At 46.5% G+C, this 63,699-nt stretch overlaps 1 protein-coding gene across 1 annotated transcript; it reads left to right on the top strand.

The window, feature by feature from the left end:
- The first annotated feature begins 47,298 nt into the window (after window positions 1–47,298).
- LOC120930443 (uncharacterized mitochondrial protein AtMg00860-like) lies at window positions 47,299–47,730 on the top strand. Its single transcript, XM_040341629.1, has one exon. It carries the CDS (start codon window positions 47,299–47,301, stop codon window positions 47,728–47,730), a length of 432 nt encoding a protein of 143 aa, XP_040197563.1.
- The last annotated feature ends 15,969 nt before the right edge of the window (window positions 47,731–63,699 follow it).

Genomic DNA, 63,699 nt, shown 5'->3' with positions numbered 1-63,699 from the left:
AACCCTAACCCTGTCTGTAACCCTAACCCTATCTTTAACCCTAACCCTAACCCTATCTGTAACCCTAACCCAAACCCTATCTGTAACCCTAACCCTATCTGTAACCCTAACCCTGTCTGTAATAGGGTTATAGTTCACAGTGACAGACCAAACTCTGACAGATCAAACTCCCCGTTTAACGCACCGCAAACACCTGCAAACAGTCCATTTGCACAACCGCAAACTCCCCATTTACACAAGGTTGGATACCAAGCTAGCCATGTCCCGTTCCTTGTCCTCACTGACGTCAATGAACGTTTTTGAGATTGCAGGCGATGGGGGTTTTTCAAAGCCTATGGTCATGCTGAGGTAGTTCAGTGACAGTTAAGTGACCCAGAAAACAATGATTCTGCAGTGTGGGCCCATTGTTGGCCTAGTAGGCTTTAATGATCACCTTAGATGATCACAAAGAAATTTAATGTTTTTTCTATGCAAAATTATCCAGCTGATCGCTTTTGGTCTGATCACAATGAAGCAACGACCTTATCATCTGGGGTGTGCCAGCATTGTCATTGCCAACACACTCATAGAGGTGGTCGCTTCATTGTGATACGCAAGCCCCTTGACCACAACAAGGTAGCGATCACGAAGGGGAATTGACACATGTTTGTGCCTTTTTTTTGGTTTTGGTTTTGCAGCCACAGTGCAGCACCAGAGGCCAGAAAAATTAGGCATGTACACATGTCTGAAAAATTAGGTATTGTTGCAGCTGCTGCTGTAGCAGCGGCCAAAAAAAATTACGTTTTCCAGGCAGAAAGTGCACTAAAACATTGAGGCTTGAACCCTAGTTGGTGGCGGATAAGCCACGCAAGTCATCCGGCAGAGAATATAATAAATAAATAAAATACAGCAGCGTGTGGACCATTTGTAGCCCAAGGAAGCTCATCTCATCAGTCCTTTAGTCAAATGTATCGCCCACTGTCAGTCCCTTCGGGATCCATGCCTCATTCATCTTAATAAAGGTGAGGTAATCTAGACTTTTTTGACCTAGCCGACTTCTCTTCTCAGTGACAATACCTCCTGCTGCACTGAAGGTCCTTTCTGAAAGGACACTTGAAACGGGGCAGGACAGAAGTTCTATCGCAAATTGGGATAGCTCAGGCCACAGGTCAAGCCTGCACACCCAGTAGTCAAGGGGTTCATCGCTCCTCAGAGTGTCGATATCTGCAGTTAAGGCGAGGTAGTCTGCTACCTGTCGGTCGATTCGTTCTCTGAGGATGGACCCCGAAGGGCTGTGGCGACGCGTAGGGCTGAAAAAGCTCCGCATGTCCTCCATCAACAACACGTCTGTAAAGCGTCCTGTCCTTGCTGGCGTGGTCATGGTAGGAGGAGGATTACTTTCACCTCTTCCCCTGTTAGATTCCCGTTGTGCTGCGACATCACCCTTGTATGCTGTGTAAAGCATACTATTTAATTTATTTTGGAACTGCTGCATCCTTTCCGACTTCCGGTAATTCGGTAACATTTCAGGCACTTTCTGCTTATACCGGGGGTCTAGTAGAGTGGCCACCCAGTACAGGTCATTCTCTTTCAGCCTTTTTATACGAGGGTCCCTCAACAGGCACGACAGCATGAAAGACCCCATTTGCACAAGGTTGCATGCCGAGCTACTCATGTCCCGTTCCTCGTCCTCACTGATCTCACTGAAGGTCTGTTCTTCCTCCCAGCCACGTACAACACCACGGGTATCATATAGGTGACAACGAGCACCCTGGGATGCCTGCTGTGGTTGGTCTTCCTCCTCCTCAAAGCCACATTCCTCCTCTGACTCCTCTTCCTCACACTCCTCTTCCAGCGTTTCTGCAGGTCCAGCAAGCGATGCTGATAAGGCTGTTTCTGGTGGTGGTGATGGTGACCACAACTCTTCCTCTTCCTCTCGCTCACCTACGGCCTGATCCAGCACTCTTCGCAGCGCACGTTCCAGGAAGAAAACAAATGGGATGATGTCGCTGATGCTGCCTTCAGTGCGACTGACTAGGTTTGTCACCTCCTCAAAAGGACGCATGAGCCTACAGGCATTGCGCATGAGCGTCCAGTAACGTGGCAAAAAAATTCCCAGCTGCGCAGAGGCTGTCCTAGCACCCCGGTCATACAAATACTCGTTGACGGCTTTTTCTTGTTGGAGCAGGCGGTCGAACATTAGGAGTGTTGAATTCCAACGTGTCGGGCTGTCGCAAATCAGTCGCCTCACTGGCATGTTGTTTTCGCCGCTGGATATCTGAAAAGTGCGCCCTGGCCGTGTAGGAACGCCTGAAATGGCCACACACCTTCCTGGCCTGCTTGAGCACATCCTGTAAGTCTGAGTACTTATGCACAAAGCGTTGTACAATCAGATTCATCACATGTGCCATGCACGGGACATGTGTCAACTTGCCCAAATTCAATGCTGCCAACAAATTGCTTCCGTTGTCACACACCACTTTGCCGATCTCCAGTTGGTGCGGAGTCAGCCACTGATCCACCTGTGTGTTCAGGGCGGATAGGAGTGTTGGTCTGGTGTGACTCTCTGCTTTCAGGCAAGTCAACCCCAAGACGGCGTGACACTGTCGTATGCGTGATGTGGAATAGCCCCTGGGGAGCTGGGGGGGTGAAGTTGATGTGAAGCAAGACGCAGCAGCAGAAGATGACTCAGCCGAGGAGGTTATCAAAGAGGATGGAGTAGGAGGAGTAGAGGGGGTGGCAGCAGACCTGCCTGCAAGTCGTGGTGGTGTCACCAACTCCTCTGTAGAGCCACGCATTACATGCTTGTCAGCCGTCAGCAGGTTTACCCAATTCGCAGTGTAGGTGATATACCTGCCCTGACCGTGCTTTGCAGACCAGGTATCAGTGGTCAGATGGACCCTTGCCCCAACACTGTGTGCCAAGGATGCCATGACTTCCTTTTGCACAATAGAGTACAGGTTGGGGATTGCCTTTTGTGAAAAGAAATTTCGGCCGGGTACCTTCCACTGCGGTGTCCCAATAGCTACAAATTTTTTGAAGGCCTCAGACTCCACCAGCTTGTATGGTAAAAGCTGGCGGGCTAAGAGTTCCGACAAGCCAGCTGTCAGACGCCGGGCAAGGGGGTGACTCTGTGACATTGGCTTCTTACGCTCAAACATGTCCTTGACAGATACCAAACTGTGGGCAGATGAGCAGGAACTGCTCAAGGTGAGAGATGGAGTGGCGGATGGTTGAGAGGGGGCAAGGAGGACAGCAGTGGTTGATGTGACTGAAGATGCTGCACCAGGAGGAGGATGGTGTCTTTGAGCTTGTGTGCTGCTTGTACTCTTCATCATGTGTTGATCCCATAGGCGTTTGTGATGTGTGATCATGTGCCTTCGCAAAGCAGTTGTACCTAGGTGGGTGTTGGATTTCCCACGACTCAGTTTCTTTTGGCACAGGTTGCAAATGGCATCACTGTTATCAGAGGCAGACACACAAAAAAAATGCCACACTGCTGAGCTTTGCAATGCCGGCATTCTGGTGGTGGCAACAGCATGCGTTGATTGGCGTGCTGTCTGGCTGACCCCGGGTGCCGATACATGCTGTCTGACTGTGCCACTAGCTCCCTGCGACGACCTCCCCCTGCTTCCAACTCGTCTCCTCCTCCTCTCTGTCTCCCCATCTGAACTTTCCCCCTCTTCTTCTTCTTCTCTTCGAGCGGGCACCCACGTGACATCCCCGGACACATCGTCATCATCAACCGCTTCACTTGTATCTGACAACTCAGCAAAGGAAGCAGCAGCGGGTACATCATCATCACACCATACGTCCATGTGTGTAATGCTGCCTGACTGAGTCATATCCCTTTTATCTACAACCTCTGGCAATAATGGTTGCGCATCACTCATTTCTTCCAACTGATGTGTAAATAACTCCTCTGACAGATCAAGTGAAGCAGCTGTGATGCTAGTGTTGGTGGTGGCGGCATGCGGGCGAGTGGTAACTTGAGAGGTGCCCGAAGCTGAGCTGGAGGAGGATGGTGTGTCAAGGTTATGAGCGGAAGCTGTAGAAGATTGGGTGTCCTGTGTTAGCCAGTCAACTATGTCCTCAGAACTTTTGCAGTTCAGGGTACGTGGCCTCTGAACACTGGGCATTATTCTAGGGCCAAAGGGAATCACAGCACCACGACCACGACAGCCCCTGCGGGGTGGCCTGCCTCTGCCAGTCATTTTTTATTATTTGTTTAGTTGTACTATGCGTGCAAGCTACTGTGACACCAGATATGAGTGGCACTGTGCACTGGCAGAAGTTGGCAGAGTAGACGCTGTAGGCCTGACACACGCCTGCAGACAATTAACTGCTATTCTATTGCAGTCAAAATTGTGTTTTTTCTTTTTAAATTGAATATACTATGCCACCAAATATATGAGTGGTGGCACTGGGCAAGTGAGCACAGTTTACACTATGAGCCTGACACACGCTGGCAACTGACTACAATTCTATTGCAGTAAATTTTAGGGGGTTTTTAAATGTTATGTACTGTGCCACCAAGACAGATGGGTGGTGGGTGGCACTGGGCACAGTGTACGCTGTACCCTGACACACGCTGGCAGACAGGCAACTGACTACAATTATATTGCAGTAATAAATTTTTTTTTTTAAATGTTATCGACTGTGCCACCAAGACAGATGGGTGGTGGGTGGCACTGGGCACAGTGTACGCTGTACCCTGACACACGCTGGCAGACAGGCAACTGACTACAATTATATTGCAGTAATACATTTTTTTATTTTTAAATGTTATCGACTATGCCACCAAGACAGATGGGTGGTGGGTGGCACTGGGCACAGTGTACGCTGTACCCTGACTGTAAGAGAACTGTGACCCTACGTTCAAATCGCGCTTTGGCACATGCGCGCGCACACAGGCGCCCGGAGACGTTTGATGCGCCAATGCGCAAGCGCGCGCCAATGCGTACTCATGCGCCAATGCGCATGTGCGCGCAAAACGAACGGCGTGCACGCTACGGACGGCGTGCACGCGCAGGTACGCGCCCATAGCGCTGATTGGCGCCAGACTGCCTATTTAAAGAAGTGCCTGATACCAGACTCTTGCTGATCGGTCTTCAGCTAGTACCCTGTTACCCGGAATCTCTGCTACTGTCTGCTTACTTCCTGTTGCTGAACCTGGCTTGACCTGACTCTGATCCTGAACTCTGTTATTGCCTGACTACCGGTTCCTGATCCTGGCTTCCCCTTGACATTTCTTCTGCCTGCTGCTTGGTACCCTGCTGCCCGCCTGTTACCTGACCCGGCTTCCTTATGACCCGCCTCGGCTGTCTGAACCTTCACCTGCAGGCACTCGTGTTCCTCCTGGCCCTTGGTGTCCTCTGTTCCACCTCCAGCGGTACCAGGACTGGAGATACAAGAGAGGCCGACCTCGTCATCTCAGTCTCCCATCAGGTACGTGACACTGACACACGCTGGCAGACAGGCAACTGACTACAATTATATTGCAGTAATACATTTTTTATTTTTTTTAAATGTTATCGACTGTGCCACCAAGACAGATGGGTGGTGGGTGGCACTGGGTACAGTGTACGCTGTACCCTGACACACGCTGGCAGACAAGCAGCTGACTGCAATTATATTGCAGTAATAATTTTTTATTTTTTTTAAATGTTATCGACTGTGCCACCAAGACAGATGGGTGGTGGGTGACACTGGGCACAGTGTACGCTGTACCCTGACACACGCTGGCAGACAGGCAACTGACTACAATTATATTGCAGTAATATATATTTTTTTTTTTAATGTTATCTACTGTGCCAAGAAAGATAGATGAGTGGTGGATGGCACTGGGCACAGTGTACGCTGTGATCCTGACACACACACGCTGCCTTCCTAGCAGGCAACTGCAATGAGATTACAGAGAAAAAAAAGCCACCAAGATAGATGAGTGGTGGATGGCACTGGGCACAGTGTACGCTGTGATCCTGACACACACACGCTGCCTTCCTAGCAGGCAACTGCAATGAGATTACAGAGAAAAAAAAGCCACCAAGATAGATGAGTGGTGGATGGCACTGGGCACAGTGTACGCTGTGATCCTGACACACACAGGCTGCCTTCCTAGCAGGCAACTGCAATGCGATTACAGAGAAAAAAAGCAGACTGATATACCAGCCCTAAAAAGGGCTTTTTGGAGTTACTAGCCCTAAAAGGGGCTTTTTGGGGTTACCAGCCCTAAAAAGGGCTTTTTGGGGTGCTGTCCTTACAGCAGAGATCAGATGAGTCGTTCAGGACACTGAAAACACTACTCTAGCTATTCTTTCCCTATCAATTCAGCAGCAGCAGCAGCACTATCCCTCCTCTCACTAAGAATGCAGGTTCGGAATTAATCTAAAATGGATGCTGCCCTAGAGGTGGGTGGGTCAGGGAGGGAGGGTATGCTGCTGATTGGCTGGAATGTGTCTGCTGACTGTGAAATAGAGGGTCAAAGTTTGCTCAATGAAAAATAATAGGAGGCGGATCGAACATTGCATATGTTCGCGCGCATCGGCGAACGCGAACGCGCAAAATTTGCCGCAATTTTTTCGCCGGCGAACAGTTCTGTACATCTCTACTCTCCTTTCCTTTTTAGGTTCAATTGTCTACTGCAGGCAGTGGATCCCAGACTGTTCCTACTTTGACTCTCTTCTCAGGCCAGCTACTCTGTTGGACGCCCCAAAAATAATTGAATGGACCGAAGAAAGTCTATATGCTTTCCGATCCCTCACTGACTCTCTGTTACATGCTCCTGCATTGGGATTAATTGACCACATCAAAATTTTTTATTATACACAGTGGTCCTGGGGGGAACCTTTGCTGCTGTCCTTGCGCAGCCTCATGGACAAAGTCTGAGACCAGTGGCATATCTGGGCAAGAAACTCCCAATACAAATTCTGGGTATGCCTGCCTGCCTACAAGCTTTAGCTGCATGCGCTATGGCAGTAAAAGAGGCCTCTAAACTCACACTAGGGCATCCCATAACATTATTTACCACTCATTCAGTCTCCCATTTGATGCAGAACATAACCACACAACATATGTCAGCCCAGAGAGCCAGCGGTTATGAAATCATACTTCTGAACACACAAAATTTGGATATTAAATCCTGCTCAGAAACTTCCCCACAAGTCAGACTTTTACATTCAATGCTTAAACTGACAACAGTAGACTTACCTGAATTACATGATTGTAAACAAGTATTACAAGAAATTACATTGCCTAGACCTGATCTAACAGACACTCCCAACCCCACTTACCAAGACATTTTTGTGGATGGAAGCTGCTCCCGACCCAGTGACAACACCAACCAAACAGGTTATGCAATTGTCCAACTACCTGATATTGTACTAGAAGCCAAACATATACCAGCCAGCTCAGCACAAATTGCAGAACTGGTAGCCCTCACCAGGGCATGTGAACTTTCCAAAGGAAAACGGGTAAACATATACACAGACAGCAGATATGCTTTTGGAGTTGTCTATGGTAGACTATGGCAGAAGAGAGAATTCAAAACGGCCGATAATAAAGCAATCTCTAACAGGCAGTATGTGGACAGTTTGCTAAACGCAATTCAACTCCCTGATAAAGTAAATATTATCAAAGTAAAGGGCCACTCGCACGATAAAAGTGTTCAAGCCCAGGGGAACAACCTGGCAGACCGGAAAGCAAGGGAGGCCGCGGAGAGGGGACAGCCATCCCAAATTGAAGTTTTCTTTTGCCAAGATTTCGCTGCACCAGATTTTCCAACAGTTGTACAGCAGCTCCAAACACAGGCAACCCCTACTGATGTTGCTTACTGGGCACAAAATGGGTTGACCAGAGACCCTAACAAAGACAAAGACTAAAAAATGAAAATCAAAACTAACGAAAAATAAATGACGAATCTTCGGAAAACTGAAATGAAAACAACGAAAATACAAAATAATGTAAATTAGCTTTCGTTAGTACTGAAATATTTCTGGACATTGACCAATAGCCACTGAGCGCTGTCCCTTTCCTCTGAAGAGGTTTGTTCCTTCCCCCAATAAGCTTCTTTTTCTGTGTTAGACTGCAGTGCATCTAATTTCTAGATTTGTATTTGTAATATCTGACATATTTTAGTTTTCAGACTTCATTCTAGACAGGGTGTGTGTGCTAACTAAGACAGTCAGGTAAATCACAGTAAAGTACAAATTACAAAATGACGACGAGTAGTGTGTCGAATAAACGTAAAATGTATTCTAACAGAATTACGAATGCAATAAAATCTATAAAAGTAAGTTTTTACAATCAAAGGAAATTAGACACGAAAATACGAATGATCATAAAGCAACGAAAATATATTTCTTACGAAAATACGAATGCGGCATGATGGAAAATATATTGTAAATACGAATAGCAAAACAACGAAAATTAAACTAACGTAAAAACGAAGGAACGAATAAAATCATTTTAAAAATACGAACGCGGCAGAATACAAAATATAACGAAAATACGAATCTTGATTCAACGAAAAATAAACTAACAGAAAAAAACGGAAACGGAAAAAAGAGTGTTACGAAAATACTAAAGAGTACGAATACAATAACTAAAGTCTTACGAAATTACAACTCGTTACGAATCACGATAAACGAACAGAAACGAAACAGAAATAACCAAAATTTTTTGCTGTGCACATGTCTATTAATAACTGGATTTGTAGATTCGGCTTACCCGCAACATTCCAGGCTTCAGCTGGCGTGGCGTCAACCACCTCTGAGCCTGCCCCTGCAGAGCTGAAAGAACCTCTTCCCCAGTGTGGCTCCTGTCTCCCAAGCACACCAGCTCTAGCACCGCATGGCATCTCTTGGCCTGCATTCCTGCGTAGCCCCTCGTACGCCTACGGAGCACGGCTGGTTCTGAGCAAACATCACCACAGGAATAGGCCACAGAGGAAGAAGAAGAGGAGGGGGTGGAGGAGAGAGGTGTGTCACAAGCAGTAGTAGTGTTTGGAGGCGTGGTGGCGGAACAACCTCCAAAACTACTGTACCTTGCCCTGCGTCCTTCCCAGCTGCCAGCAGAGTCACCCAATGGGCCGTAAAAGACAGGTAACGTCCCTGTCCATGCCTGCTGGACCATGAGTCAGCGGTAAGATGCACCTTACCACTGACCGCCCTGTCCAGCGAGGCATGGATATTGCCTTCCACATGCCGGTAGAGAGCCGGAATCGCCTTCCGTGAGAAAAAGTGGCGTTTGGGTACTTGCCACTGTGGAGCGACTGCGTTCAGGTGCTATGTAACAAAATAGTCGCAGTCACACCAACTGCGTTCAGGTGGTATTAAACAGCACCCGCGCAGTAAGAGCGACTGCGTTCAAGTGCTATGTAACAGCACACACGCAGTGACACCAACTGCGTTTAGGTGGTATTAAACAGCACCCGCGCAGTAAGAGCGACTGCGTTCAGGTGCTATGTAACAGCACACACGCAGTGACACCAACTGCGTTTAGTTGCTATTAAACAGCACACACGCAGTAAGAGCGACTGCGTTCAAGTGCTATGTAACAGCACACACGCAGTGACACCAATTGCGTTTAGGTGGTATTAAACAGCACCCACGCAGTAAGAGCGACTGCGTTAAGGTGCTATGTAACAGCACACACGCAGTGACACCAACTGCATTTAGTTGCTATTAAACAGCACACACGCAGTAAGAGCGACTGCGTTCAAGTGCTATTGTCACGTACCTGGTTGGCGAGCCCGACGTGCAAGGAGTGGCTGCCCTTGCTCCTCTGACCACGAGACCCCTGATAGAGCAGACAGGGGGCTCGGGGGTACAGAGTTGCACGAGTGCCGGTTGCAGCGCTGGTGCTGAGCTGAGAAGAGCTCCAGAGGTCCCGGACAGCGTAGGGAAGCAGGTGCAGGCTGGCAGACCCAATAGGCAGGTGAAGATGCAGGAAGCAGATGAGGCAGCAACAGCGGGGAAGGTGTATTGTAGTGCAGTGGGGACAAGTCCCAGCAGAGGGATCCGCTGATGGGTATTGGATCCGGTACAGGTGCGGAAGTTCAGCAGAGTCAAATCCAGGCAGAGTCGGCAACAGGCGGGCAGCAGAAGTACAGTGGGTCAGGCAGGAGAATGGTCAGGCGATCCGTAGTCAGGGCAGGCAGCAGGCAGGGAGAGACAGGTACAAGCCGAGTGATCAGGAATCAGGTATAACAGGAACAAGGGTACAAGGGTCACAGGGGGCGCTGTAGACAGGTCAGCAATGAGTGCAGGGGTCAGGATCCTTTTGAACCCGAGTTTGGCGCCAAAACGGCGTCCTCATGTGCACGCGCGCTGCCGCCGCTGGTGCGCGCGCCCGTGCGCATTACGGTGCGCGAGTGTGCCGCGATTGCGCCGCGATTGCGAGTGCGCGCGCCCGCGCGCGCCAAAGTGCCGCTGCTGCCATCTAGTGGCCGAGATTGTTCATGACATTGCCCCCCTCCAATGGGCAGCCTCCGGATGCCCAACTGAGACAATTTAAGAGGATGAGCATCTTTAAAGGACTGGACCAATCTCTCCGCATGGATGTTACATTCTGGTTCCCATGAATTATCTTCGGGTCCATAGCCCTTCCATTTCACTAAGAACTGGATCTGGCCGCCTCTCTTCCTACAGTCCAGGATAGCTTCCACCTCAAACTCTTCCTCACCGTCGACTAGAACTGGTTCAGGAGGCCCGGTGTCCCTCTGAGGGAAAGGATCAGGGACGTCAGGTTTGAGAAGAGTGACGTGGAACACTGGATGGATGCGGAAGGATTCAGGCAGTTCCAATTCATACGCCACGTTATTGATTTTCCTCTTGACGGGAAAGGGACCCAAAAATTTTGGACCCAATTTCTTTGATGGACATGCCAGTTTCAGGTTTTGAGTGGATAGCCACACTTGGTCTCCTGGTTCTAGGTTAAGCTCCCCCCTCCTTTTCCTGTCAAACACCTCTTTGTTATACTCCTGCGTCTTGGTCATGGTCTCCTGCAGAATCTTATTGTTGGTGCTGAAAAAGTTCAAAGTCTCCTGGACCGCGGGTACCGTACTTTCAGGGACGGAGTTAGACATGAACAAGGGGTGGAAGCCGTAGTTTGCATAAAACGGAGATTGTCTTGTGGCGGAGTGAATAGAGTTATTATACGCAAACTCGGCTAGGGGCAGCAAGGAAGCCCAATCTTCTTGGGAAAAGGAAGAGAAACAGCGTAGGTATTGTTCAACAGTCTGATTAGTTCTCTCTGTCTGACCGTTCGACTGCGGGTGGTACGCTGAGGAGAACGACAGGCCGATATTAAGGGCTTCGCAGAGTGCTCTCCAAAACCTGGACGTAAATTGTACCCCCCGGTCGGATACAATATTTGCAGGGACCCCGTGGAGTCTCACAATTTCTTTGATGAACATCCTTGCTGTTTCGGAAGCAGAGGGTGTGCCCCTCATGGGCAAAAAGTGAGCCATTTTGGAGAGTCTATCCACCACCACAAAGATGGTGGTAAAGCCCTCCGACCGGGGAAGTTCAACGATGAAATCCATGGAGATCATCTTCCAGGGTCTTTCTGGTACCGACAGTGGCTTCAGTAATCCCCAGGCTCTAGACTTACTTCCCTTGTTCCGTATACAAGTGGCACAAGACTCCACGTATTTCCTGCAATCTGTTAAAAGTTGGGGCCACCAGAACGTACGCTGTAACAACTCTGATGTTTTGTGCACCCCAAAATGACCGGCCAGCTTGTGATCATGACAAAACCTTAGGACGGTGACCCGTACACCTTCAGGTACAAAAATTCTGTCTTGATGCCACAACAACCCATCCTTCAGCTGAAGATCCAAACTCGGTAGGGGAGGAAGGCTGGAAGAGGCTTGCTTGATTTGCGATAGCAGGTCTTCTTGAAGAAGCAAGAAGTTTTTGAAGGACAAGATGGTGTCCGGAGGAGTAGAGATTTCTGAGTCACCATACATACGGGAAAGGGCATCGGGCTTGGAATTCTTTGACCCAGGTCTGTACGTTATGTGGAACACAAATCTTGTGAAGAATAATGCCCACCTGGCCTGACGTGGTTTTAGTCTTTTAGCAGATTTGAGGTACTCAAGATTCTTGTGGTCAGTATATATCAGGATCGGATGGGCTGCGCCTTCCAGAAGGTATCGCCACTCTTCCAGGGCGGCCTTGATTGCCAGCAGTTCCCGGTCCCCCACACCATAGTTCCTTTCAGGTTCAGACAATTTGCGGGAAAAAAACGCAACAGGGTGTAAGAGAGCCTTGGGGCCCTGTCTTTGGGAGAGGATCGCCCCAACAGCGGTTTCTGAAGCGTCTACCTCTAGGATGTAGGGCAGGCTAGCGTCAGGATGTCTGAGGATGGATGCTGATACGAACAAGTCCTTGAGCTTCTCAAAAGCCGACTGGGCCTCTGGGGACCATTGAAATCGACTGGCTTGTTTGGTTAGGCTGGTTATCGGGGCAATGATACTGGAGAACCCTCGGATAAACTTTCTATAAAAATTTGCGAAGCCGACAAAACGCTGGACACCCTTTTTGTCCTTGGGTGCCGGCCAATCAAGGATTGCAGAGACCTTTTGAGGATCCATTTTGATACCTTCCACTGAAATTATGAGACCCAGGAACTGTATGTCCTGGCGCTCGAACTTACACTTCTCGGGTTTTGCATAAAGTCCATGCAACCGTAGGCGGCCGAGTACACACCTCACATGTTCCCGATGTTTGCTTAGGGAAGGGGAGAAGATGAGGATGTCGTCCAGGTACACAATAACAAAAAGGTCGAGGTAGTCTCTGAAGATGTCGTTCACAAAATGTTGAAATGTGGCAGGGGCGTTACAAAGCCCGAAGGGCATGACCAGATATTCAAAATGTCCGAAGCGGGTTCGGAAGGCCGTCTTCCACTCGTCCCCGTCACGAATCCGTACCAGGTTGTATGCCCCGCGGAGATCCAATTTTGTGAAGATGACTGCCGCGCCCAAGCGTTGGAATAACTCAGGTACCAAGGGTAGCGGGTACCGATTTTTAATAGTCACTTTGTTCAATTCCCTGTAATCCACACAGGGGCGGAGGGAGTGGTCTTTCTTCTCTACAAAAAAAATCCCAGCCCCTGCCGGAGAGGTGGATGGGCGAATGAACACCTTCCTGAGATTTTCATCAATGTAAGTTTTTAGGTTCTCAAGCTCAAGTCCTGTCAAGGGGAAGATTCTCCCAAAGGGAATTTCAGCTCCTGGGAGGAGCTCTATCGGGCAGTCGTAGGCCCTATGCGGAGGAAGGGTCTCAGCTCCCTTCTTACTGAACACGTCCAGGAAGTCGTGGTATGCACTAGGAACAACTTGACGACTTTCAGGGTCAGAGTCCATGCAGAGCAGGGGAGACGAGGAGGGTGATACTTGCAGGCAATGTTGACGACAGTAAGGAGAGTTGAGGGTAATTTCCCCAGAGAGCCAGTTGATCTGTGGGTTGTGGGCTTGTAGCCACGGCATACCTAAGATAACAGGAAATATGGGTGACTCGATAATATCTAGGCACAGAAGTTCGTGGTGGATGTCGGCAATTGTTGTAGCCAGAGGCAAAGTCTCTTGGACAACCGGCCCGGATTTTAAGGCAGATCCGTCTGCAAGATGTACAGAAAGTCCAATAGTCTTAGAACGCAGAGGAATACGGTGTCTGGTGGCGAAGGACTGGTCCAAGAAACCACTGCACGCTCCGGAATCAATTATGGCATGGACCGGAATATTCCTTCCGGGGAGCTGAAAGACAACGGAGACAGCCAGATGAGTTGAGCAATTCTTGGGGAAAGCGGGTAAATGGACAGACGACAAAAAGAGGGACTTACGAAGCTTCGCCGGGCAGGATCTCACGAAATGTCCGGATTCCCCGCAGTATAGGCACAGATTATTGCTTCTTCGACGTTGGCGCTCTTCTGGGGTAAGAGATGGACGAAGGAGCCCCAGCTGCATGGGTTCCGAAGTGTCGGGTGGTGAAGAGGTCTTTGGGACCGGTGGAGCTGAGTTGGCGAAGGAGGGTACCCGAGGCAACATCCAGACTGGACGTGACGGACCGGTGGTTCGTTCAGACCGGCGTTCTCTCAGGCGTCTGTCAATCTGGACTGCCAAATTAATTAAGGCGTCTAAAGTCTCAGGGACACCTACCCGAGCCAACTCGTCCTTAAGTGAATCCGAGAGGCCAAGGCGGAACTGGTAGCAAAGGGCCGAATCATTCCAGCTGGTGTCTGAGCTCCATCTTCGAAACTCAGACACATAGTCCTCTGCTGGTCTGCGACCCTGTTGGAGGGCATGTAGGGCGGCCTCAGCGGTGGCAGCTTGATGTGGATCCTCGTAAAGCAAGGACATAGCTTGAAAGAAGGTGGTTAGGGTGTCCAGGGAAGTGCTCTTTTGTTCCAGAAGGCGATGGGCCCAAGCCTGTGGTTCTCCGGATAGAAGTGAGATCACGAACCCCACCTTGGTGGCCTCCAAGGAAAAGGTCCTCGGCTGCAGGGCAAAGAATAGTTCACAGGCGTTCCGGAAGGCACGATATTTGCTCCGATCCCCTGAAAACCTCTCCGGTGTAGGGACCTTGGGCTCTGGTGGCAACATGATCACAGAAGGTGAGGTGGCATTACCCGCGGCTGCAGCAGTGGGAGCTGGAACTGATAAGGCCTGGACGCGGTTCTCCAATCTTGTATAACCCTCTTGCAGGGTTCGGACCGCCTGGGTTAGTCCCTCAAGGTGACGGCAGAGTTCCTGCATGGGATCCACTCCCTGCGCGGGCTCGGACATGGCTGACCTGTACTGTCACGTACCTGGTTGGCGAGCCCGACGTGCAAGGAGTGGCTGCCCTTGCTCCTCTGACCACGAGACCCCTGATAGAGCAGACAGGGGGCTCGGGGGTACAGAGTTGCACGAGTGCCGGTTGCAGCGCTGGTGCTGAGCTGAGAAGAGCTCCAGAGGTCCCGGACAGCGTAGGGAAGCAGGTGCAGGCTGGCAGACCCAATAGGCAGGTGAAGATGCAGGAAGCAGATGAGGCAGCAACAGCGGGGAAGGTGTATTGTAGTCCAGTGGGGACAAGTCCCAGCAGAGGGATCCGCTGATGGGTATTGGATCCGGTACAGGTGCGGAAGTTCAGCAGAGTCAAATCCAGGCAGAGTCGGCAACAGGCGGGCAGCAGAAGTACAGTGGGTCAGGCAGGAGAATGGTCAGGCGATCCGTAGTCAGGGCAGGCAGCAGGCAGGGAGAGACAGGTACAAGCCGGGTGATCAGGAATCAGGTATAACAGGAACAAGGGTACAAGGGTCACAGGGGGCGCTGTAGACAGGTCAGCAATGAGTGCAGGGGTCAGGATCCTTTTGAACCCGAGTTTGGCGCCAAAACGGCGTCCTCACGTGCACGCGCACTGCCGCCGTTGGTGCGCGCGCCCGTGCGCATTACGGTGCGCGAGTGTGCCGCGATTGCGCCGCGATTGCGAGTGCGCGCGCCCGCGCGCGCCAAAGTGCCGCTGCTGCCATCTAGTGGCCGAGATTGTTCATGACAGCTATGTAACAGCACACACGCAGTGACACCAACTGCGTTTAGGTGGTATTAAACAGCACCCGCGCAGTAAGACCGACTGCGTTCAGGTTATCGACTGTGCCACCAAGACAGATGGGTGGTGGGTGGCACTGGGCACAGTGTACGCTGTACCCTGACACACGCTGGCAGACAGGTAACTGACTACAATTATATTGCAGTAATAATTTTTTTTTTTTTAAATGTTATCTACTGTGCCAAGAAAGATAGATGAGTGGTGGATGGCACTGGGCACAGTGTACGCTGTGATCCTGACACACACAGGCTGCCTTCCTAGCAGGCAACTGCAATGAGATTACAGAGAAAAAAAGCAGACTGATATACCAGCCCTAAAAAGGGCTTTTTGGAGTTACTAGCCCTAAAAAGGGCTTTTTGGGGTTACCAGCCCTAAAAAGGGCTTTTTGGGGTGCTGTCCTTACAGCAGAGATCAGATGAGTCGTTCAGGACACTGAAAACACTACTCTAGCTATTCTTTCCCTATCAATTCAGCAGCAGCAGCAGCACTATCCCTCCTCTCACTAAGAATGCAGGTTCGGAATTAATCTAAAATGGATGCTGCCCTAGAGGTGGGTGGGTCAGGGAGGGAGGGTATGCTGCTGATTGGCTGGAATGTGTCTGCTGACTGTGAAATAGAGGGTCAAAGTTTGCTCAATGAAAAATAATAGGAGGCGGATCGAACATTGCATATGTTCGCGCGCATCGGCGAACGCGAACGCGCAAAATTTGCCGCAATTTTTTCGCCGGCGAACAGTTCTGTACATCTCTACTCTCCTTTCCTTTTTAGGTTCAATTGTCTACTGCAGGCAGTGGATCCCAGACTGTTCCTACTTTGACTCTCTTCTCAGGCCAGCTACTCTGTTGGACGCCCCAAAAATAATTGAATGGACCGAAGAAAGTCTATATGCTTTCCGATCCCTCACTGACTCTCTGTTACATGCTCCTGCATTGGGATTAATTGACCACATCAAACATTTTTTATTATACACAGTGGTCCTGGGGGGAACCTTTGCTGCTGTCCTTGCGCAGCCTCATGGACAAAGTCTGAGACCAGTGGCATATCTGGGCAAGAAACTCCCAATACAAATTCTGGGTATGCCTGCCTGCCTACAAGCTTTAGCTGCATGCGCTATGGCAGTAAAAGAGGCCTCTAAACTCACACTAGGGCATCCCATAACATTATTTACCACTCATTCAGTCTCCCATTTGATGCAGAACATAACCACACAACATATGTCAGCCCAGAGAGCCAGCGGTTATGAAATCATACTTCTGAACACACAAAATTTGGATATTAAATCCTGCTCAGAAACTTCCCCTCAAGTCAGACTTTTACATTCAATGCTTAAACTGACAACAGTAGACTTACCTGAATTACATGATTGTAAACAAGTATTACAAGAAATTACATTGCCTAGACCTGATCGAACAGACACTCCCAACCCCACTTACCAAGACATTTTTGTGGATGGAAGCTGCTCCCGACCCAGTGACAACACATACCAAACAGGTTATGCAATTGTCCAACTACCTGATATTGTACTAGAAGCCAAACATATACCAGCCAGCTCAGCACAAATTGCAGAACTGGTAGCCCTCACCAGGGCATGTGAACTTTCCAAAGGAAAACGGGTAAACATATACACAGACAGCAGATATGCTTTTGGAGTTGTCCACGATTATGGTAGACTATGGCAGAAGAGAGAATTCAAAACGGCCGATAATAAAGCAATCTCTAACAGGCAGTATGTGGACAGTTTGCTAAACGCAATTCAACTCCCTGATAAAGTAAATATTATCAAAGTAAAGGGCCACTCGCACGATAACAGTGTTCAAGCCCAGGGGAACAACCTGGCAGACCGGAAAGCAAGGGAGGCCGTGGAGAGGGGACAGCCATCCCAAATTGAAGTTTTCTTTTGCCAAGATTTCGCTGCACCAGATTTTCCAACAGTTGTACAGCAGCTCCAAACACAGGCAACCCCTACTGATGTTGCTTACTGGGCACAAAATGGGTTGACCAGAGACCCTAACAAAGACAAAGACTAAAAAATGAAAATCAAAACTAACGAAAAATAAATGACGAATCTTCGGAAAACTGAAATGAAAACAACAAAAATACAAAATAATGTAAATTAGCTTTCGTTAGTACTGAAATATTTCTGGACATTGACCAATAGCCACTGAGCGCTGTCCCTTTCCTCTGAAGAGGTTTGTTCCTTCCCCCAATAAGCTTCTTTTTCTGTGTTAGACTGCAGTGCATCTAATTTCTAGATTTGTATTTGTAATATCTGACATATTTTAGTTTTCTTCTACGTCAGACTTCATTCTAGACAGGGTGTGTGTGCTAACTAAGACAGTCAGGTAAATCACAGTAAAGTACAAATTTCAAAATGACGACGAGTAGTGTGTCGAATAAACGTAAAATGTATTCTAACAGAATTACGAATGCAATAAAATCTACAAAAGTACGTTTTTACAATCAAAGGAAATTAGACACGAAAATACGAATGATCATAAAGCAACGAAAATATATTTCTTACGAAAATACGAATGCGGCATGATGGAAAATATATTGTAAATACGAATAGCAAAACAACGAAAATTAAACTAACGTAAAAACGAAGGAACGAATAAAATCATTTTAAAAATATGAACGCGGCAGAATACAAAATATAACGAAAATACGAATCTTGATTCAACGAAAAATAAACTAACAGAAAAAAACGGAAACGGAAAAAAGAGTGTTACGAAAATACTAAAGAGTACGAATACGATAACTAACGTCTTACGAAATTACGACTCGTTACGAATCACGATAAACGAACAGAAACGAAACAGAAATAAACGAATTTTTTTGCTGTGCACATGTCTATTAATAACTGGATTTGTAGATTCGGCTTACCCGCAACATTCCAGGCTTCAGCTGGCGTGGCGTCAACCACCTCTGAGCCTGCCCCTGCAGAGCTGAAAGAACCTCTTCCCCAGTGTGGCTCCTGTCTCCCAAGCACACCAGCTCTAGCACCGCATGGCATCTCTTGGCCTGCATTCCTGCGTAGCCCCTCGTACGCCTACGGAGCACGGCTGGTTCTGAGCAAACATCACCACAGGAAGAGGCCACAGAGGAAGAAGAAGTGGAGGGGGTGGAGGAGAGAGGTGTGTCACAAGCAGTAGTAGTGTTTGGAGGCGTGGTGGCGGAACAACCTCCAAAACTACTGTACCTTGCCCTGCGTCCTTCCCATCTGCCAGCAGAGTCACCCAATGGGCCGTAAAAGACAGGTAACGTCCCTGTCCATGCCTGCTGGACCATGAGTCAGCGGTAAGATGCACCTTACCACTGACCGCCCTGTCCAGCGAGGCATGGATATTGCCTTCCACATGCCGGTAGAGAGCCGGAATCGCCTTACGTGAGAAAAAGTGGCGTTTGGGTACTTGCCACTGTGGAGCGACTGCGTTCAGGTGCTATGTAACAAAATAGTCGCAGTCACACCAACTGCGTTCAGGTGGTATTAAACAGCACCCGCGCAGTAAGAGCGACTGCGTCCAAGTGCTATGTAACAGCACACACGCAGTGACACCAACTGCGTTTAGGTGGTATTAAACAGCACCCGCGCAGTAAGAGCGACTGCGTTCAGGTGCTATGTAACAGCACACACGCAGTGACACCAACTGCGTTTAGTTGCTATTAAACAGCACACACGCAGTAAGAGCGACTGCATTCAAGTGCTATGTAACAGCACACACGCAGTGACACCAACTGCGTTTAGGTGGTATTAAACAGCACCCACGCAGTAAGAGCGACTGCGTTAAGGTGCTATGTAACAGCACACATGCAGTGACACTAACTGCGTTTAGTTGCTATTAAACAGCACACACGCAGTAAGAGCGACTGCATTCAAGTGCTATGTAACAGCACACACACAGTGACACCAACTGCGTTTAGGTGGTATTAAACAGCACCCGCGCAGTAAGACCGACTGCGTTCAGGTGCTATGTAACAGCACACACGCAGTGACACCAACTGCGTTTAGTTGCTATTAAACAGCACACACGCAGTAAGAACGACTGCGTTTCTGTGCAATTCAATAGCCCACTTGCATTAACAGCGACTGCGTTTCTGTGCAAATAAATTGCACACGTGCAGTAACAGGTAATGCGTGTATGTGCAATTAACTAGCACACGTTGAATAACACAGACTAATATTTTTAAGCTAATCCCTAATGCAGGCAATACAACACGTTAGAGCACTGCATGTAGAACAATCTCCTGCCTGACAGATACTAATAGCAGATCTAGCTGAGCTATACAGTTTATAAATATATTGACAACTCCTAGGGATGTGAATATATTCTCTACAAACTGTAGATTTAACTATACTGACTAGCCTTCCTGCTCTATCTATCTATCTATCTATCTATCTATCTATCTATCTGGTAGAAAAGACACTGTGGGGCTGATTTACTATCCTCTGTGCGCTGCGCTGGTTCATGCCTTAATTAGTACTCCGGGTGAAGCCTTAATTAGGCGCATGAATCAGCGCAGCAGCCGGCGCATTGCAAGTAATATGTAAAGCCGCGCCAAACTCCCTATAGAAGTCTATGGGAGAAATCAAAAGTGTTCATTTTAAAGGCTAATATGCAAGTTTTGTCCTAAAAAGTGTTTGGGGACCTGGGTCCGTCCCAGGGGACATGTATCAATGCTTTTTTTATTTTTTAAAACGGCCGTTTTTTCGGGAGCAGTGAAATTAATAATGCTTAAAGTGAAACAATAAAAGTGAAATATTCCTTTAAATTTCGTACCTAGGGGGGTGTAAAGTCAGCATGTGAAATAGCACATTTTTCCCGCACTTAGAACTGTCCCTGCACAAAATGACATTCTGAAGGAAAAAAAGTCATTTATAATTCACACGCGGCTCTAATAAATTGTCGGCTCTGACAATTCAGAGAGGATTCATTCATAAAACAAACAAAAAATGTATGGGGGTCCCCCCAAATTAAATTACCTGGCCCTTCAGGTCTGGAATGGATATTAAGGGGAACCCCGCCGTAAAAACAAAAAAAAACAGGCAACTGACTACAATTATATTGCAGTAATAAATTTTTTTATTTTTAAATGCTATCGACTATGCCACCAAGACAGATGGGTGGTGGGTGGCACTGGGCACAGTGTACGCTGTACCCTGACACACGCTGGCAGACAGGCAACTGACTACAATTATATTGCAGTAATACATTTTTTTATTTTTAAATGTTATCGACTGTGCCACCAAGACAGATGGGTGGTGGGTGGCACTGGGCACAGTGTACGCTGTACCCTGACACACGCTGGCAGACAAGCAACTGACTGCAATTATATTGCAGTAATAATTTTTTTTTTTTTTTAAATGTTATCGACTGTGCCACCAAGACAGATGGGTGGTGGGTGGCACTGGGCACAGTGTACGCTGTACCCTGACACACGCTGGCAGACAGGCAACTGACTACAATTATATTGCAGTAATAATTTTTTTTTTTTTTAAATGTTATCTACTGTGCCAAGAAAGATAGATGAGTGGTGGATGGCACTGGGCACAGTGTACGCTGTGATCCTGACACACACAGGCTGCCTTCCTAGCAGGCAACTGCAATGAGATTACAGAGAAAAAAAGCAGACTGATATACCAGCCCTAAAAAGGGCTTTTTGGAGTTACTAGCCCTAAAAAGGGCTTTTTGGGGTTACCAGCCCTAAAAAGGGCTTTTTTGGGTGCTGTCCTTACAGCAGAGATCAGATGAGTCGTTCAGGACACTGAAAACACTACTCTAGCTATTCTTTCCCTATCAATTCAGCAGCAGCAGCAGCACTATCCCTACTCTCACTAAGAATGCAGGTTCGGATATAATCTAAAATGGATGCTGCCCTAGAGGTGGGTGGGTCAGGGAGGGAGGGTATGCTGCTGATTGGCTGGAATGTGTCTGCTGACTGTGAAATAGAGGGTCAAAGTTTGCTCAATGAAAAATAATAGGAGGCGGATCGAACATTGCATATGTTCGCGCGCATTGGCGAACGCGAACGCGCAAAATTTGCCGCGATTTTTTTGCCGGCGAACAGTTCTGTACATCTCTACTCTCCTTTCCTTTTTAGGTTCAATTGTCTACTGCAGGCAGTGGATCCCAGACTGTTCCTACTTTGACTCTCTTCTCAGGCCAGCTACTCTGTTGGACGCCCCAAAAATAATTGAATGGACCGAAGAAAGTCTATATGCTTTCCGATCCCTCACTGACTCTCTGTTACATGCTCCTGCATTGGGATTAATTGACCACAACAAACATTTTTTATTATACACGGTGGTCCTGGGGGGAACCTTTGCTGCTGTCCTTGCGCAGCCTCATGGACAAAGTCTGAGACCAGTGGCATATCTGGGCAAGAAACTCCCAATACAAATTCTGGGTATGCCTGCCTGCCTACAAGCTTTAGCTGCATGCGCTATGGCAGTAAAAGAGGCCTCTAAACTCACACTAGGGCATCCCATAACATTATTTACCACTCATTCAGTCTCCCATTTGATGCAGAACATAACCACACAACATATGTCAGCCCAGAGAGCCAGCGGTTATGAAATCATACTTCTGAACACACAAAATTTGGATATTAAATCCTGCTCAGAAACTTCCCCACAAGTCAGACTTTTACATTCAATGCTTAAAAAGACAACAGTAGACTTACCTGAATTACATGATTGTAAACAAGTATTACAAGAAATTACATTGCCTAGACCTGATCTAACAGACACTCCCAACCCCACTTACCAAGACATTTTTGTGGATGGAAGCTGCACCCGACCCAGTGACAACACATACCAAACAGGTTATGCAATTGTCCAACTACCTGATATTGTACTAGAAGCCAAACATATACCAGCCAGCTCAGCACAAATTGCAGAACTGGTAGCCCTCACCAGGGCATGTGAACTTTCCAAAGGAAAACGGGTAAACATATACACAGACAGCAGATATGCTTTTGGAGTTGTCCACGATTATGGTAGACTATGGCAGAAGAGAGAATTCAAAACGGCCGATAATAAAGCAATCTCTAACAGGCAGTATGTGGACAGTTTGCTAAACGCAATTCAACTCCCTGATAAAGTAAATATTATCAAAGTAAAGGGCCACTCGCACGATAAAAGTGTTCAAGCCCAGGGGAACAACCTGGCAGACCGGAAAGCAAGGGAGGCCGCGGAGAGGGGACAGCCATCCCAAATTGAAGTTTTCTTTTGCCAAGATTTCGCTGCACCAGATTTTCCAACAGTTGTACAGCAGCTCCAAACACAGGCAACCCCTACTGATGTTGCTTACTGGGCACAAAATGGGTTGACCAGAGACCCTAGTGGTCTTTGGTCAACCAAGGAGGGATTACTGGGAATACCTATGGCAGCAGCACCACTACTGCTATCCTACCTACACGGTCCGGGACACATTGGATCAAAACCAATGGTTCTATTATACAGAGAAAGTTTTTGTACACCTGGGTTGGCAAAAATGGAAGAGACTCTTGTACAATCCTGTCTAACCTGCGCCCAAAATAATGTTCAAGGAAAGAAACAGGGTTTACATGGCCACCTCCCACCACCTGCGGGTCCGCTACAAGATCTACAAATTGACTACACACACATGCCAACACAAAAAGGAAATTTAAAATATCTTTTGGTAATAGTAGACAAGTTTTCAGGGTGGGTGGAGGCCATCCCAACAACAGGGGAAACAGCTAAGATCACAGCAAGAGCCCTTGTTAATAACTAGGCATGTGCAATTTTTTAAGTTACGAATACGTTTTCCGTCATTTTTCGTTATTTTAGTTGATTCGTTAACATACGAATGAACAAATGGTTTAGCGCAATTAATAACGAATAACGATATTTTCAAAATAACGAATATGAAAAACAACGAAGATACGAAAGATGAAAGAAACGAAAACATAGAAACAACGAAAATACCGAACCCAAAAAAAATAATAATTACGAAAAACAAAATGAACGAAAATGCAAACTTACTAATATTCGAAGACCGAAAAGAAAACAACCGAAATGCCGAACAAAGACTAAAAAACGAAAATCAAAACTAACGAAAAATAAATGACGAATCTTCGGAAAACTGAAATGAAAACAACGAAAATACAAAATAATGTAAATTAGCTTTCGTTAGTACTGAAATATTTCTGGACATTGACCAATAGCCACTGAGCGCTGTCCCTTTCCTCTGAAGAGGTTTGTTCCTTCCCCCAATAAGCTTCTTTTTCTGTGTTAGACTGCAGTGCATCTAATTTCTAGATTTGTATTTGTAATATCTGACATATTTTAGTTTTCTTCTACGTCAGACTTCATTCTAGACAGGGTGTGTGTGCTAACTAAGACAGTCAGGTCAATCACAGTAAAGTACAAATTACAAAATGACGACGAGTAGTGTGTCGAATAAACGTAAAATGTATTCTAACAGAATTACGAATGCAATAAAATCTACAAAAGTACGTTTTTACAATCAAAGGAAATTAGACACGAAAATACGAATGATCATAAAGCAACGAAAATATATTTCTTACGAAAATACGAATGCGGCATGATGGAAAATATATTGTAAATACGAATAGCAAAACAACGAAAATTAAACTAACGTAAAAACTAAGGAACGAATAAAATCATTTTAAAAATATGAACGCGGCAGAATACAAAATATAACGAAAATACGAATCTTGATTCATTGAAAAATAAACTAACAGAAAAAAACGGAAACGGAAAAAAGAGTGTTACGAAAATACTAAAGAGTACGAATACGATAACTAACGTCTTACGAAATTACGACTCGTTACGAATCACGATAAACGAACAGAAACGAAACAGAAATAAACGAATTTTTTTTTTGCTGTGCACATGTCTATTAATAACTGGATTTGTAGATTCGGCTTACCCGCAACATTCCAGGCTTCAGCTGGCGTGGCGTCAACCACCTCTGAGCCTGCCCCTGCAGAGCTGAACGAACCTCTTCCCCAGTGTGGCTCCTGTCTCCCAAGCACACCAGCTCTAGCACCGCATGGCATCTCTTGGCCTGCATTCCTGCGTAGCCCCTCGTACGCCTACGGAGCACGGCTGGTTCTGAGCAAACATCACCACAGGAAGAGGCCACAGAGGAAGAAGAAGAGGAGGGGGTGGAGGAGAAAGGTGTGTCACAAGCAGTAGTAGTGTTTTGGAGGCGTGGTGGCGGAACAACCTCCAAAACTACTGTACCTTGCCCTGTGTCCTTCCCAGCTGCCAGCAGAGTCACCCAATGGGCCGTAAAAGACAGGTAACGTCCCTGTCCATGCCTGCTGGACCATGAGTCAGCGGTAAGATGCACCTTACCACTGACCGCCCTGTCCAGCGAGGCATGGATATTGCCTTCCACATGCCGGTAGAGAGCCGGAATCGCCTTCCGTGAGAAAAAGTGGCGTTTGGGTACTTGCCACTGTGGAGCGACTGCGTTCAGGTGCTATGTAACAAAATAGTCGCAGTCACACAAACTGCGTTCAGGTGGTATTAAACAGCACCCGCGCAGTAAGAGCGACTGCGTTCAAGTGCTATGTAACAGCACACACGCAGTGACACCAACTGCGTTTAGGTGGTATTAAACAGCACCCGCGCAGTAAGAGCAACTGCGTTCAGGTGCTATGTAACAGCAAACACGCAGTGACACCAACTGCGTTTAGTTGCTATTAAACAGCACACACGCAGTAAGAGCGACTGCGTTCAAGTGCTATGTAACAGCACACACGCAGTGACACCAACTGCGTTTAGGTGGTATTAAACAGCACCCACGCAGTAAGAGCGACTGCGTTAAGGTGCTATGTAACAGCACACACGCAGTGACACCAACTGCGTTTAGTTGCTATTAAACAGCACACACGCAGTAAGAGCGACTGCGTTCAAGTGCTATGTAACAGCACACACGCAGTGACACCAACTGCGTTTAGGTGGTATTAAACAGCACCCGCGCAGTAAGACCGACTGCGTTCAGGTGCTATGTAACAGCACACACGCAGTGACACCAACTGCGTTTAGGTGGTATTAAACAGCACCCGCGCAGTAAGAGCGACTGCGTTCAGGTGCTATGTAACAGCACACACACAGTGACACCAACTGCATTTAGTTGCTATTAAACAGCACACACGCAGTAAGAGCGACTGCTTTCAAGTGCTATGTAACAGCACACACGCAGTGACACCAACTGCGTTTAGGTGGTATTAAACAGCACCCACGCAGTAAGAGCGACTGCGTTAAGGTGCTATGTAACAGCACACACGCAGTGACACCAACTGTGTTTAGTTGCTATTAAACAGCACACACGCAGTAAGAGCGACTGCGTTCAAGTGCTATGTAACAGCACACACGCAGTGACACCAACTGCATTTAGGTGGTATTAAACAGCACCCGCGCAGTAAGACCGACTGCGTTCAGGTGCTATGTAACAGCACACACGCAGTGACACCAACTGCGTTTAGTTGCTATTAAACAGCACACACGCAGTAAGAACGACTGCGTTTCTGTGCAATTCAATAGCCCACTTGCATTAACAGCAACTGCGTTTCTGTGCAAATAAATTGCACACGTGCAGTAACAGGTAATGCGTGTATGTGCAATTAACTAGCACACGTTGAATAACACAGACTAATATTTTTAAGCTAATCCCTAATGCAGGCAATACAACACGTTAGAGCACTGCATGTAGAACAATCTCCTGCCTGACAGATACTAATAGCAGATCTAGCTGAGCTATACAGTTTATAAATATATTGACAACTCCTAGGGATGTGAATATATTCTCTACAAACTGTAGATTTAACTATACTGACTAGCCTTCCTGCTCTATCTATCTATCTATCTGGTAGAAAAGACACTGTGGGGCTGATTTACTATCCTCTGTGCGTTGCGCTGGTTCATGCCTTAATTAGTACTCCGGGTGAAGCCTTAATTAGGCGCATGAATCAGCGCAGCAGCCGGCGCATTGCAAGTAATATGTAAAGCCGCGCCAAACTCCCTATAGGAGTCTATGGGAGAAATCAAAAGTGTTCATTTTAAAGGCTAATATGCAAGTTTTGTCCTAAAAAGTGTTTGGGGACCTGGGTCCGTCCCAGGGGACATGTATCAATGCTTTTTTTATTTTTTAAAACAGCAGTTTTTTCGGGAGCAGTGAAATTAATAAAGCTTAAAGTGAAACAATAAAAGTGAAATATTCCTTTAAATTTCGTACCTAGGGGGGTGAAAACTCAGCATGTGAAATAGCACATTTTTCCCGCACTTAGAACTGTCCCTGCACAAAATGACATTCTGAAGGAAAAAAAGTCATTTATAATTCACACGCGGCTCTAATAAATTGTCGGCTCTGACAATTCAGAGAGGATTCATTCATAAAACAAACAAAAAATGTATGGGGGTCCCCCCAAATTAAATTACCTGGCCCTTCAGGTCTGGAATGGATATTAAGGGGAACCCCGCCGTAAAAACAAAAAAAATGGCGTGGGTTCCCCGCAAATATCCATACCAGGCCCTTCAGGTCTGGTGTGGATTTTAAGGGGAACTCCACCCCAAATTTAAAAAAAAATGGCGTGGAGTTCCCCTAAAAATCCACACCAGACCCTTATCCGAGCACGTTTACCTGGCCGGCCGCAGAAAAGAGGGGGGGACAGAGTGCGGCCTCCCCCTCTCCTGAACCGCACCAGGCCACATGCCCTCAACATGGGGAGGATGTCCCCATGTTGATGGGGACAAGGGCCTCATCCCCACAACCCTTGCCCGGTGGTTGTGGGGGTCTGCGGGCAGGGGGCTTATCAGAATCTAGAAGACCCCTTTAACGAAGGGAACCCCCAGATCCTGCCCCCCCCTATGTGAAATGGTAATGGGGTACATTGTACCTCTACCATTTCACCCCAAAAAAATGTCAAAAGTGTTAAAAATTACAGTAGCCGGTTTTTGACAAATCTTTTATTCTCTTCTTTCCGCGGTTCTTCTTTTCTTCTTTCATTCGGGTTTCTTTCTCTGCTTCTTTCTTGGGTCTTCTCGTCCACATTTTGCCCGGTGTCTTCTCCTATCTTCTTCTCCTTCCGTCGGCCTTCTGGTCCCGCATCTTGCCCGGTGTCTTCTCCGTCTGTCAGCCTGAGCCTTCTCGTCCACATCTTTTTCTTCCCCGGACACAGCGCTTGAAATTGAATTAGCCGCTCCTGGGACCGCTCCTGGGACCCGCCCCACTCTGACGCCACAAGTAAACTCATTTGAAAGTCATGTGCGTCAGAGGGGGGCGGGGTCACAGAGCGTCACACGGCGGGGGGAATTCAATTTCAAGCGCGCCGTCCGGAGAAGAAAAAGCCGCCGCACTATGCGGACGAGCTTCCAATTGAAGTTCCCGCCGTGTGACGCTCATGTGACCCCGCCCCCCTCTGACGCACATATACCACACGCGGACTTTCATATGAGTTAACCTGTGGCGTCAGAGGGGGGCGGGTCCTAGGAGCGGAACACGGCGGGATCTTCAATTTCAAGCGCAGCACCCAGAAGAACAAGAAGATGTTGGACGAGAAGGTGAACGGAAGGAGAGGAAGATAGGAGAAGTCGTCGGGCAAGATGTGGACGAGAAGACCCAAAAAAGAAGCAGAGGAAGAAACCCGAATGAAAGAAGAAGAAAAAACGCGGAAAAAAGAGAATAAAAGATTTGTCAAAAACCGGCTACTGTCATTTTTAACACTTTTGAAATTTTTTGGGGGTGAAATGGTAGAGGTACAATGTACCCCATTACCATTTCACATAGGGGGGCAGGATCTGGGGGTCCCCTTTGTTAAAGGGGTCTTCCAGATTCTGATAAGCCCGCAGACCCCCACAACCACCGGGCAAGGGTTGTGGAGATGAGGCCCTTGTCCCCATCAACATGAGGACATCCTCCCCATGTTGAGGGCATGTGGTCTGGTGCGGTTCAGGAGAGGGGGGGGCTGCACTCTGTCCCCCTTTCTTTTCTGCGGCCGGCCAGGTTAACGTGCTCGGATAAGGGTCTGGTGTGGATTTTTAAGGGGACTCCACGCCATTTTTTTTTTAATTTGGGGTGGAGTTCCCCTTAAAATCCACACCAGACCTGAAGGGCCTGGTATGGATATTTGGGGGGACCCCACGCCATTTTTTTGGTTAAGGCGGGGTTCCCCTTAATATCCATTCCAGACCTGAAAGGCCTGGTAATTTAATTTGGGGGGACCCCCATACATTTTTTTATTTTTTTTATTTTTAATGAGCAATGACTGTATTCTTTATAGCCATGAGTACTTTAAAATTACTTTTTTTTCACTTCAGAAATTACATCTTGTACAGGGACAGTTCTAAGCACGGGAAACATGCGCTTCACAGGCATGTTATACCCCCCCTCCCCCCCTGTATGAAATTTAAAGGAATATTTCACTTTTATTGTTTCACTTTAACCACTTCCATACTGCGCCTATTCTGGCACTTCTCTCCTCCATGTAAAAATTATATTTATTTCCTGGGAAATTACTCAGGACCCCCAAACATTATATATATAATTTTTTAGCAGACACCCTAGGGAATAAAGTGGCGGTCATTTTTTATTCGATTTCCAACGGTATTTGCGCCTTTTTTTTTTGGCCCAAAAAAAAAAAACGGTTCATGAATTAAAAAATAACAAAACAGTAAAGTTAGTCCAATTTTTAGGGATAATGTGAAAGATGATGTTACACCGAGTAAATAGATACCTAACATGTCACGCTTTAATATTGCACACACTCATGGAATGGCGCCAAACTTCGGGACATAAAAATATCCATAGGCGATGCTTGATTTTTTTTTTACAGGTTACCAGTTCAGAGTTACAGAGGAGGTCTAGGGCTAGAATTATTGCTCTCGCTCTAACGCACGTGTCAATACCTCACATGTGTGGTTTGAATGGTGTTTACATATGTGGGCAGGACTTACAAGCATGTTCGCTTCTGAGTGCAAGCTACTAGGGACAGGGGCGTTTTTTTTTTTTTTTACCTAATATTTTTCTTTTTGCACTTTTCTGTCCCTTTTTTTTATTTTGGATCACTTTTCTTCCTATTACAAGGAATGCAAACATCCCTTGTAATAGGACTAGTGTGTGACAGGTCCTCTTTATGGAGAGAGGCGGGGTCAATAAGGCTGGAAAGCATGGTCTTGCAAAAATAAAAAATAAAAAAGATCTCATGCTTTCAGCTGCAATCATGTTCGTTCAGCACAGTGGTGTAGTGTAGAGCACTTTGACCTAGCAGCAAAAGGGTCGCTGGTTCGAATCCTGCCCGTGACACCATCTGCCTGGAGTTTGCATGTTCTCCCTGTGCCTGCGTGGGTTTCCTCCCACAATATAAAAACATGCTGTAAATCGGATCCGGTCTAAATAAGCCCTAATATGCAGTAGTATATTTAGGTTTTGTGCTGCCCTAGGCCTGACTACATTTATGCACCTCCTAATAGAAAAATGACCCACCCTTCCTGTCAAGGCCACACCCTGTTTTTGTATGACCCGCCCAGGAATTTTCAGGGGACACACACACTAGTTCTGGGGGGGGAGGGGGGCACTGGATTCCCTTAATTTGCATAGTTTTTCTCTCACTTCCTGTTTGGCTATGGGGCAGGAAGTGAAGGCAAATCTCCCCAATTGGACATAATACAAAATAAACTGACAGGGCCTAAAACCCTCCCTCCATCCATCCAAAATGAAAGAAAATAAAAAGTGTTGAAGTACAAATTTCAGAGAGTTTTATTGAGAGGCCTAAGAAAATATAACCATGCCAATAGGCCAGGATACAGCGTTGCTAATATGTAGGAATGTGTGTGTTAGGGCCCCCCACAAACACCACCCAATGTTAAATAAAAAATTATTAATTTGCAAATAAGTATTATGTGCTCATTTTTTGTGGATGTCTGCACCCCTGATAGTGACAACATTTGTGAGGTGTCTTCACCCTTTCTAATTCAAATTCATTCACTTCCTGTCACATAGCCAAACAGGAAGTGGTGGTAAAACCTTACTAATATCTTTTCTTGGGGACACAGATCAATCCAAATAGTTTCCCATTATGTAAATTGCACTCTAGCATTTTGCTGTGTACACCCCAAATTATTAGGGATCTTGGACTTTGGGGTCCATTTACTAAAGGCAAATCCACTTTGCACTACAAGTGGACAAGCAAGGAAGAAAACAAAACAACTTTGCTTCTACAGGATTGGATGTTAAAACCATCAGTGCTTCCTCTCTGATTTTCAGTGACTACGCTTGTACTGCAGAGTGGCTTTGCCTTTACTAAACCCCAAACTAAATAATCATTTGGGGCAGGGATCCTCAAACTACGGCCCTCCAGCTGCTGTAGAACTACACATCCCATGAGGCCTTGTAATGCACTGACATTCACAGACATGACTAGGCATGATGGGAATTGTAGTTTCTGAACAACTGGAGGGCCGTAGTTTGAAGACCCATGATTTGGGGTGTACACAGCAGTGCTGGAGTGCAATTTGCTTAATGGGGACACTAGTTAGATTGACCTGTGTCCCCAAGAAAAGACACTGGTAGGGTTTTAACCTCACTTCCTGTTCAGCTGTGTGACAGGAAGTGAAGCCAATTTTAAGAAAAGGAACACAAAGCTCAACCCAAAAAAAACACAAGCAGGGGTTCTAACACTCACTTGGCTTCCCTCAAACACCCACAATTTGAATAGGATTGCCTTGCGCTAGATTTAAGCACAGTGCTGTAAATCAGCACTTCAAGCCTGTCCACCCGCTGTCTTCTTCCTTCTCTTCCATTCGATGTTGACACGACGAGGTCTCGCGCTGGAATGCCGTCTGAGCGGTGGGCATTGACTTATATACAGCAATGCCACCATGTGACCTCAACCCATGTGACATCACATTCCCATCATGCCCAGGGAATGTGATGTCACATGGGTTGAGGTCACATGGTGGCATTGCCCTATATAAGTCAATGCCCACCGCTCACACGGCATGTCAGCGCGGGACCTCGTCGTGTCAACATCGAATGGAAGAGAAGGAAGAAGACAGCGGAAAGAAAGCTCTGGGCTCCCGGAGGAGACAGGCAGAAGAGGGAACAGAGAAGAAAGAAGCGGAAAAAAAGCCCTGGCTCCGCGGGGGAGACAGGCAGAAGAGGGAACGCCAAGACAGCAGAGAAAAGACCGGGGAGTTGGCGCACCCCCGGCAGAAGACGAACAAGACCGGAGCCCTGGTGGAAGGCACCGGAAAGACCGGGGGATAGGCGCCATCCTCCGGGAAATTTTTTATTTTGTGTGGTGTGTTTTATTACGTTCCACTTTTCCCCCAGGTGAATGGGTAGAGGTACGATGTACCCCATACTCATTCACATAGGGTGGGGGGCCGGCATCTGGCATTATTAAAGGGGGCTTGCAGATTCCGATTAGCCCCCGCCCGCATACCCCGACAACCAATGGCAAGGGTTGTCGGGAAGAGGCTCTTGTCCCTATCGACATGGGGACAAGAGTGCTGTGGGGTGGGGGGGGCAGTGCCCCTCTCCCCCACAGCACACACTCCCCCATGTTGAGGGCATGCGGTCTGGTACGGCTCAGGAGGGGGGGGCCGCTCGCTCGTCCCCACCCCCATTCCTGTCCGGCCAGACTGCGTGCTTGGGATGAGGGCTTGGTTTGGATCCCCCCAGATCCAAACCAAGCCCTCATCCCAAGCACGCAGTCTGGCCGGACAGGAATGGGGGTGGGGACGAGCGAGCGGCCCCCCTCCTGAGCCGTATTAACCTCTCACGTTCCAGACCAAGCCTAAGAGCCTAATGTACCCCTGGAGGGGGACCCGCACCGGTTTCTTCTTTGAAATTTGGCGCGGAGTTCCCCTTCATGGTCAGCGCAGGCTGAAAACCGCTCGGAGATTCCCGTGCCCCGCGTCACGCAGCGCAATTACGGGTACGCCGCTTGGTATTTACCAAGATTTTCTCTGCGTACTGACAAGGCGCACGGGAAGCTCCGAAAGTTCTCTGTACGCATGCCCAGTATGAAGATGAACCTCCCGAGGTTCAGGCGCACTGTGCAAGTGTACGGGGATCGGTTTCCAAAAATCACTTTCACTTTCAATTCGGCCCGCCAAACACATTCAAACACATGTCACTACACTTCCCCCGCATCACCCCACCTCCCCCCTAATAAACTCCCGCCCGAATCCCTGATATTTAAATTTCAATGTGCCGTGCGCCAGGTCTATAGTAGTGCACAATGCGCCCTCTCCTGGGCGCACTGAGCACTTTAGTAACTAAGGAAATACACTGCACTAGCAGCGTATTTCTTTAGTAAATGTCAAAACGGCTGCTACTCCTGCTTTTGCTCCATGAGTCATGGAGCAAAGGCTTGGTAAATCAGCCCCATTGTCTCTATCTCTCTCTCTCTCTAACTGTCTGACTGACTTCTCTAACAAAAGACGGAACACACTACACAAGGCCGCCGTGCAGGCTGCATTTTATAGTGTGGGGCGTGTACTAATCCCCCTGAGCCATAATTGGCCAAAGCCACCCTGGCTTTGGCCAATTATGGCTCTTCGTTTTTTGCACGCTGTGATTGGCCAAGCATGCGGGACATACAGCATGCTTGGCCAATCATCAGCGCTCAACGCCGCAGTGAATTATGGGACGTTTTGCGTCACTCGAATTTGGCGCGAACGACCCGTTTTGTTCGAGTTTCGTCGAACGATCGAACGACCGATGTTCGAGTCGAACATACGTTCGTATCGAACGCGAAGCTCATCCCTACTTACAGCTCATGAAAACCCCAAATCCACAATCTCAGAAAATTAGAATATTACATGCAATCAATATAACAAGGATTGTACATTGAACAATATCGGACATCTGAAAAGTATAAGCATATATATCTACGCAGTACTTGGTTTGGGCCCCTCAATGCGGCATGGCATGTAAGCTATCAGCCTGTGGCACTGCTGAGGTGTTATGGAAGACCAAGATGCTTCAATATTGGCCTTCAGCTATTCTGCATTGTTCGGTCTTATGTCTCTCATCTTTATATTGGCAATGCTCCATAGATTCTCTATGGGGTTCAGGTCAGGCGAGTTTGCTGGCCAATCAAGCACAGTAATCCCACGGTCATTGAACCAGGTTTTGGTGCTATTGGCAGTGTGGGCAGGTGCCAAGTCCTGCTGGAAAATGAAGTCAGCATCCCCATAGAGCTCGTCTGTGGAAGGAAGCAGGAAGTGTGGCAAAATCTCCTGGTAGATGGTTTTGCGGTGACCCTGGACTTAATGAAGCACAGTGGACAAACACCAGCAGATGACATGGCTCCCCAAATCAACACAGACTGTGGAAACTTCACACTGGACTTCAAGCATCTTGCAGTGTGTGCCGGTCCATTCTTCCTCCATCCTCTGGGTCCTTGGTTTCCAAATGAGATGCAAAATTTGCTCTCATCAGAAAAGAGGACTTTGGACCACTGAGAAACAGACCAGGTCTGCTACTCTTTAGCCCAGGTAAGACGCTTCTGACATTGTTGTTTAGGAGTGGCTTGACAAGAGGAATACAACATTTGAAGCCCATGTCCAGGATCCGTCGTGTGTGGTGGCTCTTGATGCACTGGTCCCCAGCACTTTTGAATGGACTTTTCCTGACAATCCTCTCCAGGCTACCTTCATCCCGGCTGCTTTTGCCACTTTTTTGTTCCAAACTTTTCCCTTCCACATAACTTTCTATTAATGTGCTTTGATACAGCACTTTGGGAACATCCAACATCCAACTTTGCAATTACCTTTTTGAGGCTTGCCCTCCTTATGGAGGGTGTCAATGATGGTTTTCTGCACAACTGTCAGGTCAGCAGTCTTTCCAATGATTGTGATTCCTCCTGAACCAGACAGAGAGACCATTTAAAGGCTCAGGAACCCTTTGCAGGTGTTATGGCTTAATTAACTGATTAGAGTGGGTCACTTTGAGTCTAATGTATTGCACCCTTTCATAATATTAAAATTTTCTGAGATTGTGGATTTGGGGTTTTCATGAGCTGTAAGCCAAAATCATCACAATTATGACAAATCACGGCTTGAACTAACTTGCTTTGCATGTAATGAGTCTATCTCATATAATAGTTTCACCTTTTAAGTTGCATTAGTGAAATAAATGAACTTTTGCACGATATTCTAATTTTTCGAGTATCACCTGTACATTAATCAATAATGTATTAAAGCGGAGGTTCACCCTAAAACAATTATATACCATCCCATCCAGCATACTTGCGTCAGCTACAGTATGCTGTTTTTTTTTTTTTTTTTGCCGTACTTACCGTTTAATCGTTCATTTTATTTTCATCCTCCCGCGGGGAATATTCGTTCCTATGAAGAGGCAAAGATGATTGACGTGCGGAAAAGGCGCATCACGCGTTCCGAAAATAGCCGATCTGGGACACGGCGCCTGTGCACAGACTAGGTGCTGACTGCACAGGCTCCGTATATAGCCGAGTCTCAGATCAGAAGGATGGCTGCCTTCCTTTTTTACCCTTAATACCCCTTTCTTTTCCAACCAACCAACCTATGGATACATCACTATTAAGCTTTTACAGCCACAGACTATACCCCTAAGGATTACTCCATTTGGAGCACCAGATAACACTGACTATACTGTCTACTTGTAAAGGAAATCTTCCTACCTAGTCCCAGCTCATTTTCACAAAACTGACACGTTCCTGACACAGAGGAGCACAGTACAGGCAGCTCACATGAGGGGTGCACATGCACATTGTAGCCAGAGGTGGCAGTAAAGAGCTTGATGTCTGAGCTCAATGACACAGAGAGCAGCAGAAGCTGTGAGATAGTTTTGATAGAGCACAACATGGCTCTCCGTCCTGCTTTCTTCTGGCCCAGACGGGCCCCTCTGGCCCCTTACAGTAGTATCATCTGTATGGCCCTGGCTCCACCCATGTACTGCAGCGGGAGTGATCACAAAAGGCCAACACATAGCCATCATTTGGCTATAGTGCAGTTGGCAAATGGTTAAATTGGCTGTAAACCTAAAAACAAACATTATTATTATATGTTGTTTTCCTGCAGAATAAGCTCTCCTGCAGCTGTAGCAGTCAGACAAACTATTTACCACTGACAGGGGTGCTTGCAGTGATCAGCTTTTATTTCTTCATATAAAATGTGTTGGTTTAACTGCTAGTGTAACTGCAGTGTAAGCTAGAGTTTGGCTTCAGTTTGTAAGTGTATCTAAATCTGCTAGTGCAGCTAACACTCCCCTTCCCCAGACTGTGAATGCTAATGTCCAAAGGTGCACCCTGTGCTTCTTCATCCAGAATGGGGGCACACCAATACAGGGGATGTGTTACTGGCCAAATCTTGAGGTGAAAACAAAGAGAAATATGCCTAAAAAAGCAGCCACCACATTTAATGATTGGTAAGCTGCAAGATACTGTATAAAAAAATAGTTTTGGTTTTAATACTGCTTTAACCACTTCATTACTGGGCACTTAAACCCCCTTCCTGCCCAGACCAATTTTCAGCTTTCAGCGCTGACGCATTTTGAATGACAATTGCGCGGTCATACAACACTGTACCCAAATTATATTTTTATCATTTTTTTCCCACAAATGGAGATTTCTTTTGGTGGTATTTGATCATCTCTGCGATTAAATTTTTTTGCGCTATAAACACAAAAATACAAAAAAAATTGAAAAAAAACCACAATATTTTTTACTTTTTGTTATAATAATATCCTATATTTATTTATTTTTCTTCAGTTTAGGCCGATACGTATTATTTTACATATTTTTGTTAAAAAAAAATCGCAATAAGCGTATATTGATTGGTTTGCGCAAAAGTTATAGTGCCTACAAAATAGGGGATAGATTTATGATTTTTTTTTCTTTACTAGTAATGGCGGCGATCTGCGGTTTATTTATTTTTTGTCAGGCCTGCGATATTGCGGCGGACATATCGGACACTTTTGACACTATTTTGGGACCATTCACATTTATACAGCGATCAGTGCTATAAAAATGCATTGATTACTGTATAAATGTGACTGGCAGGGAAGGGGTTAACACTAGGGGGTGAGGAAGGGGTTAAATGTATTCCATGGGAGTGATTCTTACTGTGTGTGGAGGGGACTGACTGGGGGAGGTGATTGATGCTGTGTCCCTATGTACAAGGGACACAGCATCGGTCTCCTCTCTCCCTGACAGGACGTGGAGCTCTGTGTTTACACACAGAGCTCCACGTCCCTGCTGTCACTGCCGATCGCAGGTACCTGGTGGACATCACGGCCGCCAGGCACGTGCATCGGCATTTCAGCGATGCGCCGGGCACAGTTTTTCCCCGCGCACGAATAAAAATAAAAGGACGTGGGGCATACACACGGTCGGAATTTCCGATGGAAAAAGTCCACCTGACTTTATCCATCGGAAATTCCGATCGTGTGTACAGGGCTTTAAATGGAGAAGTAGAATAGACTCACTTCTTGATCCATTCTTATTCTGGATGATTTTGTCCTCAGGAGACTTTGCTTTAATTGTGCGAAATGAAGAATGTTATTGATGACTGTGGTAAAACACTCTAATTAATTTCTTAGGCTGTTGACTGCTAGCTGGATTCCCAGGCCATTACATGAGTCAGCCATTTTAGCTTGGTATCTTGGATCTTGGTAGACAGGTTTGTACTCGAGTTGCAGGTTAGTTCAAGACTTTAAATCAGTGAACCCTTTACACCTCACCAATGGATAAAAAACTCCCAAAAAAATGTGAACGACTAAAAATGAACAATGACTGTAAAAATCTGTACACATAACTATGTGGCGCCTGTGTACTTTCAGTACAGGTGCTATGTTGAATTTAGAAAGAAGAAGGCACCCTCGACACACAGGGACTAACGCTACTGGGCCTCCACACTACACACAGCAACGGTACTCCATAAAAAAACCCTCTGTGTATAATAGCCCGGGATTCCCCGAGCATTGACACGAGAATTGTCCATATCGGATATATTGGAGCTACTGTTTTTTTTTTTTAACATTTAATCATCCCACATCTGGACATCTTGTGTGTTGGATACCCATACCTATCTACATCAAAAATTCAAGGGATCTCATTTTGAACCCTAGGGAAGGGGAGGACCCACAACACCTAGGGATTACTCTTTTTGTTTACTACAAACGATTGAGAATCTACAATCACACACTCCTGCGGCCCCTGATGAAGGTCTCTTGCTTGTTTATTAGACCAGAAACACGTTGGGAAATTCCTACCATCCCCTGAAGAGTGTTTTTATCTTCTATATTTGTTTTCACTGGGTATTTCTGTTCTCTTTTTTTCTTTTACACGGGACACACGTTCGTCCCTGGTGTTAGTTATCTGTACCATTGTACCTGCTCCAGAGCAATTATATACCTTGACACCAAGGTTTATTCTGTGAACAAGTGTCAATCTAATTTTATCTGATCCACTAAATAAACATTTTTTAACCAATCTGGAGTCTGGCTTCCAAAGTCCCATCTGGGGGTATTCCTTCTTCTTTTTTCATATTACCAGGGATGTGGCCATTTCTCCAGTCCATGGATCTATGAATTTCCTTCTTTATATATGTTACATTTAGAGGGGAATGAGAGAGTTACTTTGCTCTCATTCATGATGATTTGTTAAATTAGGTTTCTGCCCGGCTGGACTGTTCTGTGGTTTCATTCTGTGTTCCAAAGATACCGTTCCATCTTTGGATAGCAGGTGGCGCCAGAGGGGTCCAGGGAGAGGCGCCTCCTGCCAGCAGCCAATCAGAGGAGTTTCTCCCTTGCGGGGCATGCTGGGGGAGGGTACTTTTGGGCGGACGCCATTTTGGAGGGTCTTCGCCCGTTCCTGGTTCCGGGTGCGGCACCCACCTTTAGGGTGTGCGCACATCATGGGCCCCGGCAAAATGGCCTACCAGGCCAGGGCGCACGTGCTACGCGGAGTTCCTGACTCTGGGCCCTCATGGCCCGGAGCAACTAAAGCTGCAGAGGGGCCCCAGTGACTTACTGGGTCCCCACACTTCATGAGGAAGATCCCAAGCGAGTTGTGCTGTTCGGTGGGGAGTCAGTCTGAGGTGAGCCCGGAGGCAGGTGATCCAACAGGGCTTAGACGATCCATCGGGGATCTGGGTGACCGGACACTGGGAATTTGTATGCTGCAACTTGTCAGTCCCAACCCCAACCTAAGAAGTCTACCTGAGGGAGATTCAGGCAAATTATATTTACTGGGAAGATTCGCTCTACTGTTCATGTTCCTTAGTAAAGGGCCTCGTCAGGGATCTGCCAACTAAGGGTTAACAGTGCAGACTGATTCCAATGATTGGCAACAGGCTGCCTTATTTAAACCCCTCAGCAGCACTATGTCCTTGCTGTCTGATCAGCATCTTATCCGGAGACCTGATCCTGAACCTGCATCATTCTGACCTGGCTTTCTGACTCCGCTGCCATCTCCAGTCCTGACCTGCTCTGTTTACCTGTCTGCCAGATCCTCTGTTGCCGAATCCAGCCTGAAATCTGACCATTCCTTGCCGGCTGCTTTTGTCTGTACTGATCCTCCGTGTATGACCTGGCCTGTCTGACTCCTCTCCTGCTGTCGCCTGCACCTGCATGTTGCTCTCAGGCGCACCTGCATCCGGTGACCTGCGTCCGCTGACCTGCATCCGGTGACCTGCGTCCGCAGACCTGCATCCGGTGACCTGCGTCCGCAGACCTGCATCCGGTGACCTGCGTCCGCAGACCTGCATCCGCTGACCTGCATCCCGCTGACCAGCATCCTGTTAACCAGTTAATCGGCATCCGCTGACCTGCATCCGCTGACCTGCGTCCGGTGACCTGCGTCCGGTGACCTGCATCCGCTGATCTGCATCCGATGATCTGCATCCAGCTGACCTGCACCTACAGCGCTCCAGCCCTTCTCATTAGACTTCATCTCCAATCTCAGAGACTCTGTAGGCACTCCTACCCCACTGTGCTCCTACTGTCACTGTCTCAACCCCAGTGATCCCGGAACCAGGGCGGTACGAGAGGTCTCCCTCTGCACGTCAGGCTCACTCCCAAGGTACGTGTCAGTATCAGACAGCCATGCCTGAGCCTGCAAGAGGGACCTCTTGCACCGAGATCTGCCAACTCCTCTCTGATCTCTCTCTAGAGGTGAAGTCTCTCCAGGATGGCCATGCACGCTTAGAGGGACAAATCCAAGCTACCACCACGGATCCACCTACCAACAGGATACCTACAGAAGCCACTTCTGCACCCTCTATAACAATACTGCCTCCAGAGCCAAGGGTCCCCATCCCAGAGAGGTTCTCCAGGGACCGAAGTAAGTTTCGGGCGTTTCGCAATGCATGCGAGTTGTACTTCTCCCTGCAACCCCTAACGTTCTCCCAGAAAACTACTAAAGTGGGGTTTGTCATTATATTACTGCTGGGGGAACCTCAGTCCTGGGCACATAATTTGCTTGAAGAACGTCATGTTTCACTGGACTTCTTGTCGTCCTTTTTCAAGGCCATGTCGCTCCTTTATGAGGATCCCCAATGGATTTCCATAGCCAAAGCTGCCCTTCATGCGCTCCAGCAAGGCCGCAGAGCGGTCGAGGACTATATAATGGACTTTAGGCGCTGGAGTGCAGATACCCAATGGAATCATGCAGCTTTACGGCACCAGTTTCGCTTAGGCCTGTCTGAATGAATAAAAGATGAACTGGCCCGAGTTGGCATACCAGACTCTTTGGAGAACCTAATGGCTTTGGTTATCCAGATAAATCGGCGCCTTCGAGAACCTAGTGCAGAAAAAAAAAATCAACAGACTCGTCCCACCTGGATGTTACCCCGTGTGGTCATGACCACACATCCTGCTGCCAACAGACCTGTCTCAGCTAGATCTTTGCCAATCTCTCCTGAACCAGTGCAAGTCGGTTTAATAAGACCCTCGTTATCTGCTGAGGAACGTTCACGCCGGAAACGGCTTAATCTCTACCTGTACTGTGGGGGGGGCCGGCCACTATGTACATTCATGTCCAGTAAAAACTCAAAGATGTTTGTCCATCTCGCCTACCAGCCAACCAGCACCCTCTGCCAATACAACTCACCTGACGTGACTTCCGGTTCCAGTGCCGCATGGAGTAGCTGCTTTCCTCTGCAGCTCCCGCAACCAGGCTCCAATTCGGCATAAAAAAGCCAGCGAACCCGCCACTGAATCCCCCCAACACTGTCCGCCACCCCCCGAGGTGAGGATGGACAGGTTTTTAGAAAAAAACGGCGCGATTTGCGGACGGGGCAGCCGCAAATCAAGGCCACGGCTTCGGCCTTCCCGGAACCCATCCGCGGAAACGGCTCCCGCGATGGAGGTGAGTGCTGTTCCACCTCCCCCAACTTCTCCACAGACTGCTCCGCCATCCCTAGCCCCTCCACACCAAGGGGACCTGCACAATATAGACCTTATAGCCCAAGCAGTGGCAGCGCTGTTAGCCCCTATGATAGCCACCTCTGTGGAAAAGGCGGTTAACGCAGGCATGCAGAAGCTCCAGGTCCAGCTGGGGGAGCACGCATCCAGGCTGAACGAGGCCGAGCACCGCATCTCTAACATTGAAGAGGAATTGTACCAGGCCAAATCAACCGAAATGGTCCAGGATAAGACAAACAAGTACATACTTGACAAGCTGGATGACTTGGAGAACAGATCCAGGCGGAGTAACCTACGTTTCGTAGGTGTCCCAGAGTCGCTCCAGCCCGCTGCACTCTCAGACCTCTGCTCACATCGCATACCTGAGGCTCTGGGTCTTCCAGGCTCCTGCACAGTTGAACGTGCTCACCGTATGGGTCTCTTCAACTCCGATCGCAAATCACCCCGCCTTGTGATCGCCAAGTACCTGAACTACTCGGAGAAGGCCCTCATCCTACAGAAGTTCAGACAGTCCAGAACCCTCCAGATAGACGGCATGAATATCCTGGTTTTCGCGGACTACTCGGTTGAAGTCTCCAAGAAAAGGAAGGCCTTCCAGCAGATATGCTCGGAGCTTCATCGTATGCAGGTTAAGTTCACCCTCGCCTTCCCAGCCGTGCTCCGGCTCAAAGCTCCCAACGGCGAACAACTCTCCTTCAACGATCCATCTGCAGCAGAAGCGTTCCTGAGAACACACCGCCCAGGAGCTCATCTCAACCCATCTCCTAAACCGGCACCCTCGAATCGGGCCCTGGAACATGGCAGCCCACGCAAAGACTCTCCTAAACGCTTCAGAGCATCTGGACCGGAGCAACGTCAAATCTCCTCGTCTTGACTCCCCTCCACCTGGTCCACGGTTCTGTTCCGTTCAGCCACCGCTTCTGGACCTTCTTGTACCCCGTATGACACACTCTTCACCCCTGATATGCCTGCCCCCCTTCCTCGCACTTAAAGACTACCGGTAGGCTGAAAACTTTTTTTTTTCTTCTCTCTGAACACCTCTTATTTTGTGTATTTGTTTCTTTGTTACGCATATGCACACTGTTATATACTGCTGACAATCTCTCTACATGCAGGCTCTTCACCCCCCTGTATATCTCCCACTGGTGTCCCTGTCCGGTACTCACCTCCCACATCTTACTCTCGCTGCCCCCCCCCCCTCCTCATGCGTGGCGGGTGACATGCAGCTGTATGAGTCCTGTGTTGGGAGCTGATCTACTCAGTGACTCCATGCGGAAAAAAGTGAAGTTCCTTGGTTTTGTTTTTCGCTATGTTTACAACCCCCTTCCCACCACCGCCCCCCCCCCACCCGAGCCTCCTGCTGTGCACACTGCTTTATGTGCACCGGTCACATCTACATCTACAATCACATCCACACTTACATCTTCACCCCCATCCTCAATCTTCCTCATAGCTAACCATCGCTCTCCACTCCCTCTGTGCACCCTGCCCATGCAGTTCCACATAGTACCACACACTATGGTTCCAACTCCAGCCCACATCCCCCTACCGGTTCCCCCAACATGAAAATAGTCTCTTGGAATGTCAAGGGGCTTCGTTCCCCCAACAAGAGAATGAAGATCCTACGCCACCTTAAACGACTAAAAACGGACATAGCCCTCCTCCAGGAAACTCACTTATCCACTCCCGATTATCCACGTATGAGAAAGCTATGGGTGGGCTCGGTCCTCGGCTCCGAATCCAGCGGCCGTAAGGCGGGAGTAATGATCCTTATCAACAAAAGCCTCCCCTGCACGGTCCTGTCTACGGACTCAGACTCTGAGGGCCGTTTTGTATCCGCCCGGGTCCAATTGGGTACTAGGATCATAGTGATCACAAATGTTTATGCCCCCAACAATCCTACGAGCAAATTTTTTGGGGACCTCACGACCTGGGTACTACGCGACCCGTCCCATCCTCACTTGTTGGGTAGGGACTTTAATTCCACCATGCACCCAACAGATGACAGATCCTCCGTTAGAAAGATGCGACCCCCCTCACCATCCCCCGGCCAGACATTGCTGTCATCTACGATGGACTCTCTCCACCTTCGTGACATATGGCGTCTACACCACCGGCAGATAGGGAATTCACATTTTACTCTAAGGCCTCGTACACACGACCAGTTTCCTCGGCAGAATTCAGCTTCCGACCGAGTTTCTGGCTGAATTCTGCCGAGGAAACTGGCCGTGTGTACACTTTCGGCCGAGGAAGCCGACGAGGAGCTCGGCGAGGAAATAGAGAACATGTTCTCTATTTCCTCGTTGTTCTATGGGAGAACTCGTCCCGCCGAGCTCCTCGGCGGCTTCAGTGCTGAACTGGCCGAGGAACTCGATGTGTTTGGCACGTCGAGTTCCTCGGCCGTGTGTACGAGGCTTCAACCCTCACAACGTCTTCACGAGATTGGACTATTTTTTCTGTTCTGACGCCCTCCTCCCAGTACTCACTGAAGCTGATATTCATGATATTGCGATCTCTGACCACGCCCCAATATCCTCCACACTCGATGACCCCGACTTGCACTCCAACCCCAAAATATGGCGGTTCCCTTCCAATCTCCAAAATAACTCCGACTTCCAACAGCATTTGGAGACAGCCTGGGCCGACTACGCCTCTAATAATGCGTTACATTCTAACAACCCCAACCTTTTTTGGGAGGCGGGCAAGGCTTTCCTCAGAGGATGCATAATAGCGTACGCCGCCTCTTTCAAAAGAAATGCCCTCAAACACTACAAACTGGCCAGCGCACGACTACACCAGGCTCAACGTTCCCTCTACACGGATGACTCCCCGACCAACCGATCAGCTTGGCTTACGGCCAAACAGTCTTTCGACACATGGGCTACGACCCTCGAACAGACCCAAAAGGCACGTTTAGAGGCCTCCTTACACAAATTTGGCAACAAGGCGGGTAAATTACACTCGAGGCTGAGCAAGGGCCTGAATTGCCCTACGCATATCACCTCTCTCAGGGATACGTCGGGCATTGTACACAACAACCCAAAAGGTATCAATGACACTATGCGTCAGTATTACTCGTCCCTCTACGCTCCTGACCCGATAGATAACCCGACGGCTCTGACCTTCCTACAAAACATTGCCCTGGATCGAGTCTCCCCCTCCCAACTTGAAGCCCTGAATGCCCCCATCTCCGCTTTAGAGGTACATAAAGTCATTAAAAACCTTGCCCCCTCCAAGGCCCCAGGCCCCGACGGTTTTACGGGTGAATTTTATAAGTCTTTTCGCGCGACGATCGTCCCTACCCTCCACGACGTCTACCACCACATCTGGTCGGGCGGCCCCTACCTACCCACAGGTAACCAGGCTATTATCAAACTTTTGGAGAAAAAAGGGAAAGACCCTCTAGAACCTGGCTCATGCAGGCCCATATCCCTCTTGAACCTTGACGTTAAGATCCTCTCCAAGATTGTTGCCACCAGATTGGCGACTATCATACCCTCCCTGATTCACCCGGCCCAATCAGGTTTCGTGAAAGGCAGAACAGCCACCATGAATATTAGGAAGGTAATGCTAGCCCTAGAACATGCAAAAGGCGACCCGAAAAGAGATCACACCATCATCACATTAGACGCAGAAAAGGCCTTCGATAATGTCAGCTTCGAATGGCTCTCCATGGTCATGACCACAATGGGTTTCCAGGGCCCCTTCGCTCATCTTATAAAGACTATGTACACTGCCCCCGCCGCGAAACTGGTGGTGGCGGGCCTCCTATCAGACGAATTCCATCTCCACAAGAGCACCAGACAGGGCTGGCTGCCCATTATCCCCTCTCCTATTTAATATTGCCCTAGAACACCTATCTCGCTTTCTGTCCCAAGTTGCCCCCCTCCACGGTATCAAGGTTGGTGACCACGACCTACGTACCTCCCTCTTTGCCGACGATGTCCTCATATTCACTTCCAACCCCTCCCAAGACATGATTACGATTAAGGAAACTTCCGATGTCTTCAGAAAGTGCTCGGGGCTCCGCATAAATTATAGTAAAAGCGAAATCCTACCCATAGGCTCCTTCTCCGTCCCCTCCTGGACCCTGAAGTCCTTGTTCACAGTGGCTAAATCCTATATCACATACCTGGGAATCAAAATAGGTAAGATGCCCTTCTCCCTTTACCATCTCAACTATCCTCCCCTGTTCACAAAAATATCCCAGGAACTGGAAAACTGGATGGATCTGCCTCTCTCGCTACTGGGACGATGTCACCTAGTGAAAATGGTCAGCTTTGCCCGTCTGCTATACCCCCTACAGTCCATTCCTTTACTTCTACGCCATATAGATATCAAAACTCTAAACTCAGCCATATCTAAACTCCTTTGGCGGGGTAAGCGGGCACGTATAGCATTTGCCAAACTTCACCTTCCCAGGCGCGAGGGGGGCATAGCCCTGCCCAACATCAGAACATATAACTTAGCCTGTCTGCTCAGGACGAGTCTAGACTGGGTAACCCAGTCCTCCCGGTACTCAAACTTCATCCTGGAATCGGCCATTGTCCACCCCTTCTCCCTCACTGCCCTGCTCCACTGTCAGTGGAAATCGGTCCCCCCACCCCTCCAGCACAACCTTCTTCTCCGTGACATGGCTATCGCCTGGAGAGAGGCCAGGAAAACCCTTAATCTCCCTTCCTACATCTCCCGCTACCTCCCAATCCAGGGAAACCCCTTGTTACTTATCTTCGGCCACTGGGACCCCCAACTGCTCCCCAGGTCACCTCCACAAGCCTACCCGGTAAAGACTGGATCCTGATCTGCCTCCTGCTTGCCAGGAGAGCCATTCTACAAAACTGGATTTCCAACATTACCCCAACTACCTCCCAAGTCAAAAAGGATCTGCTGAAACTGCTCTACAAAGACAAACTCAACACGGACCTAACCCACGACCGGACTAAAACTCGCTTCTACCACACCTGGAAGTCTTTTATGTTGTACACGCTCACCCCTACGGATATCACGAACTTTGAGAAGATGTCTTTTTTGTACTGTGACCCCTCCCCCCCCCAGATCTTATTCCGACGCCCTCAATTTAAGGGCACAGAAATGCAACGCTTTGTGTTATTTATGTGTTATCTAGGGGTGATGCACCCCCCCTCCCCCTTTTTTTCCCGATATTGCCATTTCAAAAAGTTTACATTTGTATCGCTTCATACTCTGTTTGTAATCTCTTTAATAAAAACATATTAAAAAAAAAATACAACTCACCTGGCCCTTTGCATCTCTTTCCAGCTCCCAGGAAGGACTGTGCCTGCTACTGCAATTATAGACTCTGTAGTTGCTTTATTGATTTGAACTTTGCCAACCAACAATGCATTCCACTCCAGCACAGGGCACAAGGACTCTCCATCTTTCTGGCAGATGGTTCCCGTATTAAATCTGGCCTGGTCACCCAGGAGACTCCATTTTTACCCGTAGATACGGCCACGTGTCATAAGGAACTTCTGAAACTCTATGCAATTGCATCTCCCCTGTTCCCGGTCATCCTCGGCCTACCATGGCTCCAGGCCCACAATCCGCAAGTTAACTGGGTCACCGGGGAAATAAAGTTCCAGTCCTCTTACTGTCAAGAACATTGCTTGCTCTCACTTCCTAAGGTGTCGGGCGCGCTGCTATGCCTGGAATCTGATACAGAGTTACTCTCACAAGTACCCAAGCTATATCACAAGTTTTTCGATGTGTTCAGCAAACGGGGGGCTGAGACACTTCCTCCCCACCGTTCATACGATTGCCCAATTGAGCTATTGCCTGGAACTGAGATCCCCTTTGGGCGGATCTTCCCCCTGTCTGAACGGGAACTAGAGGTTTTAAAGGAATATGTAGACAAGAACCTTAAGAGGGGATTCATCCGGCCATCCACCTCTCCAGCAGGGGCCGGAATCTTTTTTGTGGAGTAAAAAGACCACTCCTTACGTCCTTGTGTGGATTACCGGGAACTAAATAAAGTGACAGTTAAGAACCGGTATCCTTTACCCCTGGTGCCTGAGCTGTTCCAGAGACTGAGAACTACCGCTGTTTTTACTAAACTTGATCTTCGAGGGGCTTATAATTTAGTTCGTATCCGTGCAGGGGACGAATGGAAAACGGCCTTCCGTACCAGGTTCAGCCACTTTGAGTATTTGGTGATGCCCTTCGGCCTGTGCAATCCCCCTGCCACTTTTCAGCACTTCGTAAACGATATCTTCAGAGACTGGCTAGATATCTTTGTAATCGTTTACCTTGACGACATCCTGATTTTTTCCACATCCTTGGATCAACACCGGAAACACGTTAAGATGGTACTCTGCTGCCTCCGTCAGCATGGGTTATATGCCAAGCCAGAAAAGTGTGAATTTGAGCGGCAGAGTATTCAGTTCTTGGGCTTGGTTATTTCCACGGAGGGGTTCAAGATGGACCCACAAAAGGTAACAGCTGTTCTGGATTGGCCTGCACCCTCAGACAAGAAAGGGGTGCAGCGTTTTGTTGGCTTTGCAAATTTTTACAAGAGATTTATAAAAGGATTCTCTGCAATCATTTCCCCCATTACTCAGCTCACAAAACAGAACATCCGTTTCCACTGGAACTCCGAGGCCCAGGCTGCCTTTTCTACACTGAAGGAACTTTTTACCTCTGCTTCCATCCTGAGCCACCTAGATCCCACACTACCTTACTTACTCGAGATAGATGCTTCGGAAACAGCGGTAGGGGCAGTTATCTCCCAGCGTTAAGGCCTCAAAGATCTCATGCATCCCATAGCTTTTTTCTCCCGTAAACTCTCCCCAGCTGAAAGAAATTACGATGTGGGGGATCGTGAACTTTTGGCCATTAAGGCCGCACTAGAAGAGTGGCGGTATCTCTTAGAGGGCGCAGCACATCCCATACTTATTTATACGGATCACAAGAATCTGGAGTATTTGAGAACTGCCAAGCGCCTGAAGCCGCGTCAAGCACGGTGGGCGCTATTCTTTTCCAGATTTTCATTTCACATCACCTATCGGCCAGGATCAAGAAACACCAAGCCAGACGCTCTCTCACGCATGTTCGATGATCCAAAAGATGCCTCAGTTCCGGATACTTTTCTATCCGAAGGCGACTTTTTTCTGGTCCAGACAGATCTGATGTCCAGCTTAAAGCAAGTTTCAGCAGGAATGCCCAGTCCACCAGGAGTGTCCTTGATACCCAGGGATGGGTTACTTTGGAAAGACAGTAAAATCTTTGTACCGGCAAGTTTCCAGACCAAAGTTCTGAGCCTGTGTCACAATCATCACTTGGCTGGCCATTTCGGGGTCCACAAGACCCTTGACCTGATTCAGCGCATTTTCTGGTGGCCCAGGCTTGAGAAGGATTGCAAAGAATATGTGCAGTCCTGTGTTGTTTGTACCCAAAGCAAATCTGCTAGGACCAAGTCCTGAGGTCTTCTAAGACCGCTACCAGTCCCTGACCGTCCCTGGAGTATGATAGCCATGGACTTTATAGTCGAGTTACCCCCATCCGAAGGACATACAGCCATCTTTGTAGTGGTCGACCGCCTCTCCAAGATGGCCCACTTCATACCCCTGAAAAAGACGCCTTCTGCCATGGAAACAGCCCAGGCTACACGGAATTCCAACCAACATTGTGTCTGACAGAGGGGTCCAGTTCACCTCTCGCTTTTGGAAGGCACTATGCCAGGCCCTGAAAATTGAACTATGTCCTCTGCCTACCATCCTCAGACAAATGGACAAACCGAGAGGACGAACCAGACTCTTGAGCAATATATACGATGCTTTACCACATTTGTTCAGGACGATTGGGTAGCACTATTACCGTTGGCAGAATTCGCCTTCAATAATGCCAGTCACTCAGTTACGGATCAGTCTCCATTTTTTGCAAATTATTGGTTCCATCCTGTTTTCTTACCTAACATTATCCCTGAATCTCCGGTTCCAGCAGTACAGAATACTGTTGACTTCCTGGGACGCAACAACAAATTGTTACAAGAGACTATGTTCAAGGCACAGGCAACTAATAAGAGAATATATGACCGAAAGAGAAGAGGCGAATTGTGTCTCCAACCAGGTGACCAAGTGTGGTTGTCTACTACCAATCTTAGAATGGCTTGTCCCTCGAAGAAATTGGCACCAACGTTTATTGGACCTTTTTCAGTCAAGAAAAAACTAAATGAAGTGTCTTATGAACTTATCTTACCTAATTCACTTAAAGGGGTGGTTCCACCTATCTAGCAACCTAACCTTAAACACATGGGCACATTTCTTCTAAAAACAGTTCACCATCGCCAATTTTCTTAAAGGTTTCATTACCTTTCTTTCGGCTCTGAGAAGCCTGCACTTCCGGGTCTGTCTCAGTGGCGGTGGGCGTGTCTATTTACTTCCAGGATAGCCGCTATGCTTCCTGGGAAAGCAGCGTCACCCAGCGTCACGATTTCTTGCAGAGAAATCTCTGCAGTATGTTCTGTTATCTCGCGCTATTTCCGCATGTCACATGACTCTTGCAGCCAGTCATGTGACTAGGGTGGCTACAATAGCGCCATTTTAACTACTGGCAACGTGTCGACATCGCCATTACTTACCTGTAAACCGTCGGAGAAGGTGCTACATCAGATGCTGCCAAGTAGCAAGGACGCCAAATCTTATTTTTACCTGCATCAAATAATTAGAGGTAAGATTTGATTATCATTTGTTGCTGTTACTGCATGTGTCCTGATCAATTTATATTTGATTGTACTATATTTAGGTGGATTAAAAAAAAAGTAAAATTTGGGCTTATTTATACAAAATGGCTGCTTGTGAACAATGGCCATGTGCTATCTCCAATTTATTTTTAATATTTTTAACTAACTTAATTTGCTATAATTAATTCGATGTTTCAATTATAAAGGCATGCTAAATATTACAACAATAAAATATATTTCTCATATATGTACTGTATACTATGAATTGTATAAAATGTAATTTCTGTTTAATTGTCTTTCTATTCCTAAAAGAAAGCTACATGTCATGTATCCTAATTTATTATTTACCGTGATTATATATATATATATATATATATATATATATATATATATATATATATATATATATATATATATATATATAAATCTCAAATTAGTGTAAGTGTACCGCTTAGTGTTATGTATGTTCCAATTTATTTTTTGTCTCACATGTTATATCAAATATTTATGTCATTTTAAAATATATACATTTTATTTTCAATATTTAATTTTTTTTTTTTTACTGATTTTATTGATGTTATCATAATTTTAATACTGTCTAATGTTTTATTTAATTGTCAAATTTATATATATTCTTTAATTTTATAAACAGATTGAATACTGAATTTTTCTATTTGAAAAATCAAAACAAAGTGTAATCACTTTACTTTTATTCTGGTGAGTGTTGATAAAACATTTAATTTTTATAAATGTATATTTGTGTATGTTTTATTTTTTTACTCTGTATATATGTGTGTGTGTATGTATATGTGTGTGTGTGTGTGTGTGTATATCTATATATATCTATATATATATATATATATTTATATATATATATATATATATATATATATATATATATATATATATATATATATATATATATATATATATATATATATAATCTGTCTATATTTTTGTTTTTATTTAAAATTTACATTGTATATATTCTTAAACTTTTTTTTTTTTTTTAAATGGTAATTTATTTTATTCTTTTCCATTTATTTTACTATAGATTATATCACTGTAAAGATCCTGAACTCAAAGATCTCAATTCGATTATACCACCTATCTCCTTCCTACACTTTTTTTTTTTTAACTTGAATACTTTTTATTTCATATTTTTTCCTTTCTTTACAAAAATGTAATATATTACAAACAAGGATCATCACTTCTACATAAAAATTACATAGTGCACATATTCAAAGTGACATTTATCCTATTACCTATATGTATAGTATCTTACCCATTCCCCTCCCCCCACCCCACACCTACCCCCCTTCCCCCCCCCCCCTCAGGCAGCACCCGTACCGTCTTAGTTCAAAACAAAAGCAGAAAAATCAGAAAGGAAGAAGAGAGAGAGAAAAAAGGGAAAAAAAGGAAAAAAATAAATAAATAAAATAGAAATAAAAATAAAAAAAGGGACAGAGGAGAGCGGAGTTCAACTTCTATATGGCTTGTTGTTATTTTTAGCTATTTGAGGTTTCCCGGCTTGAATAAATGTGGGGGGAGTTTCCAGTACCGACAAACTTTTTGCTTCTACATCGGGAGGCCTATATGTTTCAACCACAGTCCCAACACTTTTTCTAATTTTCTATGATTTCCTTGTTTAATAAATACCACTCTCTCACACTCTATTAGTCTATTTAATGTTTCAGTCCAATGCCTGGCGCATGGGGGATCCTGTGCCTGCCATCGCTGGGCAATTAATTTACGTGCCTAAAATAGGCCTCTCAACACCCCCTCCAATGTCCCCTGAGGAAGACTGTCGTCTTCCATGTCTCCTAAGAGACAAGTTCTAGCCTCTAGCCCCAATGAGGTTCCAAAAACATCATTGAGCTTATTGATGACCTCAGTCCAATATCTAAAGAGTTTTGGACATCTCCAAAACATATGGACGAGGTCACCTGTGGCATTACATCTAGGGCATTGATCGTCCAACTTCCAGCCAAATTGGTGCATTTTTTTTGGGGTGTAATATGCTCTGTGCATCAGAAAGAGATGAGACAGTCTCTGTGCAGGAGCAATAGACACTAATACTCCTCTTGCCAAGATTCTGTCCCATCTCTCCTGGGTTATTAACCCCAAGTCTCGTTCCCAGCTTTCTTTACTCTTTAAATTGCCCTTTTGATTTATAGCCCTGTCCCCCAGTTTATTATATAGTTCGGATATCAACCCTTTTGTTGAGATTTTTTTGGCTAGTTTATTGATGACAGGGGTCTTAGCCCTGGTTAATGGGAGGGACTTGAACTGGGTCTGAATAGCATGTCTAATCTGGAGGTATTTAAAAAAGGTGTTATTTGGGATGTTAAATTCTAGTCTTAAATCTGAGAACGTCTTTATTGTATCCCCCTTATACAAGTGGAGCAGTCTTGTGATTCCCTGTCTTTCCCAGGTACCACATTTCTCTACCCCCTCGATTTCTGGTAAGTTTTTGTTGTGCCATAAGGGGGCAAATTCAGATGTACCACAATATCCCAACAACATCTTTGTTGTCTTCCACACTTTATTGAGTAAATCAATAGTCGGGCATTTATATGCAAATGAATTTGCCTCCAGGGCTTCTAATAACCTTCTGTGTGGGGCCCCTGTCAACATTATTTTGAAGCGGTCTTTTTCGTGATCCAGGCTCTCACAGCCTGCAATGTGTTGTAATTGAGATGCAAGAAAATAGATTCTTGGGTGCGGAACCGCTATCCCTCCCCCCCCGGCCGGCAGCTGCATAGTCTTAAGTCTGATTCTTGCCTGCCCACCTTTCCACATCAGTTCACGAAATAATGTCTCCAATCGCTTAAACCACCCTTGATTAATCCACATTGGGGAATTGTGGAGAATATAGAGTATCTGTGGGAGCCAAACCATTTTAATCAAGCTGCATCTCCCGGCCGTGAAGAGAGGGAGGCGCCCCCAAATCTCCTTTTTCTGCTTGAGCCTAGACAGCAGAGGGGCCAGGTTCATTACAATGTATTCACTTGCGTCTCGTGTAATCCAGATCCCCAAATACTTAAATGACGTCAAGGTTTTCAATTGGGGCATGTCGGCGGCCACTCTATATCGTTCTGTATCAATTAGTAACAAAGCCGACTTGTCCCAATTGATATTTAACCCAGAAAACCCACCGAACTTTTCCATCATCTGCACCACTGGGGTCAGTGAATTATTGACGTCTCCAATGAAAAAAAGAATGTCATCTGCGAACAACGATATTCTGTCCTCTTCTAGACCTCTTTTAAAACCCAAGATATCTTCCTTACCTCTAGTTTTTATAGCTAAGGGTTCCATAGCCAACGCAAACAAAAGAGGGGACAGGGGGCAACCCTGTCTCGTTCCTCTCTCTAGTTCAAACAGGTCTGACGTTACTCCATTGATCTTTTGCACTAGGTTTATTATACAGGAGCTTGACCCACCTTATAAAAGACGGGCCAAATCCAAAACCCTCTAGTGTTCACCATAGATATGACCACTCTAAGCTGTCAAATGCTTTGGCAGCGTCTAAAGCCAATAATGCCCGGGGTGTCTCATTGTCGGTGGGGATCTGAGTATTTAAAAAAACCCTCCTTATATTAAGGCTTGTTGACCTATTGGGGATAAATCCCGACTGGTCAGGATGTATAAGGCGCTCAATGCATCCCTTTAGCCTTGTTGCGAGTACCTTTGCAAGGATTTTTACATCCGTACAGAGTAGGGAAATTGGGCGGTATGATGCCGGGTCAAGTTGATCTTTTCCCTCTTTGGGAATTATGATAATTGTTGCCTCCATCATAGAGGGAGGGAGATGTCCTTTAGAGAAAGCCTGATTCAACGTATTCAGAAGCTCGGGCAGTAATATGTCACTGTATTGTTTAAATATTTCTGTTGGAAGCCCGTCGGGACCGGGTGACTTATGATTGGCCATCTCTGCCACCGCACATCGAAGTTCTTCCATCGTAAGTGGGGATTCTAATTTTTTTTTCTCATTTTCTAGCAGAGTTGGGAAAGACAGTCCCTGAAAGAAAGCCTCCATATTATCATTCCCGCCCCTTGATTTATATAGGGTTTTATAAAATTCATGGAAGGTATTTCTTATCTCTCTGCTTTCCGTTACAATATCGCCAGTCGAATTTCTAATGGCCCCAATACTGGAGGATGGAAAATTGGTCTGTATCAGGAGCGACAGCGCCCGTCCCGCCCTTTCCCGTTCACCAAATTGAATTTGTTTTTGAAAGATTTGGCGATTCGCGGTTTTTCTCCTAATTACCATTTTATAAGCCTGTTGTTTTTCTAGCCATTCCCCTTGTCTACTTAAAGAGGGATCTGTTATGTACCGTTTCTCGGCTAACATCACAGCATTTCTCGCCTCCTCTTCCCATTGTCTAGATTTACGCTGTAGTCTTGCGACTTTTTGTATTAACAAGCCTCTTAAATATGCCTTCAGGGAATCCCAGACCATATCAGCCTCTGCTGTCCCAGCATTAATCTGGGTGTATTCTTTCAGATTCTCTGACAGATCTTGTGATTTCCCAATCAGTTCAAGCCAATAGGGGCTGATTTTCCTCTCCTTCGTGGTTGGTCTCTCCCTTTTTCTAATTAATAGGTCTAATGGTGCATGGTCTGAGACCCCTCTCGGGCCATATTCTATTTCCTTAACCTTATTTATTGAAAATTAATTGCCCAGGGCCAAGTCGATCCTAGATAGTGTATTATATAAGCTAGAGAAACACGAATACTGACTAGTCGTTGGATGGTGGACACGCCAGATATCCTTTAACCCTGCCTCCTCCATAAGCTGGACCAGACGACCTCCCCGTTCTCTCCTCAAATCCCGCCTCGGGGGGAATCTATCGAGCACATTATCAGGGGCTTCATTATAATCTCCCACTGCTATCAGGGGGATATCCGGCCTGTCCATCATAAACTCGACTAGTTTCTGTAGAACTAAAAGGTTGAAGGGGGGGGGGACATATACATTAGCTAATATATAGTGTTCATTATCTATTGTACAGTCCAAAAAAATATAGCGTCCCTGTTCATCTATCCAACTCTGTTCGCAGGAGAATAGTAGTCCCTTACTTACTAGAATACTAACTCCCCGTGAATACGAAGAATGTACCGCATGATACCTATGTGGGAATCTACGTATTCCCACTTGGGTCATACTATCTTTCGTCAAATGGGTCTCTTGTAGACATAATATACCTGGTCCCCTCCCCTCCATTGAGGCCAGAACCAATGCTTTTTTGGTTGAATCGCCCATCCCTCTTATATTCCATGACCTAATGCGCCAAGCCATATTTAGAGTTCAGAAGAAAAGGGAAATAAAAGATACAAAACCAAAAGACATAGGAATTAACAACTTGAGTATCGCTCTCCCCCTTTATCGACCCTTGTAGACAACATCTGCTCTCTTTCCTATCCCTTTTCTGCCCTGTGAGGCTGCCTGCAGTATATCCCACCCCAAATTGACCCTCCCCCTCCCTCGCTCCCCCCTTCCCTCCACCCAAGTCCCCCCCTCCCTCCCTCCCCCCCCTCCTGCCCATTGGGGCTCCCCATAGGGGCCTCTCCTGTGACCTTACCACTCATACCCACTCTCTGCTCCACTGTCGTGTCCCCACCTACTTATCCCTTAGTCCCCACTGAGGGTCTCCCCTCCCCTAACCCCTACCGGCATCTATGTCTCCTTTCTACCATAATAGATGTGTTAACCAAATCATAAAAAATGACCCCCAAGCCATCATTGTAAACATGTATCTCTCTTATCCATTTCTACCATGTGTCAAAATTTAAAGTGGTTCAAGGCTTAAAAATTTGCCCCGAATTTCATATGTGAAGTAGCATTCATCAGTTGATAGTGTGTTCAGTGCAAGTACTTCTATAAAAAAAAAGTAAAAACAAAGAAAAAGAGGGAATTTTCCCTTTCCCTTCCTTTCCTTTCTCTTAAACAGATCATTAGTTCTACAAACCTAGTGCAAAATATATTGAATATACAATTGTGTCTAAGTATTTAATTACTTACTACTTAATTGATTACTATTAATATCTTACTATAACAGTGATATTTATAAAGTGTAACTCTAGTTCCTTAATCCCCTTCTAAGAGGGGGAAAAAAGAGAGAGAGAGGAAAAAAAATAAAAAAAATAAACCCCGCCCCCCCCCCCGTCCTTATAACCTATTTATATCGGCCCAAAATAATGTCTCATGTAGACAAAAAAAAAAAAAAAAACTGGAGAGGGGTAGAGCAAAAAAGAGGAGAAGAGTGGGGGGATTGACTGTCCTGGTTGTAATACGGGTGGGTCTTATAGATCTTTTCGAGAGTCCTCCAGCCATTTTGTTGCTTCATCCGGTGTGTTAAAGAAAAAAGTTCTGCCCAATGCTGTTACTCGTAACCGAGCTGGATATAATAAAGCATATTCCACTTTGTGTTGTTGCAGGATGCGTTTAATGGGCATGTATTCAAACCTACGTTTTTGAAGCTCAGGGGAAAAGTCTGGATAGAATGATACTCTGGATCCGTTGTAACTAATAACGCCCTTTTCTCTCGCTTTTTGGAGCAAGATAACTTTGTCCACAAAATTAAAGAGTTTGAAAATTATAGGTCTAGGCCTTCCACCTGCTTGTGGAGGTCTAGAGGGGACTCTATGTGCTCTCTCTATGGAGAAGAATGGTGAAAAGATAGTATTGTCAAATATCTCCTTCAACCATTTCTCCATAAACTTTATAGTGTCTCCACCTTCACACCGTTCTGGGAGGCCAATTACCCGGATATTGCTCCTTCTGAGCCTGTTCTCCATTTCATCTAATTTAGATGACTGAAAATAGACTTTTTCCTGCAGTTCTCTCATTCTATTTTCCATCGGGTATACCACGTCTTCAAGGGCACTTGTTTGCTCCTCCAGGGTCACCACCCTTTCCAGGGTGGTACTCATGCCCTGATGTATAAGTGCAAGTTCGTCCTTCAAACTCTTTAATTGGTTGTCAAAGTTGCCCATTAATGCCTTACAATCATTCACGGCTTTGAATACGTCATTTATTGTAGGTTCCTGGTTTAATTCAAGGTCTGTTTTTACCATGGACCCAGGGATGGGCTCTTCACTTAGCACTGCTTCGCTGTCGTTCCTCCCCGCTCCCTGGCCTTTGTTAGACTGATTTTTAGAGCCGCTGTTGATGGCTGGATTTGATGTTTTAGGGGGTACTGTTGATGTCGATCCCCCACTTCGCCTGTCTACAGACGGGACCAGTGTACCCTTAGTATGCCCTGACGCTGTTGTCACCCCCCCCCCCTTACCTGGGGAGTGGGTAGTGGGTTTTGGGGGATGGAAGAAACGATCCAATTTGGCTGCTGCTACTTGGCTTCCCTTCTCTTTATCTTTGTCCTTGGCAGATCTTGTAACGGGAGCCCCCTCTGCGTTAGGCGCGTTTTTGGACATAGTGAACATTGGGAAATTAATTGATTTTTAGTAAACTACTATGCGGTTCTATTCCCAATTCACTCAGCTTTAGAATGTATCTCCTTGTCTCTATACCCTAGCCACTCTTTAGCCTTGGGTATAATAAATTCTTTGCAGATTCTTTGCGCTCTTTAAATCAGGAAGGGAGAAAGCAAAAAAGAGAGGAAGAAAAGTACATAATAGCTGAGAGCAGGTAATTAGTATCAAGTCTCTCATATCATGTAGGTTGCGGACTATTGCAGACTATTGCTGGATGTTTGCATGTTATTGGTAGTCAAACAATTAAATGAAGAAGACTTATAGTCCCGTTTCTCTGCACCCCCGTGCTATAATATGGAGATCCTTGGGGTCACAGCAAATTACAGTCAAAGTGAGAGAAATAAAGTGCATTGCATGATGCGTTTTTTTTTTTAAATGATCAGTTTGCTGAAAACAGTCCCATGCACGAATACTATGGTGGGTACTCACTCTGGCTCTTCCTTGTTGTCTAATCCCAAGTAATCACAGTGTTGTAAGAGCTGTCCTCTTTAGTTTATACCTTGATATTATTTGTTATTTGTACCGCACCTCTATTCGCTGTATTGCTGTGTCACTCACCCCTCCCTGGCTTCACCCGTCTCTGCTCACTCCGCTCGAGATGGGGGGTCCACAGGGGGAGCACCGAAGGACCCTCGGCAACCTTCAGTGGGTGTCAGCGCCGGCTCCCCGGCTTGAGTGCGCAGTGATTCGTTGGGCCGGTCACGTGTTCCTGACAGCTGACCGCCGTCCTCCAATCGCGAGCTCTCGCCTCAGATCTGCAAGCGGACCTCCAGGGTGAACTCCAGGGCAATCACCGGGATTCCAAGGAGAGACACGGGGGAGACACGGTGGCATCCCCGTCCAGCACGCCCCCCACCGCAGGTACGATTTCTCTCTCAGCTACAGCGTTAGGCAGAAGGGTTCATACGAGCAGCGAAAGCAGGGGATTGAACGGCATGTTCTGATACTTGGGGTAGGGAGGACACGGGAGGCTTCTCGCATCTCACATCTCACCGCACCTCACATCCCCGCCTCACGCTGCACACCTCTCTCCACACACCTCCGCACACCTGCATCCGGTTCCTTCCTACACTTTCGATTCAGGTATTTACTCAATTTTTTATTTAATTCATATTATGTTTCTGTATATATGTGTGTTTTTAAAAACACACATATGTAAAACTTTGGGTGTGTGTGTGTTTTTATTTTATTTTTTTTGGTGTGTGTTTGTGTTTTTTTGGCTGTGTGTGTGTTTTTTTGGCTGTGTGGGTGTTATTTTTTTGACTGTGTGTGTGTGTGTGTGTTTTTGGGTGTGTGTTTTTGGGTGTGTGTGTTTTTTTTTGACTGTGTGTGTGTGTGGTTTTTTTTTACTGTGTGTGTTTGTGTGTGTGTGTGTGTGTTTTTGGGTGTGTGTTTTTGTGTGTGTGTGTGTATTTTTTTGTTTGTCTGTGTTTTTTTCATCATGATTGTGTGTGTGTGTGTGTTTTTTGGCTGTGTGTGTGTGTGTGTGTGTGTGTGTTTTTGCTGTGTGTGTGTGTGTTTTGTGTGTTTGTTTGTGTTTTGTTTTTTAACATGAATAAATAATTATTTGTTTTTTTTATATGTTTTCATAGATATCAAAGACAAGTGGATTGGATTTTTCCAAACCATGCAAAAACATGATATTTTGAATTTAAACGTTTGCAATATTTGCTTCAGTCCAACCAATTTATCATCTTTCCCTTTTCTTTCTCTCGTTCTCTCTCTCTCTCTCTCTCTCGTTCTCTCTCTCTCTCTCTCTCTCTTTCTCTCTCTCGTTCTCTCTCTCTCTCTCTCTCTTTCTCTCTCTCTCTCTCTCTCTGTTTTTCTCTCTCTCTCTCTCTCTCTTTCTCTCTCTTTTTTATCTCTCTCTCTCTTTTTTTATCTCTCTCTCTCTCTCTCTTTTTTTATCTATGTCTCTCTCTCTCTCTCTTTTTTTCTCTGTCTCTCTTTTTTTTAATTGTTGGTGCTCTTTCTCTCTCTCTCTCTCTCTCTCTCGACAATTGTTTTTGATATAATCAAAAACAAACATATTTTAATTTTTATGTGTTTTTATATTTGTTTGTTTTCTCGCTCTTTTCCTTTTTCTATATTTACTTTATTTTATTCTCTTTCTCTCTCGACAACCATTTTTGATTCAATCAAAAATAAGCATATGTTTATTGTTATAATTTGTTCATTCTAGCTCTGTTCTCTCTCGCTCTTTGCTCTCTCTCTCTCTTTCATTCTCGTTTTCTATGGTATCTCTCTCGCTCTTTTCTCTCTTTTCTCTCTTTCTCTCTTTGCTCTTTCTTTCTCTCTTTCATTCTCGTTTTCTCTCTCTCTCGCTCTATGGTATCTCTCTCGCTCTTTTCTCGCTCTCTTTCTCTCTTTGCTCTCTCTTTCTCTCTTTGCTCTCTCTTTCTCTCTCTCTCTCTCTTTTTCTCTCTCTCTTTTTCTCTTTCTTTCTCTCTTTCTCTCGTTTTATCTTTTTTCTCTTTTTTTTCTCTTTTTCTCTCTTTTTCTCTTCTCTTTCTCTCTTTCTCTCTTTCTTTCTATCTCTCTCTCTCTCTCTACAACCATTTTTGATTTAATCAAAAATAAGCATATGTTTATTGTTATAATTTGTTCATTATAGCTCTGTTCTCTCTCGCTCTTTGCTCTCTCTCTATCTCTTTCTCTCTTTGCTCTCTATTTTTTTCTCTCTCTATCTCTTTCTCTCTTTGCTCTCTATTTTTTCTTTCTCTTTCTTTCTCTTTGTCTCTCTCTTTCTCTATGGTATCTCTCTCGCTCTTTCCTCTTTGCTCTCTCTTTCTCTTTTTGCTCTCTCTTTCTTTTTTTAAATCCAATTCATTTTTTTTTATTTTCTCATTTCATACATAAATATGCCTATTCGGCATCCATTGCATTTCAATTGACATACATTATACTGCATTTTTACATTCTTATAAGATTACAATGTACGTCTCTATATTTTTATCTGCTCTCTACATCTATCCATTACCAGTTTTGGTGGTGCGACACTCGCATCTCTCAACCAGGAATACCAAATCTCCTCAAATTTACCCTCTGCTTTCCTTAGTTTGTAAGCCAGATGTTCTCTACCCAACAGGGAGTTGACAGTTGACATATGCAATCCATTGCTTCCCTGTGGGGACCCCCGGGGCCATCCAGTAATGTGCAATGAGTTTTCTTGCCAAATACAGCAGTCTTGTTATCATATAGTACTTTCCTTTTGTGTACTCTCCCGGGTCAATGGCCCCTAACAAATATACTAGGGGATCCAATGGAACTGGTTCCTGTGCTACTCTAGTAATACACTGTGATACTTCCTCCCAGTACCTGTGAAGCTTTGGGCATCTCCAAATCAGGTGTATGAAATCCACCTGCTGGGCTTTACACTTTGGGCACATAGGAGTATCCCTTCTTCCCCATCTATGTAATTGTGGCGCTGTTCTATAAGCCCTGTGTAGGATAAAGAGTTGCGACAGTTTGTGTGACGCAGAAACGGACACCACCGGGACAGATTCAAGTGCCCTCTCCCACTGGTCTCCGTCTATCTCCCCAATATCTTCCACCCACTTCCTACGGCTTCTAAGGGAATCATGATTCTGAATTGTTGCTAACAGTCCCTCGTATATTTTTGTTATCAGTCCTCTCCGAGCTTCTGCTTGCAAAACCGCCGTCATCAAAGGCGACGTTGAAGTTACCACCAGCGATCGTATTTGTTGTTGTTTCTGTAGGGCATGCCGGAGCTGCAGATACTGATAGAAGCCCCGGGGGGCCAATTGGTATTCCCTGCACAACTGCTCATAAGTTTTCAGCACCTCACCCTCGTACAGCTGTAAAAAGAAGCAAATTACCCTTTTTTCCAGGAAGTGAAACCTGCTATATCCTGTAGCTCTTCATATCTCGGGTTATTCCATATCGGAGTGAATGGTAGTACACCCTCTGTCCCCAAAGTTTTCCGTAGTTCCCCCCAAAACTTTTCTGAGGAGGGTTCCTGTGGGTGCTGACTGTGGCATACTGGGCAAGCCCATCTCAAGATGAGAGGCTGCCTTTAATGAGGGAGCCGTACCGGTTACCAAGTTTCTATTCGGATCCTCTCTTTCTTCCCGCCCCCATCCCGCCAGCTGTTGTATCTAAGGGGGCCAAAAAATAAGTTTTAGGATGAGGTACCGCCAATCCCCCCCTATCTTTTCCATATTGTAAAGTGGTTAAACTAATCCTAGCTACCTTTTTCTTCCATATCAACTCCCGCATCTGGGTATCAATTCTTTTGAACCATTTATTCGATATCCATATCGGTGAATTATGGAAGATATATAAGAGTTGTGGAGCCCAGACCATTTTAATTAGGTTGGCTCTCCCTAGCACTGATAGGGGGAGTTTGCACCAGCTGTTACATTTCTCTCTTTGTTTTACCAGTAGTGGGCCCAGGTTCAGCTGAAGATATTCAGTCAGTGGCGGCTGGTGCTCAAAATTTTTGGGGGGGCGCAAAGGAAAAAAAAAATTGCAGTCTCACTGTGCCCAAACGCAGCCACTGTTACATGCCATCAAATGCAGCCACTGTGCCATCAATTCGCACCACTGTGCCATGCCATTAAACGCAGTCACTGTGCCATGCCATCAAATGCAGTCACTGTGCCATCAATTCGCACCACTGTGCCATCAATTCGCACCACTGTGCCATGCCATTAAACGCAGTCACTGTGCCATGCCATCAAATGCAGTCACTGTGCCATCAATTCGCACCACTGTGCCATCAATTCGCACCACTGTGCCATGCCATTAAACGCAGTCACTGTGCCATCCATTGTCACCACTGTGCCATGCCATTAAACGCAGCCACTGTGCCATACATTGTCACCACTGTGCCATGCCATTAAACGCAGCCACTGTGCCATCCATTGACACCACTGTGCCATCCATTGTCACCACTGTGCCATACATTGTCACCACTGTGCCATGCCATTAAACGCAGCCACTGTGCCATACATTGTCACCACTGTGCCATGCCATTAAACGCAGTCACTGTGCCATCCATTGTCACCACTGTGCCATGCCATTAAACGCAGCCACTGTGCCATACATTGTCACCACTGTGCCATGCCATTAAACGCAGCCCCTGTGCCATACATTGTCACCACTGTGCCATGCCATTAAACGCAGCCACTGTGCCATCCATTGTCACCACTGTGCCATCCATTGTCACCACTGTGCCATGCCATTAAACGCAGCCACTGTGCCATCCATTGTCACCACTGTGCCATGCCATTAAACGCAGCCACTGTGCCCTTTAATGGTCGCCGCTGTGCCAATTGTCCCCACTGTGCCCTGTAAATTGCGTTCTTCCCCCCCCCCCCCGCCTGGCACTTACCTTTACTGGAGTCAGGCATCCACGTCCCATGATGTCTTCTCCCGCCCTCGATGACTGACAGGCGTCTCAGCCAATCAGGTTACAGGTAGCCAGAACCGGCCAACGTGATTGGCTGAGACGCCTGTCATCTTATTCAAGGGGCGTACAGTCTGTGCGCTCCGAGAATAAGCTTCCGGGACCCGAGGGCTGTATTGGGAAAGCCTATCAGAGCCGTTGGCTTTGATAGACATTTCCCTACAGCCAACCAGCTGGCGTTATTCAGATGGCCGGACATTGAGCGCCGACCATCTGAATAACAGCGGCAGCGGCGAAAATAACATAGATTCGTGCAATGCATGAATCTATGTTATTTCACTCAGTGGCGGTGAGAGCCAGAGGGGGCGGCGCTCCAGCGCCCTCTATGGACGAACCGCCACTGTATTCAGTCGTATCCGGAGAAACCACCACACCCAGATAGCAGAAACTACTTGATATAGTAATCTGCTCTGCTCTCTCTTTCTATTTCTCTCTTTTTGTCTCTCTCTCGCTCTATGGTATCTCTCTCGCTCTTTTCTTTCTCTCTTTGCTCTCTCTTTCTCTCTTTGCTCTCTTTCTCTCTTTTTTCTCTCTTTGCTCTCTTTTTTTCTCTATCTCTCTCTATCTCTCTCTCTCTATCTCTCCCTCTCTCTATCTCTTTCTTTCTCCTTCTCTTTTTTTCTTTCTATCTTCTCTTTTCTCTCTCTCTCTCTCTCTTTTCTAATTCAAATTCAAATTCAAATAAGCTTTATTGGCAGGACCAAATACATGTTAGCATTGCCAAAGCCAAGAAAAGGGGAAGGGGGGTAATATAAAGGGGAATGGACATAAGTCTGTGAAAGTCCTCAGTTTCTCATGTCCCTCTCAGTCTGTGACACGCTGTCACATATTGGGCAGCTATCTTCGCCATTGGCTCCTCTTCTCCCAGTAGAATTTGGAGTTTCCTCTTCTCTTCTGTAGAATTGAAGTCCGGGATGAGAGCTGAGAGTCTCTGGAAGTGAGTGTCCCTCACTGATGCGTACTTAGAGCAATGTAGCAGGAAGTGTTCCTCATCCTCCGGGACCCCCTGGTCACATTGCTGGCACAGTCTCTTCTCCCTGGGCTTGTAGGTCTGTCTGTGCCGTCCTAATTCCATTTCCAGGCTGTGGGCGC

Source organism: Rana temporaria, chromosome 3 (genome assembly GCF_905171775.1).
Source record: "Rana temporaria chromosome 3, aRanTem1.1, whole genome shotgun sequence".
In the NCBI taxonomy this organism is placed as follows: domain Eukaryota; kingdom Metazoa; phylum Chordata; class Amphibia; order Anura; family Ranidae; genus Rana; species Rana temporaria.
This window is presented reverse-complemented; position numbering and strand designations above follow the sequence as displayed.

What these genes read in the sequence shown, in the direction of transcription:
- LOC120930443 (XM_040341629.1), top strand. Translation starts at nt 47,299, where the DNA reads ATGGTACTCTGCTGCCTCCGTCAGCATGGGTTATATGCCAAGCCAGAA.